The sequence below is a fragment of the Narcine bancroftii genome, chromosome 4, assembly GCF_036971445.1.
Source record: "Narcine bancroftii isolate sNarBan1 chromosome 4, sNarBan1.hap1, whole genome shotgun sequence".
In the NCBI taxonomy this organism is placed as follows: Eukaryota; Metazoa; Chordata; class Chondrichthyes; order Torpediniformes; family Narcinidae; genus Narcine; species Narcine bancroftii.
This window is the reverse complement of record NC_091472.1, coordinates 216282826-216354914: the sequence shown is the minus strand read 5'-3', so window position 1 is coordinate 216354914 and position 72089 is coordinate 216282826. Positions and strand designations below refer to the sequence as shown.

General features: G+C 46.3%; 1 long non-coding RNA gene across 1 annotated transcript; it reads left to right on the top strand.

The window, feature by feature from the left end:
• The first annotated feature begins 18378 nt into the window (after positions 1–18378).
• LOC138761588 (uncharacterized) lies at positions 18379–36347 on the top strand. The gene is made up of 3 exons (XR_011356382.1): positions 18379–19256; positions 33030–33116; positions 35923–36347. It is a non-coding gene; the product is annotated as an uncharacterized lncRNA (long non-coding RNA).
• Positions 36348–72089: the final 35742 nt, after the last annotated feature.

Below are 72089 nucleotides of genomic sequence, written 5' to 3'. Positions count from 1 at the left end.
CAACAATCCATTAGTGAAGTCTTTATAGGCACTCCCCAAAGCTTTTGTAAAGGCATTCGGAGCTGACCTGTCTGGCTTGAGCGGAACTCCAGTATTTTAAATGAGATCTGTTCTGAAATGTTTGTATGTGACCTACACTAAAACCCTGCCCCAAATGTTCTCCTTTAAAACATATCTCTTCTTCTTTGGCTTGGCTTCGCGGACGAAGATTTATGGAGGGGGTAAATGTCCACGTCAGCTGCAGGCTCGTTGGTGGCTGACAAGTCCGATGCGGGACAGGCAGACATGGTCTAATATAAAATACAACATAATCTGTCACAGATGAGGCAAAACATTCAGCACAGCCTAGAAGGGCCTAAGGGGCTGCTATTATGCTGTATTGTTCTATGGTTTATTGGTACCTATCCTTAAATGTTTTAGATTTAATTTAAATTTTGACATACAGCACAGTAAGAGACCTATCGGCCCATGAACCTGTGCTGCCCAATCACACTCAAACCCCAGAGTGTTTTTGGAGGGTGGGAGGAAGCCAGAGATCCTGGGGAAAACCCACACAGATACGGGATCAGTGTGGGATTTGAACCCAGATCCAAATAGCTGGCGTTGTAAAGATGTTGCACTAACCACTATACTAACCGTGCCAATACATATCCGAAAAAACTATCAGTTCCAGTTTTTGTGACCCTCAACAAATCTTTGGAGTGTTTTTTTTCTTTGTGGGGGAAAGGTTTGGGGGAAGTGATTGTCCCAGGCCTGTTTATTGGATTCATACAGTCTCCGCAGCCCTTCAGTCTGTGCCTACTATCAACCATCCATTCCTACTACGCACATTTTATTCTCTGCAATCTCCTCATCAACTCCATTCTCAGCCCCCCATCCCCAGATTCTGCCACTCACCCATGCATCAAGAGTACTTTACTGTGACCTCTTAGCCAACAGGCCACACACACTATCTTTGATGTGTGGTAGGAAACCAGAGTACCTGGCGGAAACCTGCACAGGGACCGGAAAAACTCTGCACCGAGAGCATAGAGCAGCACCTGGTGAGGTGGGAGGTTGGACTCAAACATGGCGCAGTTAGCTCACGCTGTTACAGTGCCCGCAACCCGGGCCCAAAACCTGCCTTGTCTGTAAGGAGTCCGCGGGTCTGTGTGGGTTTCCTCCAATTTTCTCCTACCGTTTAAAAAAGACAGGATTTGTAGATTAATTAGGGTTTTTGGGTGGCATGGGTTCATGGATAGGAAGGCCCTGTTACAATGCTGCATGCTTAAATTAAATTCATGAAATTAAATTGTAGCCCATGGTTTGCTTAAAAATCTGATCTGTGTCATTTGCTCAGCCGGTAACAAGCTGAAAACCTGTGGCCAGCAGAAAAGCTGTAATGATCCAAATAACCATAGTTCTGGACAACATTCACCTCTAAATCCATTCCTCCATTCAATTAACCTCAATGTCCAGCTAAATATCTACCCTGTTCACCCTTGATATCTCCGTATCTTGAATTTAGGATGTCCCTCCTCAACATCCATCCTTTTCTCTTTGAGTGAAAATGATCGCACTCATTAGAGCGACAGATTATTTCCACAAGCAGCAAAGGATTTTGGAAGGAAGTCATGGTTACGGGGTTCAAGTTATAGGAAAAGGTTAAAAGTTAAATATGCTTCTTTGGAGTGTAGAAGGTTGAGAAGGAATTTGATTGAGGTATTCAAAATTATTAGGGGTTGATGCGTAATTAATTAACCAAAAGACTGAAGTACTGGAACTGAAGGCTTTTATTAGCTAGGGATGGATAGTATCTGTTGCTGCCTCACACTGACCTGGGGTCGAGCTGGGGGCATGACAGCCTTTATGGCGGATAAAGGGGAGGAGTCACGAGCCAGCCAGTGAGAGCAGGGCCAACATATAAGGCCAACACATGCAACTGGTTATACCACAGGGGTAGAGTTGATGTGGAGAGGCATTTTCCTTTAAGAAAAGGGGGAGATCCAAATGAGAGGACACGAGTTGAGAGTTAGGGGGCAAATGTTTAGAGGAAACATGATGGGGGGGCGAGATGTGTGGAACGAGATTCCTGACGAAGTGGCGTAGGCAGGGTTGATATTAGCATTTAAGGAGAAGATGGATTTGTATATGGACGGGATGGGAATGAAGGGTTACGGGCTGAGCGTAGGCCAGTGGGGTGAGGTGGGAGAAAGTGTTCGGCATGGACAAGGAGGGCCAAGGTGACCTGCTTCTATGCTGTGATTGATATATGGTTATATATGATACAGGCTGTGGATAGTTGAGGTCCAACTCTGATCCCTGTGGCACTGGTTGTCTGAGAAAGACCAGACACCCCAACTCCAGTCATACCCTGAGCCATACCAATATCGAACCCCCAGCCCAATATGGTTATCATGTGCAATGAGATCAACCAAGCCATGAAAGACCTCAACAATGAAGACGTTGTTTACATCCGGTACCGCACGGATGGCAGTCTCTTCAATCTGAGGCGCCTGCAAGCTCACACCAAGACACAAGAGCAACTTGTCCGTGAACTACTCTTTTCAGATGATGCCGCTTTAGTTGCCCATTCAGAGCCAGCTCTTCAGCGCTTGACGTCCTGTTTTGCGGAAACTGCCAAAATGTTTGGCCTGGAAGTCAGCCTGAAGAAAACTGAGGTCCTCCATCAGCCAGCTCCCCACCATGACTACCAGCCCCCCCACATCTCCATTGGGCACACAAAACTCATAACGGTCAACCAGTTTACCTATCTCGGCTGCACCATTTCATCAGATGCAAGGATCGACAATGAGATAGACAACAGACTCGCCAAGGCAAATAGCGCCTTTGGAAGACTACACAAAAGAGTCTAGAAAAACAACCAACTGAAAAACCTCACAAAGATAAGTGTATACAGAGCCGTTGTCATACCCACACTCCTGTTCGGCTCCGAATCATGGGTCCTCTACCGGCATCACCTACGGTTCCTAGAACGCTTCCACCAGCGTTGTCTCCGCTCCATCCTCAACATTCATTGGAGCTACTTCATCCCTAACATCGAAGTACTCGAGATGGCAGAGGCCGACAGCATTGAATCCACGCTGTTGAAGGTCTAAGTGTGCTGGGTACGTCACGTCTCCAGAATGGAGGACCATCGCCTTCCCAAGATCGTGTTATATGGCGAGCTCTCCACTGGCCATCATGTCAGAGGTGCACCAAAGAAGAGGTACAAGGACTGCCTAAAGAAATCTCTTGGTGCCTGCCACATTGACCACTGCCAGTGGGCTGATATCGCCTCAAGCCGTGCATCTTGGCGCCTCACAGTTCGGCGGGCAGCAACCTCCTTTGAAGATGACCGCAGAGCCCACCTCATTGACAAAAGACAAAGGAGGAAAAACCCAACACCCAACCCCAACCAAAAAATTTTCCCCTGCAACCGCTGCAACCGTGTCTGCCTGTCCCGCATCGGACTTGTCAGCCACAAACGAGCCTGCAGCTGATGTGGACATTTACCCCTCCACAAATCTTCGTCCGCGAAGCCAAGCCAAAGAAAAAAATATTTCTGTAAAAAAGTTGCCTGAGATTAGTTCACATTCCCACCCACCCTTTTGATTCTCCGTGAGCGTCTCTCTCTCTGGTATTTATTACCTCCTGTTGTATGACTAGATTCCCATGGTCAACTAGACACCTGATTAACACCTCTTTGGGACTTGGCAGGAGACCAAAGCCCCCGCACAGGAAGCTCGTGCAGACTCCGCATAGACAGCATTGCACTTGGGTCAATGTAACTGTTAGGCAATAGTCATAGTTGGCTCACGGCTGAAGCCTCCGATCTTACTGGAAGCGACAATGCAGCTTCCAAACATTCAATCAACTGCATGCTTTAGAATATTTTTATTTTGTAAATTTCCTATTTAGCACTCCACTTAACAGGACTGCTTTGTGTTTCTCAGAATTTTATTGTACCTGTTCTGTATTGCAGAGCACTTAAGAAGCCACTCACCGTCTGCTCTGAAGGTCATGGCCAATGTGTATAAAAGGTGGCTAAGTTTAACACAGTAAAAGCTGGAGGAACTCAGCTGGTCTTTTCAGCGTCTGTAGGAGACAAAGATATTTTGTCGATGTTTCGGGCCTGGGTACTGAAAAGTCTGACTGGGTTCCTCCAGCATACTGGTGCACTTTTAGCGTCTTCAAACTTTTGTATTTCACTAAGTTTAACACAGTGTTGGGTTATATTAATGGAAGCATTCAAAGGACAGAGCCGAGGTTGATGGTCAGACTGCAGTGCTAATATGGCCTTGGGAAAGACGAGAGAGAGAGACAGAGAGAGAGAGAGAGACAAGTGACTTGAGGAACTTCTGACATAGTACATAGAGGTGTTTTGGGAGATAAATTGGGAAAGGTTTGTTAAAGCAGGTCACACACAAACACTTTAAAACACAGAATTTTTGCAGGAGCTTTTGCAAGAGAGGCTCAGGCTCATGATGGACTGTTGTTTGCAAAAGGCAACAAATGTAACAACAGTCAGTGGCAGCCCTGTCTGGAAAAAGAGAATTTACTGTCTGGAAGGTCATGTGATCTTTGCAGGTAGAGAGGAGAAAAAAACAGGCTTTGCTCTCAGGGTTGGAGGGAGTGAGAGAGAGAGAGAGAGAGAGAGAGAGGCACAGAGATCGGTTCCAGAGTGTTACAGCCAGCAGATAGTAGCTGGGATTTGGACAGGACAAGCTGGCAAACTTTTGGAAGAAGTCCTGGTCAAAGTCCTTGTGGTTCATGCAGGAGGAGAGGACAGACTGTCCGGTGTTTCCCTTGGAACAGGAGAAACAGAAAGGAACTCTGTGGTGACCTGAAAGAAAGAGGTTATCATCTGGAGAACCCTGAAGGGGGCAAGTTTAATCAGCAAGACACTGGGGTGGCTGATCAAAAAGGAATCAGTTGTGGATGTCCTGGAACAACAAATCTCTCTCTGAAAACCAACAAGAACCTTCCTGAGTGGTAACCATTTACCTGTTATGCACCAAAGCCTGGTGAACTTTATTAATGCTAACTGCTGTGGACAGTACAAGAATTGCCTACAACCAGAGAGATTGGACTGTGAAACGAAGAACTTTGTTGAACGTACATGCACATTACACACACGTGCGCTTAGAATTATAGGGGGCTTATGTAGGTTAAGTGAGTCAATAGAGATAAGTTAATGTTTGATTCTATTTTCATGTTCAAAGATAATTAAAAGCAACTTATGTTTAAGTAACCCTTTGTCATGGTGCATATCTATTGCTGCTGGGTTTTGGTCCTTTGGACTCATCTAGTCAGATAGATTCAAAGTCTATTTGGAAAGGTGTAGTCTCAGGGATGACCTGGTGGGGTGTCTTTAAAATAATAGAAGGGTTGGATTGAGCTCATTTGAGAGGTGATTACATTTCAGGTGCTGTGGTGGGGGGTGGGGGGGTGGTGGAATCAAGAGTTTAATTGATGTTAGGGCAGGAATAAATTGGATCTTAAACACTTCTCCCACGGAGTGGTGATGCTCTGGCACGTGCTGCTGGCTGCTGTGGTTGGCTAAGGTCGCTTGAACTTATTATTTTTCCAGTCAACCTAAACAGCTTCTCCTAGCTCCCAAGTGGTCCAAGTCAGGTGAGACTGAGTTAGTGGCTGAGGAGCGGATGAGGGTCTCAGTCCCTTGGGATGTGGAGGAAGGGGGAGGGGGAGAAAATGAGAGGGGCCTCCTGCTCCTGATTTGCTATCAAATCCCAGACGTGAAAAAATGCAAGACATTCATTTCCATGGGCACCTCAAAGGTTCAAACGTTCATTTTGTCATCCCGTAATAATGCATTAAAATGGAATGTACTCAATACACCTCAACTTTTGTTGGCTGTAAGGTTCTCAAAGAGTCAACGTCAGCATTGCCCGGCAGCCCCTGAAGAAGCAAAAGAGAGTTCCCCTCCCCCCAGAGTCACAAAACTTCCGCGGACTCACCTCCAGCACTCCCACGGCCTCCGCAGCCGCACAGACTCCCAGTCTGGCCCATCAGCCACCCGAGCCCCAACCCCGAACATCCGAAATGATTAGGAGGCTTTCAGTGCCTGAGGCACTTCAGGACCACTTCTAGCCCTCGGCACCCTCGCAAATCCTGGTCCTGCTGTTGGACCAGATGCTGCGGTCATGTGTCCAATACGCAGACATGCTGGGGAAAGTCAGCAGGGCACACAGCATCCAGAGGAAGTCGAGGGCGGCCAACGTTCACCTTGGCCACCCTTTGGTTCCCATGGTTGGTGCATGACCTGCTGAGTTTCTCCAGCACATTTGTGTATACCATTACATCTGTCTTGGCTTCAGGATGCTCTGATAATGCAATGCTTTTTCATTATCATAGTTATTCCTACAATATGGAAATCAATGAGCTCTGAGGTCCCCAGGTCTCTCTGTCTGGGCTCCTCCCAAGGGCTTTTGAATATGGTCACAACTTTTTAAAAAATTCCATCTGGACAGATGGCATTAACATCGACCTCTCCACTTTTCGTTAACTCCTTCCCCTGGGTCTCTCCCTTTCCCTACCCCTCCTTTCTTTCAGCTCCTCGCCCTTCCCTTCTTTCCCCTGCCAGAGCGTTACCTGCTCAGCTCTTGCCTCTGCCACCCTCCCACCTGCCCCACGAGCTCTTTCCTGTTGGCCTGTGCTGCCCGTTTGCGTGTTCCCACCACCCACCCCCCCCACACTACTGCCCCTCCATCCCTCCTCTTCCCCTCACCCCACCTTTTTATTCAGGCTCATTCCTTGACGAGGGGGCTCAGGCCCGAGGTGCCAGTTACGCTTTACGTCCTACAGTTGCTGCGGGACCTGGTGACCTTCTCCAGCTCGTTGGTTTATTGGACGAGCATCCCAGAGACGTCAGACTTTCCAGTTTAACTCCATTCGGTTGCTCCCCTGCAAAGTCTCTTTGAGGGACGCTTACCTTGAAGGGATCCTCCTTGCTTTGAAGGGACTTCTCTGTGTGAATCTTTCTCACTGCTACCCTGCTGTCTCAAACCCTTTCCTTCCCCCTCTTTTCCTCACTCCAACTGCTCCTACTTTGACGAGGGTCCCAAGCCTTAACTTTTTACTTTCTATAGATTACCCCATGGACGCTGCCTGACCTGCTGGGTTTCTCCACCACATTTGTGTACTGCCCTCGATCCCCGCATCTGCATACTTTCTTTATCTCGGGTACATACCTAATTTCAGCACAGCCACGAGACATTTTTAAACTGCCGCACCTGGGCCGCCCTCCTGGAGAAGCTCAGCAGGTCAAGCAGTGTCCTTTATGTAGCAAAGGCAAAGATACAGAACCGATGTTTCGGGCTTGTGCCCTTCATCGGGAGAATGTTGGCAGGTGTCTGAACAATAGGGCGGGAGGGAGGGGTGGCAAAGGCAGGAGATGATAGGTGGAGGGAAGGGGCAGCAGTGATGAGGGAGAGGAGGGGGAAGGGAGAGGAGAACTGGAAAGGCTGGAAAGGGGGAGGGGAAAGAAAAGGCGAGCAGGTTTAATAGAAAGAAGCAAAGTCGATGTTAATGGTTGCAGAGTGCCCAGACGGAAAAGCAGGTGGTGTTCGTCTAATCTGCAGGTGATCTGGGTGGGACAGTATATAAGACCGTGGGGAGACATGGGAGTGTGACTTGGAATTGAAGTGGATGGCCACTGGGAGGTCACTGTTGCGGACGGAGAGGAGGTGGTCCCACTTGAAGGGCCTGTTTGGCCTGTGGTGAAACCTCTATTGTGTATGTAAATGACACGACCTTTCCTGGTTGACCCTGCTCTCACTGGCTGGCTCGTTACTCCTCCCCTTTCTCCCCCATAAAGGCCGTCATGCCACAAGACCAACAGAAGGAAAGCTGTCCATCTCTTGCTAATAAAAGACTTCAGTTTCCAATCACATCAGTCTTTGTGCAATTGATCATGCATCGGGGCCCAAGGTATGCTTTTTGCACGTACCTTGAGGAAGGGCTCAGGCCTGGAACTTTGGTTATCTATCTTTACCTCCTATGGACACTGTGAGTCTGGCCAAGTTCCTCCAGCATTTTTGTGTTTTCACAACAATCATAGCATCTGCAGACTTACTTTAGTAGTTCATTCCCACTTTATTTATTGTGCAATCGTCTGCAAGCCACCTGCAGCAGACTGCAGTCTGACTAAGGAATTGCCTTTAACTCTGTAGCCCTGAGAACCAATCCCCTGACTCATTGTCTGTGACTGACAAGACTTTTGTCTTTTCCGACCACACTTTTGACTTGCAAACACCCGAGAGGAAAAAACAACCCAGACAGGGTTGAAACGTTCCCCAGGTGCAATAAAGCTGTTGCCTCCTGCTCTTGGCTGAAGCACTAACTGGTGCATGGCAAGGAATGCTTGTAACCACAGCGCTTTTGTGCTGGTCAGGGAACTAGTGTTCAAGTTTAAAGGTCACGTGGCTTTGCAGCAGAGAAACAGGCCCATCTGGTCCATCCAAGCCAAGAGATCTACCCATGGTTAGCATGGCATCAAGAGCAAGGTGATCGCAGAACCAGTGCCCCAGGTTCGAACCCGGCACTGTCTGGAAGACATTTGTACCTTCTTCCTCTGACCTGCATGACCCATTTCAATCCCCTTCCTCATTCCCTTCTGGATGTGTTTGTCTGAGAACTCGTGCACTGCCAGACTGAGACTGACCGCTAATCGGAGGAGCAGCGTCTGGGCTAGGTTGTGGGGGGAACAGGCAAACTCTACGCAGACAGCACGAGGTCAGGGACGAACCTGGGTCATTGGAGCTGGGAGAAAGAAGCCCGGCCCACTGTCACTGAGGGGAGGTTATAGTCATTTACACCAACTTCTACCTTTTCCATTAGAAACCACCTCCCCGAACACCCCCGCCGCCCCACCACATCTTCTTCTCCCTCCTTTCCCCAGCTCTCTCTCTCTCTCTCTCTCTTCCCTTTCCCTCGGTCTCCTTTCAAAAAGCAAGAAGCACTTCTCACTTATCATATCCAATGAACACCTTTTTTCTGTTAGTCTCTATTCCTTCCCCACCCTTTCTTTCCCCAGCCTTTAATTCAGACACCTGTTTCTTTTCACTCACACCTTGAAGAAGGGCTCAGGCCCAAAGCATTGGTGATATACCTTCACCTTCTATGGACATTCCAAGACCAAGAGAGCTCCTCGAATATTTCAGTTTTGATGAGAACCATGGCCTCTGCAGACTTCCATTTCACTTTCGTTTCCGTCGGATGCTCTGGATTCTTCCCATATTCCAAAAGCCGCTTTCAGGTGCTCGGACGCAGATAATGCGCCGGCAGACGTGGCTGGGGGGAGTGCAGCTGGGACGTTCAGGTGGCCGCGGAGAAGATGCTTTTCTGTCACCTGAAGGAGAGCTGTGTCCGAGTGAATGCCGGCTCCTGTGGACTGTGGGCTGCTGCTTTCAGGTGCAACGGGGGATTCTCGGAGCTGGAGATTATACCTACAGGAGGAGGGTTATCTTTTTGAACCTTTCTTAACCGCATCCATGCCTGAGTGTATTTGAATCACCATTATCGTTCTCACCTCTGCAGCTTCCTCTAGCATTGAGCTAGGAAGTAAAGGAAGTGGATATGATTCAGGCACAGCTGAAACCCTGTTTGACCAGAGGGTTAAGAGTCGATGGACCAGTTCATAGACTTGAATGTAAAGCCTAAGCTTTAAACCGCTCCTTTGGGAATCCTGCTCTGCTGAAAAACATCTAAGGTAGGACACTTTGTTTTGGAGGACCTTTAGGGACTATGGTACTGGGCAAAGAATGGTCAATATGGTCAATCTGCATTAAACAACTAGATGCATCCATGTTGCTATATGTAGGCGCTTACTGAATGAAATTAGCTGCCATGTTTCCTATATGCAGCGGAATAAAATGAGGCTCATTGCCACGGATGGCTGTGGAGGCCAGGTCATTGGGTATATTTAAGAAAGAGGTAGTTAAGACAGAGATAGAATTGGGTAAGTTCTTGATAAGGACAGAGATCAAAGTTTAAGGGGAGAAGATAAGAAAATGGAATAAATGGATGATGGAGTGGTAAAATGGGTGATTAAATATGCAGACGATACAAAAATAGGGGGAGTTGTGGATAGTGAGGATGGTTTTCGGGGACTGCAGAAGGATTTGGACTGTTTAGAAGAGTGGGCTGAAAGGTGGCAGATGGAGTTTAAAGCATTCAGGATGCTCTGATAATGCAATGCTTTTTCATTATCATAGTTATTCCTACAATATGGAAATCAATGAGCTCTGAGGTCCCCAGGTCTCTCTGTCTGGGCTCCTCCCAAGGGCTTTTGAATATGGTCACAACTTTTTTAAAAATTCCATCTGGACAAATGGCATTAACATCGACCTCTCCACTTTTCGTTAACTCCTTCCCCTGGGTCTCTCCCTTTCCCTACCCCTCCTTTCTTTCAGCTCCTCGCCCTTCCCTTCTTTCCCCTGCCAGAGCGTTACCTGCTCAGCTCTTGCCTCTGCCACCCTCCCACCTGCCCCACGAGCTCTTTCCTGTTGGCCTGTGCTGCCCGTTTGCGTGTTCCCACCACCCCCCCCCCACACTACTGCCCCTCCATCCCTCCTCTTACCCTCACCCCACCTTTTTATTCAGGCTCATTCCTTGACGAGGGGGCTCAGAATGAAGTGCTTCATTTTGGGAAGAATAATCAAAACAGGACATATGCAGTGAAGGGGAGGGCGTTGAGGAATGCACAGGAACAGAGAAATCTTGGAATAACAGTTCATCGTTCTTTGAAAGTGGATTCCCATGTAGATAGGGTGGTGAAGAAGGCTTTTGGTATGCTGGCCTTTATAAATCATAGCATAGAATATAGGAGCTGGGAGGTGATATTGAGACTGTTCAAGGCATTGGTGAGGCCACGTTTAGAATACTGTGTGCAGTTCTGGTCCCCAAATTATAGGAAGGATATCAATAAAGTGGAGAGGGTGCAGAGAAGATTTACTAAAATGTTGCCTGGATTGCAGTATCTAGAATACAGAGAAAGATTGAGTAAACTAGGTCTTAATTCATTGGACTGTAGAAGGTTGAGGGGAGGATTTGATAGAGGTATATAAATTTATGAGGGGAGGATAGACAGAGTAGATATGAATAGGCTCTTCCCCTTGAGGGTAGGTGAGATATGAACGAAGGGGTTAAGTTAACAATTAGGGGGCAAAAGTTTAGAAGTAACATAAGAGGGAGCTTCTTCTCTCAGAGTGGGGACTGAGTGAAATGACCTTTCGGAAGAGGTGGTTGCAGCAGGGTCAATTTTGTCATAAGAGAAAATTGGATGAGTGCATGGATGTGAGGGGTAACAGGGTATGTTAGCCCACGTGTCCATGTTGCCCAATTCACGACCAATTAACATTTCAAACGGTGGAGGAAATCGGAGCCCCCCTCCCCCCCAGGGAAAGCCCATGCAGATAAAGACAGAACATACAGGCGGTGCGGGATTTGAGCCCCAGTCCCGATCTCTGGTCCTGTAAACTGCTACACCAACCGTGCCGTTCCCAAGGGGCTGGGTGGGATGAATAGATGGTGGACAGAGGAATGTGTGGAAGGAGAACACTGGGGTGTGGGTCAGCTGAAACTGGAGTATTACCCAAGCAGATGCACGATATAGCTCTTCCCACCCACATTGGGCCTCTCTGTAGCAATGGAGAAAGACAAGGTTGGAAAGGTCGATGCGGAAATGGCGAGGAGAGTCAGTGACATACGTGCTGTTGTCTCGCTGTCTTAAGGAAGCAGCCTCTATCCTCAAGGACCCCCACCCCCCTCCAGGCGACACCCTCTTCACTCTGCTACTATCGGGAGGGAGGTCCAGGTGCACACTGATGAACTCCCAACAGTACAAGGACAGCTTTTTCCACTGTGTCGTCAGACATCTGAGTGGACAATGACCCGCCGACATGACCTCACTCTCTCTTCTTTTCTTGCACCATTTATTTATTTTTAACGTGATCACGACACTGCCGCAAAACAACAAATTTTGTAACATGTTAATGATTCTGATCTGAGTATCCAATCCTATGCAAAACGTTTCTTCCTTTATAGAGACTGTTCCACGTAAATTCAACGAAACATCACCGTTTGAGCTTGATTTGGAATCAGGTAACTACGTTCAATTAGACCCAACAAGTAAACAAACAGCCTACGACAACATCACGAGGACCCGACGCGCTTAATGAAGAGTCAGCTGATAAATTGGTGGTGTAGGAAACTTAAAAGCCAGCCCAAAGTTCGGAGGGCAGTGGCGGGTGTGGCCGCCACTTTGATCTTTGGTCTTGCCGCCAGCGCAACAAGACCTCGAGAGAGCTCCCTGCGCAAACATGCCGGAGAACCTCGGCAGGCCACTTGGTGCCTTCAGGAAGGAAAAGGGGAGCCAAAGCTTCGGGCCTGGGCCCCTCCGTCGGAGAACCTGCCTGCATCCACGGCTCACGGAATCCGTGCTTGGAAGGTGGAGGTGGCTAGTGCCAAATCGATGAGATCACTTTGGGTCATGCTTTCCAGCACGTGGAACCTGACCAACTGGCAGATGAGCAAGGAAGTGATGACTGAGGTGAGCGTCCAAGAGCTCCATGTTCCTGGCTTGGACTCAGAGGTTCTGGCTTCCCGTCATGTCCGATGTCTGTCCCTGACAGTCCATGTCTCATTTCTTCACTAAGGAGGGCTTTATTACAGGCCTAGTCCAAGCTAGAGATAGTTTCAGGAAGCAAACAAACTTGAAAAACCAACAGAACGACAACCTGTGTTTAGAGAACTCTTCCAGCTGAGTAAAACAACCCATGTCACAGGATCATTGATCATTCAAAACTTGACATGGAGCCACACAGTGTTGGAGTTGCAGATGCTGGAAATCTGAAATAAAATAGAAAGCATTCTGTCGCTGACTCGAAACATTAAAGCCACTGCCCAATTTCCTGAGTAACTCAAGGATTTTTACATCATGAGGGCAGATCACCTAAAGCCCAGAAGGTAGGAATGACTGCAGGAAGGGCGGGAGCTCGGAGAGGGTGGTCCCCGCCTCACAGCGATGGGTGTCAGGAAAATCTGGGGTAGTGGAGCGGTCCCGGCTGTGCTGAGTCCCGATCAGCCTGGGGGGCTCATTGGACCCAAACACCCGACGGGTTATGCGGGAGCCCGATCAGCACAGTGTGAGCTGCCTCGCTGAGATGGCTTCCAGGACACGCCGAAGCAGTTCCTGCACGGGCTGCCCCCTTGCACATTCTGCTTCCTTGTCAGCTGCCCAGACATGTCGCAGCAATGGGGTTGACCCCGGTGGAGGTTTCTGGAGTACTCCCCCTTTTGCATCGAGGACCTGGGGTGGAGAGCATTGAACTTAGCGGTGCCATGTGACCACTTCCTGAGTTGGTGCACCGACACCTCAGCCGCCTGTCACTTCTGCGGCCAGGAGGAGATGATGTACCACGTGCGCGTGGAGCATGAGAGGTTGCAGCCCCTCTTCGCCCACCTGAGAGAGCTGCTCCTCAAGTTCTGACTGCATTTCAGCCCCGCGCTCCTAATCTACGGCTGTCCGGTGTGGGGAGGTAGGGTGGAGACAAGTGTCTGGAAGATTTCCTTGTGGGGTTGCTGTTGGGCCTGGCCAAACTGGCTATTCAAAGGGCGAAGCAGCAGGTGTGGGGTGAGCTGACCGCCTGCCCTTCCCTTGGGGTTTACGTACAGGCCTGTGTGGTGTTGGAGTGGAAGCACGCAGTGTCCGAGGGGACAGTGGCTGAGTGTTCCGGGATCGGTGCCCCCCCCCCACCCTCAGGAATTGCGTGTGTGTGTTGATGATCAAAATCGGATTTTAATTTGATATTAAATACTGTCTAATAGAGGTGCGGTCGTGATTACTGCTTCTCACAGCTTATTGTCATATGTTAATGGTGGTACTTAGCTGCAGCTCTGTGTGTTTTGTGTCTTGTCATGTAGTTTTAAATAAAGTTTGTATGTATATATGGTAATTATATATATAATTATACTATAAAGATAAGCATATACAGAGCCGTTGTCATACCCACACTCCTGTTCGGCTCCGAATCATGTGTCCTCTACCGGCACCACCTACGGCCCCTAGAACGCTTCCACCAGCGTTGTCTCCGCTCCATCCTCAACATCCATTGGAGCGCTTTCATCCCTAACGTCGAAGTACTCGAGATGGCAGAGGTCGACAGCATCGAGTCCACGCTGCTGAAGATCCAGTTGCGCTGGATGGGTCACGTCTCCAGAATGGAGGACCATCGCCTTCCCAAGATCGTGTTATATGGCGAGCTCTCCACTGGCCACCGTGACAGAGGTGCACCAAAGAAAAGGTACAAGGACTGCCTAAAGAAATCTCTTGGTGCCTGCCACATTGACCACCGCCAGTGGGCTGATAACGCCTCAAACCGTGCATCTTGGCGCCTCACAGTTTGGCGGGCAGCAACCTCCTTTGAAGAAGACCGCAGAGCCCACCTCTCTGACAAAAGGCAAAGGAGGAAAAACCCAACACCCAACCCCAACCAACCAATTTTCCCCTGCAACCGCTGCAACCGTGTCTGCCTGTCCCGCATCGGACTTGTCAGCCACAAACGAGCCTGCAGCTGACGTGGACTTTTTACCCCCTCCATAAATCTTCGTCCGCGAAGCCAAGCCAAAGAAAGAAGATATGTATGTATATAATGAATATAATTAAATAAAGTATGCATGTATATATACGCAGTTGGCTTAGCAGTTAACCCAATGCCTTTACAGCGCCAGCGATTGGGACCAGGGTTCGAATCCTGTGCTGTCCGCAAGGAGTTTGCACATTCTCCCCGTGTCTGCATGGGTATTCCCCGGGGGCTCCGGTTTCCTCCCACTGTTTGAAACGTACCAGGGCATGTAGGTGTATGGAGTGTCGAATGGATGGCACGGGCTCGCAGACCAAAATGGCCTGTTACTGTGCGGTACATCAAAATTTTTAAAAAAGAAAAAGAAAAGAGAAGGAGAAAAAATAAGGGGCAGAGGGCCAAGATCAGAGCTTAGAACACTAAAGATCGGAGGCAGTCACTCAGACTCAAATTCAAGTTCCAGGAGAAGTCCGCAAATTCGAACTGCTCAGGGTTCGGGACGGTCCCGATTTTCTGGATTCTTGGACAGTTCTTTTAAAGTTCAATTTTAAGGAGGAGTAAAGAAGAGATGAACAGGCTTCATTTATCAAAACAAGCAGTTTGAAAGAAAAATACAGTTGACACTCGTGGTGGTGCACAGCCACTGTGTGCACGCACACCAAAGTCCGCTAACTAAGTTTGAGAACTTTTGAAAAGTCCAGATTCTTGGGTGGTCCAGATTTCTGGATTTTTGGACTTCTTCTCTACCATCTGACTGCACATGTATAACCAGACAAGACCATGTTTCTCCGGAACCCCGCAGCACACACATAATACACAGTACATAACAATCACACAAATAATCAAAACAGGGATCGATAAATATTTGGGATAGTGTTCACAGTTACAGGGCACTGTTCAATAATCTCACAGACTGTGGGAAGAAGCTGGCAGTGATGCAGCCAGGACAGGGGTCTCTTAATTGTACTCCTGTGAAGATGTTGGGGAGTGGTGGGGTGGGGGGGTGCGGTAGCCTTGCCCCCCTCAGCCTTCTCGGGAAGTGAAAGCACTGCTGTGCCTTCTGACTAATGAGGAGGGGTTGTAATCATATATACATAAAGCTATCATTTAAAATAAATAGATATAAATATTTTGGGATGATTTACTCAGTTACAGGACACCGTTCATCAATCTCACAGCCTGCTGGAAGAAGCTATTTCCCAGCCTGGCAGTCCTGATTATGATGCTCCTGTACAGTATTTTTGACCCACCAGCATCAAGAAGTAGGTGCAGGCCATACGTCCTTCTTGATGATAGTGGGCCAAAGATACTGAGTGCTGGATGGAAAGGGCCCTCGATAATTCTTTCAGCCCAATTTAAGCAACACTCCAGGCAAATGCAGTCAGACCCCTGGTCTCCGGCACCTATGGGATTGGTAGATACCAGAAAAGTGAGCTTTCTGGTTGCTTGAGACTGCGCGTTGGAGGACGAACAACGAGGTGCACCAATTTTAAACATCCATATTTTTTGCTCATTTATTTTCCCACCATTTTCTTTTTTGTCGCTCATTTGAATTGCAGGAAATTTAGTGCATCATCAACGGAACCCAGGGATCTTCTCCACCATTTTGATGAGCTCTGGATTAACTTCCAGTCCAAAGCTTTGCACCTACCGTCCCTTCGCAATGATGCAGCCAGACAAGGACACTCTCAGTTATGCTCCTGCAAGTTAGAGCTTTGACCTCCTCAACCCCCTTAGGAAGTGTAGTGGGAGGGGGGAGAGAGGGGGGAGGTGAAGGAAGTTCTGCTTGCCCAAACCTGGAGTACAGCATAGGGATGTAGTGCTGAGGAAGGTTCCAGAAGAAGGGTTGGTGGGGGGGGGGGGGTGCAGGAGTATGAACACAAGGGCGAGCATTTTAAAATCGAGGCGTCACCTAACCAGCAGCTGTTAGGAAGCATGGAAATGATTGGCGAATGGGAGTAGATCAGGATGGTTTTGTATGAGTTGTTTATGGATGGAAGCTGGAAATGGGCTGCCAAAGTCTTTAATGTGGTGAAGCTGGCAGTTACCAAGAAGGTTTTTCCAGTGACTGAACTGAGACAGGATAAGAGAGAGGTGATGTTACGGTGGAAGGACTTGTTGATGTAGAGCTCAGGGTCAACTAGGGTGCTGAGTTCCAGAAACTGGGTGGGGTCGTTAGTTAATATCCGACCCCAGATTCTGGAAACCAGACAGCTGAGGCATCACACTGACTCACACAAGTGCTCCATGGATCTTACCAAGTTAGGCTGTAATTCTTTTACAGGATCCATCAAAGCAGTTGCATCACCCAGGATGATGGAACTCATCACCAGTAACGTTCATGGGCATGAAGGGGAGGAATGTGGGGAGGGTGGGGGTGTACGGGAGGAGGGGGTTGGAGCTAGGGCACGGAAGATGACTTTTATTGCAATGAAAATAGAGCTTGTTTGCTTATAGTCACCCTCCAGAAGGCTGGAGGTCAAATTTCATCACCAGAATCTAGGTCCCACATGTGGCAAGCCTTCATTGTACGTGGCAGGTCCATTTTGCAGGGGACACCACCATGTGACACAGTTTTCAGGTTTATGCATTGTACTGTGATACATACTAAATTAAGAGGACTGATTCCATAGCCTTTGGGCTCCAATCATTCTAATTTTTAGACCTACAGCGCAGTTACAGGCCATTTCGGCCCACGAGCCCGTGCCGCCCAATTTAACACCCCCCCCCCGCGGGAAACCCACGCAGACCGGGGAGAGCGTACAAACTCTTTACAGACAGTCCCAATCGCTTGTGCTGGCAAAGCTGTTGCACTGACCGCTACTCCAGCTGGGCCACCGTGAGATTAAAGGTGATTAGTTAAGATGATAAGTAAGATTGAAATGTTGACAGGGTGGAGAGTGCGAGAGAAACTTCTTCCCCTGGACTGTGGGGAGTTTAGAACCAGGCAGCAAAACTCTGCTGGCAAGGGGGAGCATGGTTAGCGTAGCTATTAGTGCAATGCTATTAAAGCACGAGCAACCTGGGTTCGAATCCCACGCTGTCTGTAAGGAGGTTGGAACATTCTCCCCGTGTCTGCATGGGTTTTCCCTGGGGGCTCCGGTTTCCTCCCACTCTCCAAAAATTGACAGGGGTTGTAGGTTACTTGGATGTATTTGGACAGCACAGGCTTGTGGGCCAGAAGGGCAGATATATACCTATATACATAATTTTATTCCCCCACACAAATTTGAAATTCCCTTCTCCAAAAAAAATCTGCCAAAAATTTCTGGACGTGGATCAATAGACGTTTGAGTGAGGGCCTTAAGTGATTTGGAACCAAGGCACCAGTTGGGGCACCGATGGGCCAGTGCATGGTTGAGTGTTGGAATGCACTTGTGAAGGTCCAGAATCCAGTTTGTTGTCATGAACGTGTGTCCTGAAATTTGTTGCTTTGCGGCAGCAGTATAGGGCAGAGCAGGGTGCAAAATTACTTTAAATGGCAAATTTGTGATGATAGTGTGATGATATGTAATTACATCACTAGGTCACTAGGGGTCATCCTGGTGACCTTGTATATAAAGCAGTCCAGAGCTACAGTTTAGCCTTCCAGGTTTGTCTTGCAGAGAGACAAGACCTCTTAGTGTACATATTAGTTTATTAAAGCTGTCTTTTACTCGCACTACTGGTGTGGTTATTGTCAGTACAATTTAATAAACTAATATGTACACTATGAGGTCTTGTCTCTCTGCAAGACAAACCTGGAAGGCTAGACTGTAGCTCTGGACTTCTTTATATACAAGGTCACCGGGAAGACCTCTGGTGACCTCGTGGTGTAATTACATATCACCACAGATGGGATTTGTTTTAAAAAGAGAAAGAAAGTGACGTGATGTCTATGGGTTTATTGTCCGTTCAGGCCTCTGATGGTGGAGGGGAAGAGGCTGTTGTTGTAATGTTGAAGGTGGGTCTCCAGCCTCCTGTACCTCCTCCCTGATGGTCGCAGTGAGAAAAGGGTCTGGTCTGGGTGGTGAGGGTCCTTGATGATAGAGATTGCTTTCTTAAGGCACCGCCTCTTAAAGATGTCATTAATGGAGGAAAGACTGATGCCCATGATGGTGCTGGCTGGGTTTACAACCCTCTGTACCCTCTACCCGTCCTGTGCATTGACTCTTCCGTACCAGGCAGTGATGCAGCCAGCCAGAACGCTCTCCACAGTGCACCTGTAGAAATTTGCAAGAGTCTTGGGTGATGTTCCAAATCTCCTCAAACTCTTAACTAAATATAGACGCTGGCAAGTCTTCTTCATGTTTGGATTGACATTGTGATTGCAATTGAATGACCTCTTTCTGTTCCCTTGAGCCTTCCTCTGTCCCCCAGTGTATGATAGCATCCATTGTAGACAGCTGCTTGAGTCTGAGCAGAGAAGTTTTCTTCTGAATGGGAATGTGATTCAGATTGTATCTATTTAAACTGTTTTCCTTGGCAGTGAGAGAATGTGCAGTGAACAGAAGGACATTGTGTAACCCTGCAGAGTGATTTCTGCCCAAAATCCCTGTTACTGGCATTCAGCATTACACATTTCCCAAGCGAAAGAGACAGATCTTTGTGCAGTGTACAAATGGGAGATGACAAGTAAATATGACCGTGATGAGCGGATAACGTTGGCTGAAAACAGCCAGCAGGAGTCAGGTAAGCATGTTCCAAGCTTCACGTAACCGTCTGGGGGATGGCTGAGAGAGGTTATCCAGAGAATTTCTTGTTGCGCTGGGCGGGGTAAATTCAATGAAGCCAAGATCTCAAGGTGGAAGGGATTGGGATTAATGTGGCACTGTACCAAGCCCTTGATGAAGGGTGATGGTGGGGGGGGCGGGGGGAGGGTGTAGGGGTGGCAGGTTGTCACCCACCCCCGCCCCCCCGCTCATTCCTTCCTCTTCTGTGTTCAACCAGAGCAGAATGAAGGAACGAGAGGACAGGAGCCCGAGCTCTCATTTGTGGCCTGGGACGGAATCCTTCCCAAATGTGGTACTCATTCACAAAGTTGCAAGATGAAGGAACAGAAGCAGGCCATTCAGACCATTGAGTCTGCTCTGCAACTCCACCCTGAGCTAAACCTTCTCATATCTAATTCCAAGTTCCAAACTTTTCTCCACATCCCTCGATACCTTGACTAATTAGATACCTATCAATCTCCCCCTTAGTGATCCTGCCTCCACAGCCATATGTAGCAACGAATTCCACCAATCCATGACCCTCTGGCTAAAGAAATTTCTCCTCATCTCCTTCTAATTCTAAGACTGTGCCCTCTTGTCCTGGATTCACCCATCAAGGGAAATACTCACATCTACTCTGTCAAGTCCTTTCAGCATTAGGCATGTTTCTATAACATCCCCGCTCATTTTTCTATACTCCAATAAATACAGTCCAAGAGATGCCCCGGTCAGGCTTTTATCTGTACACTTGGGGGAGGGGAGAGTTAATTATCTATAAAATTATTGTTCGTCTTTCAGGTGGCTCGGTAGAAGGAGAGGAACTTGCAGATGCAGTGACAGTTAAATATTTTCAAAAAATGCAACTTAAAATAAAGTAAAATGTTTTAAGGTTTATATATTCATATAAATAAAGTTTGTTCAGTGTAAGTATGGTGTGGTATTTTTGACTTTTAAACTGTTTATTCTTAATACCGGTGTATTAATCAGGCATTGCAAATGTCAGTCTCAAGCAACTGGAAAATATACTTATTCGGCATCTACAGATAGGGTCTGGGTACCAGGAGATTTATTATATGAAAGTTTATGCTGTTATTCATTATAAAGATTAATTTCCTCCTCACTGATTCATCAACACAAGCCCATCCAAGGATGTGTGCTTAGCCCACTGCTCTACTCATTATACACCCATGACTGTGCGGCCAGGCACAGTTCCAATGCCATCTACAAGTTTGTCGATGACACCACAGTTGTCGGTAGAATCACAAATGACAACGAGGAAGCGTACAGGAGGGAGATAGATCAGCTTGTTGACTGGTGTAATAACAACAACCTTGCGTTCAATGTCAGCAAAACCAAGGCGATGATTGTAGACTTCAGGAGGAAGTCAGTCCTCATTGAGGGCTCAGTCGTGGAGAGGGTCAAGAACTTAAAATTCTTGGGTGTCCACGTTGATGCATTCACAAAGAAAGCTCACCAGCGGCTATACTTTGTGGAGTGCCTGAGGAGATTCAATACGTCACCGAAGACTCTTGAAAACATCTACAGGTTTACCGTGGAGAGCATTCTGGCTGGTTGCATCACTGCCTGGTATGGAGCCACCAACTCTCAGGACAAAAATAAACTCCAGAGGGTTGTTAACTCGGCCTGCGACATCACAGGCACCAGACTTCACTCCATCGAAGACATCGACACGTGGCGGTGTCTTAAAAAATCAGCCTCTATCCTCAAAGACCCCCAGCACCCAGGCCATGTCCTCTTCACTCTGAAAGGTCCAGGAGCTTCAAGGTGAGCACTCAGTGGCACAAGGGCAGCTTCTCCCCCGCTGCCGTGAGATTCCTGAATGAACCGCAGACACTACCTCCTATTTTCTTGCACTATTGATTTATTTTTGAAATTTAATTTATCGCAATATTTGCACCTGTAATGCTGCAACACAGCATGTTCACGACAATAAATGACTCTGATTCTGATGCATGATTATAGTCGCCCAGCAAAAAGCGGGCACAGGTTTTACCTTGCTTTGGCCTGAAGCGGGTGAGCTAATCGTGTCAATGCAGTCAGAGTGAGTGTTTGTCCAGACTTTGCTAAAGAAACATGGTCCTGGGCTGACAATCCTTCATGCTCATCTCGAGCCCCTGTAAGAATCATAAAGTCGAATGGGTTCGTCAAACGAACTGGAACACTCACTTCTGATCTCCACTACTGGACACAGAAGAGATTTCACATGGTCAGATTTCAGAGTTGAGATCACACATCAACCCTGAGATTCTTTTTCCCCTGCGGGCAAGGCAGAATGACCTCTTATTGGCAGTGCAAAAGAAAACTGGACACAGCGTACTCATGCGAGCAAATACAGAAATGCAAATAAACCAAATGAGCAATACAGAGAGAGAAAAGAAGTGCACAAGTCAGAGCCCTAAAATGAGTCCCTGATCGAGTCTGTTGTTGAGGAGTCTGATGGTGGAGGGGCGGCAGCTGTTCCTGAACCTGGTGGGGCGAGTCTTGTGGCACCTGGACCTCTTTCCTGATGGCAGCAGCGAGAGCGCAATGTGTTGAACAAGACTATCATGGATTAAATCAGGTGAAAAGGGGCCATCACGTGGAGCATAGAATATAAAAGATTGCATCACAGAACAGGCCCTACGGCCCACAGTCAGTAGACGATCAACCATGATCAAAATGAACGGTGGCGTCGGCTTGAAGGGCCAAATGGCTGATTCCTGCATCTACTTTCTATGTTTCTATATATAAAACCTTTCTTGCTGCTAGGAAATGACAGCACGTGGGGGAGGGGGATGGGTGGGGGGGAAGCAGAAGGGAAAACACTGGAAATTAATGAGAGGGAATGTAAAGTATGTGTCTGGAAACTTTGGAGAGACTCAGATGCTACATTTTGATGAGCATTGCAGAGGGGAAGCTTACTTTGTGTGGGCGCATAACCCATATAGTTGGTTGAATAATGGCTGTGGTCATTTCAACCAAGGACAAAAAATTCCTTTGCGAATACACATTTATTCTTAATAATTTTCCATAATATATTTTATTTAGAAAATTGGCAGATGTATGTCACCACTCATAGCTCATTGTTCCATTGGGTGATAAGGTTTACATTACATGAGCATATTTGCTTTCATTTACGATTCAAGGGTTCATTTCACGGGCTTCACCCCCTCAGTGTGTAATAGCAGGAAGATGTTAAACTCTCTGATGGCTTGAACAGGAGTCCATGCGGCTGCAGAGGCTGCGGGAGGTGAATCCACGGACACTCAGTACCTCTGAAGGGAGACTCTCTTTTGCTTCTCTTTCTCTCGTACTCTAAGGGGCACTGGGTGACCCTCATGGCGACTCTTTGCCTGCCTAATTTTCTGTAATATTACGTGTTCTCTACTATTACATACAATAAAGGAATCTTGTATTTTGAACTCTGGCCTTTGTGATGACTGCAACTTGACCTGGGAATGTACCATTCGCAACATTAGATGGTGGGTCAGCTCCTTCCCATGGAAACCCATTAGGTTCTACACTTTTCCCTAAAAAGGAAGGGGATACCAATAAGGGTGGCACATTCAGTGATGCGGTAGGAGCAACGCTGTTATGGTGCCAGCAACCTGGGTTCAAATCCACCGCTGTACGGAAGGAGTTTGTGCATTCTGAGTGAGTTTCCTCCAGGTGCTCCTGTTTCCTCCCACATTCCAAGGATGTACAGGGATTGTAGATTAATTGAGTTGAAGCGGACGGCGTGGTTTCCATGGCTGGAATGTGCCTTTTACCGTGGACTCATTAGCCTGAAGGTGCCAATAAAGGATCCATTGATACTGGAGGACCTGTCTCTCCATTGTGCAGATAGCAGAGTAAGCTCAAGTCACAATGAGGCTTCTCCTCTGCCACCATCAACTCGGTGCTCACCAGCATATCCTCCATTACCCATATGACTGCCATGGCTGCCACCTCCTCCTCCATAACAAGGACAAGATTCCTCGTCCTCACCCACCACCCCACCAACCTCCACATCCAACACATCCTCCTCCACCATTTCCGCCACTTGCTACATGATCCCACCACTAGACACATATTCCTCTCTCCTCTCCGCCTTCTGCAGGGACCGCTCCCTCTATAACTCCCTTGTCCACTCCTCCCTCTCCACCAATCATACCTTTAGGTCCTACCTTTGTGACAGCAGGAGATGTTCAACTTGTCCCCACACCTCCTCCCTCAACACTGTTCAGGGGCCAAAATAGTCCTTCCAAGTGAAGCAACTGGAGAAAGGCTCATTTTGTGGAAATGAGAAAGGAACTAGAATGCTTGGATTTGGATACACTGTTTTTGGGCAAGGATGTACAAGGTAAGTGGAAGACCTTCAAAGGTGAAATTTTGAGAACACAGAGAGTATGTTGCTGTCAGGGTCAAAGGCAAGGTTAGCAGGCAAAGGGAGTCTTGGTTTTCAAGGGATAATGGGGATCTGGTTCAGAAGAAGAGAGAGGTGTATAACATGAAGAGGCAACATGGAGCCAATGAGGTACTTGAAAAATGAAGGAAAAACCTTTAGAGAGAAATCAGAAAGGTTGAAAGAAGACATGAGGTTACTTTGGCAGACAATGTGAAGGAAAATCTTACATGTTTCAATGGGTGTATTAAGACCAAAAGGATAGTAAGGAACAAAATTGGTCCCCTTGAAGATCAGAGTGGTTGGCTATGTATGAAGTGAAAAGAGATGGGGGAGATCTTAAATTTTTTAAAATAAGTTTTCACTCAGGAAACTACCATAAACTAGTGGGAAGTAAGAAAAACTAGCAGTGAGGTCATAAAACCTATACAGATTAAAGTGGAGGAAGTGCTTGCTGTTTTAAAGCAAATAAGGGTAGATAAATCCCCAGGGGCTGACAAGATATTCCCTTGGGCCTTGAAGGAGGCAAGAAATTGCAGGGGTGCTGGCAGAAATATTTAAAATCTCCTTAGCCATGGATGTGGTGCCGGAGGATTGGAGGGGAGCTCATGTTCCATTGTTTAAAAAATTAGGCTGCAAAAATAACTCTGGAAATTATAGGCCAGTGATCCTGATGTCAGTTGTAGGTAAATTATTGGAAGGTGTTCGAAGAGATCGGATATGCAATTATTTGGATAGTCATGGAATCACTGGATATATTCAACGTGGTTATGTGCGTGGAAGGTCATGCTTAACCAATCATATAGAGTTTGTCGAGGAAGTTACCAGGAAAGTTGACAAAGGAAAGGCTGTGGATGTTGTTTACATGGACCTTTGACAAGATCCTGCCTGGGAAGTTAGTCAGGAAGGTTCATATGCTTGGTATTCATGTTGACGTAGTGAACTATTGTCAAGAATGCCTGGACGGGAGAAGTCAGAGAGTACTGGTGGATGATTGCTTCTCAGACTGGAGGCCTGTGACTAGTGGTGTGTCTCAGGGATTGGTACAGGGACAATTGTTGTTTGTCTTCTATATTAATGATCTGGATGATAATGTGGTAAATTGGATCAGCAAGTTTGCAGATGACACTAAGATTAGAGGCGTTGTAGACAGCGAAGAAGGGTTTCAAAGCTTGCAGAGGAATCTGGACCAGCAGGAAAAATGGGCTGAAAAATGGGAGATGGAATTTAATGTGATGTGTTGCATTTTGGAAGGACAAACCAAGACAGGACATACATCGTGAATGGTAGGTCACTGAGGAGTGTGGTAGAACAGAGGGACCTGGTGATGAAGATACATAATTCCCTGAAAGTGGCGTCACAGGTAGATAGGGCTGTAAAGAGAGCTTTTGGCATATTGGCCTTCATAAATCAAAATATTGAAATCAGGAGTTGGGATGTTAAGGCAAAGTTGTATAAGACATTGGTGAGGCCAAATTTGGAGTATTGTGTACAGTTTTGGTCACCTAATTACAGGAAAGATATCAATAAGATAGAAAGAGTGCAGAGAAGATTTACTAGGATGTTGCCCGGACTTCAGGAACTGTGTTACAGGGAAAGATTAAACAGGTTAGGACTTTTTTCCCTGGGGCAGAGAAGAATGAGGGGAGATTTGATAGAGTTATTTAAAATTATGAAGGGAATAGACAGAGTAAATGTAGATGGGCTTTTTTCCATGGTGGGCAGGTGAGATACAAACCAGAGGACATGAGTTAAGTGGGAAAGGGGAAAAGGTTAGGGGGAACATAAGTGGGAACTTCTTCACACAGAGAGTGGTGGGGGGTGTGGAATCAGCTTCCAGCTGAAGTGGTGAATGTGGGCTCAATTTTAACATTTAAGAGGAATTTGGACAGGTACATGGATGGGAGAGGAATAGACTGGGTTCAGGACAATGAGACCAGGCAAAAAAAAATGGTTTGGCATAGTCTAGAAGGGCCGAAGGTCCCTGTGTGGCAATGTTCTATGGTTCTATGGCCCCATCCCATTTCCTTACTGACAGTCTGTCCATGGTCTCATGCACTGCCAAACCAACTGGTGTGTGTGTGTGTGTGAGTGTGTGTGTGTGTGTGTGTGTGTGCGTGTGTGTGTGTGTGTGTGTGTGTGTGTGTGTGTGTGTGTGTGTGTGTGTGCAGAGCAAGGGAACAACACCTCTTCTTCCATCCAGGCACCCTCCAACCAAATGGCATGTAGCGCGATCAATGATCACTCGCAGACACGAAGCAGGCAGTCAAAGACTTTATTGGTCAGAAGACCCAGACGTGCCTCTACACCCTAAGGGCTCACGTCCAAGGTAGGTATGAGGGAGGAGACTAGGGGTCTCGGCCTTTATTAGGGGATATTATGGGGAGGTGCTACAGGTATCGAAAGTGGGCCAGCCTGCCCGGCCCAGTGAGGCCATGCCCAGACATTCCTGCAGTGTCGCGTTGCAGCATGTGGCATTAACATTGACTTCTCCCATTTCTCTTCGACCCTCCCCTATCTTCCCTCATGGCTGCAGTCCTCTTGCTCTCTCTCTCTATCTCTCTCTCTCTTCCCCTTCCCTTGCCCCATCTCCTTTCACTGAGCCAAACTTTTCCTCCCTTCAGTTCTGATCATATCCAAGTGACTTTTTAATCTATGGGTCTGCTCGCACCTCCCATTCTACCCCCCCACCACCCTCCCCCACCCAGCGTTTGAATGCAGACGCCCGTCTCTCTTTTTTTTGCCCCTGGCTTGAGGATGGCCCAAATCGCCAGTGGTAAATCTTTACCTCCTACGGACACTGCAAGACCGGCTGTACCCCTCTGGCACCTTTGCGCTTTGACAACAATAATGGTTCACAAAGTCATTTACAGTTCACCAGTCCAACTTTTCACCAGCCCTCCACTCACCCTCTCCACACCCTCAAGCATTCATTGGACGCTTCATTAATCAAAACCTTCATTCCATCTGCCATTTATTTCCTCTTTTCTTTTAATTCTCCTTGCCGTCCATCAGGATTCTTCCAGTGTTTCCAATTTAGGAATTTGCCAGAGGTGCATGATGTCATGCTCACAGCTGACATCCTGGAAGCTTTTTCTATATATGGGAGGGCAGAGTGTGGGAGTTTGGAACAGAGAGGTAACTGCAGAAAAGGGAAACGTTTAACCGATGTGCACAAAGATTAACCCTCTCCTGCCTAAAATCAATGTGATAGCTTTTCATTAAAAACCTATTTACAGTAGGAGCCGATTCAGGCCTTTGAAATCTGTGCTGCCCAATTAACCTACCAACCTCGTGCATTTCCACAGGGTGGGAAGAAACCGGAGAACCCGTACAAGACCCACACAGTTCACGGAGGGAGTGTATGGACAGCGGCGGGTTCGAACTCAGGTCGCCGGCGCTATAAGTCTGTCACGCCAAACCTGTCGCCCGTAATATTCTAAATATTCTTCAACACATTGTTTTAAATAAATACAATCAAAGTTGCTCGTTTGCCTTTCCTCAGATTTTTGATGCCCCTTTACCACGAACACCTGGCAATCTCTGGTCAGCGCGGAGGTGCCAGTGCTGGCTGTGAAACCTGTGGGTCCAGGCTTGTTCACTAGTCCCTTCTCAGAGCAGGCCTCCAGAAATGTGCACCCCTCTCAACTGAGCTACGTGCTGGGAAAGGCATTTATGAGAAGTCAGGAGAATGGAGTTGAAAAGGATGGTAAATTAGCCATGATGGAACAACGGGACAGACTCGATTGGCCAAATGGCCCCCTTCCACTCCTACATCTCATGATCATATGGTCTTGAATCCAGGGTGACTTTACCGTATTTGATGGCATATAAGACCCCCCCCACCCACCTTTATAGCATGAAAATTTATGAAGAATTTGCTTTAGTGCATATACGGGTACCTGGTAGGCCCCTTGTAGATAATGTGAGTTTGTGTGTGTGTGTGTGTGTGGGTGTGTGTGTGTGTGTGTGTGTGTGTGTGTGTGTGTGTGTGTGTGTGTGTGTGTGTGTGTGTGTGTGTGTGTGTGTGCGCGCGCGTGTGTGTGCGTGTGTGTGCGTGTGTGTCTGTGTGTGTGTGTCTGTGTGTGTGTGCACGCATGCACGCCCGCGTGCCTTCACTCACTTTGATGGAAGCCCTCCAGCTTTGCATGGCCGAGATTCCAAAGCTTCCTCGCACACGTCCCTGCACTGAGTCAAGGAGGTGGTGGAGCATTGTAGTGATTTTTCCTTGAACATTGTATGTACCAGTTCATTGTATGTGTGTGTATTTTGTCCCTACACTATTTTCCCCATGTTCATTATTAATTGTACATGCATTTCAGTGCTGCTATTACTTTCCCGCAAGTGCTGTAAACAGTCCATGCATGTGCGCACGCGCGCTTATGTGTGTGTGTGTGTATGTTACCATTTCCCACACTTGCCTTCTGTAAATAAAATCTTTCCTATCAAAATTGTGTCCAGAGTCCTTGCCTTTGAGACCTTCTAAACCTGTTTCCTCACTCACAACAGCTTCCCGCCATTGTGCAAACTGCTGGCGGGAGCTGCCGTGGCCAACCTTCTCACGGGGGATGTATGCAGCAGCTCCGGAAAGCACAGGCCACCCAAAGGAAGGTAGTCCGCTAAGCTGCAGGCCTTCTTCCCTGGACAGCTGCAGCACATCCCCGGGCTTCTTGAAGCTGGGTGAGTAGTTTCAGCACTTTGTATTTCGGTGCCCAAAATGGTGGCACCAAAATGTCACCTTCGCCTTTCAGACCTGGGGTAGTTTTTGAGGATTTTTTTTGAATAAAACGGGTGGGGTTGGGCATCCTATATGCCGGAAAATACGGTAGCCGTACGATGAGAGGACTGAGCTCTCTTCCGAAGTGGTGACTGGGCATTTTGACAACTTCACGAGAGAACTTCAGTTTAATATCTTTTTCAAAAGTCAGCACATCCAATATTCCCTGAGTGGCATCATCCTGGATTATATGGAGCCCGGAGACTACTGGCTCCCAGACAAGGGCTTCAAAGGTTATGGGGAAAAGGCCGGGCTGTGGGGCTGAGTGGGAAAATTGGTCAGCTCATGATTGAATGGCGGGGCAGACTTGATGGGCTGAATGACCTATTACTGCTCCTATGTCTCATGATTATGTCATGCACGTACTTAAATTTAAATTTAGACATACATGTGCCGCTCAATTACACCCAATTGGTCTACAATCCCTGGTACGTTCCAAACGGTGGAAGGAAACCAAAGGCCCCCGGGGAAAACCCACAGACATGGGGAAGACATACAAACTCTTTCCAGACAGCTCAGGATTTGAACCCTGGTCCTGTAACCGCTATTGTCACCCTCAGAATAAATCTAAATTTTGAAATTTGAATATATGTAAAGAGTAAAAAATGAGTTTTCATTGGATTGGTATTCAGGGCAACAAAATCGGAAATTGCTGGAAGTGACGGGAGTGGGAACAGGGGCAATGTTTCAGGCTGGATACCCTGTATCAGAACAGAGAAAGGGCCCTCAGTCTGAAAGCTGCAAAGGTTCATTCTCTCCCCATTGATGCCGCTGGAGTTCCCTTTTCAGATTTAGCCTTTGACTTCCAGAATCTGCAGTTTTATTTACCCTGATTCAGTGAACAATGATGTTAAGCAGAGCAGAGAGCTCATTCACTCGCAGACTGAGACAGGAAGATAGTCTGCCTTGTCAATGGAAATCCAGCCTGTGGCCCACTGATTCCTGATGGCTCAGACATATATATGAGTTACACAAATGGAAGTCAAAGCCTGTCAGAATTCCTAGTCTGTAAAATCATTATTAAAGCCGCCTCATTGCGCTCTCACCACACTGCAAATGTGTGGTGAAGCAACCATTGGACTGTCGGTGACTGCCTGCGCCTGTCCGCACTGCCACTGTATCTGCGGGGGGGTGGGGTTGGTGGGGGTGTGGGGGGTGGGGGGTGGGTGGTGATATGTAATTACACCACTAGGTCACCATGGGTCATCCCGGTGACCTTGTATATAAAGTAGTCCAGAGCTAAGGTCTAGCCTTCCAGGTTCGTCTTACAGAGAGACAAGGCCTCTTAGTGTACATATTAGTTTATTAAAGCTGTCTTTTACTTGCACTGCTCGTGTGGTTATTGTCAGTACAGGGGGTAACCTGGAAGGCTGGCCCCACCTGCTCCTTGCCAATCACCGGCCCCATACACGGAACCAGAAGGGATACAGAACCTTGTGCACCAGTTTAAAGCTAATTAAAGCCTGCGGCACAGTCTTGTAGCTTGAGCTTGTTTGTTCGTCCTGCAGAATGCTTTGACAATGATAACACAATTTCAAATTGTTTTCCTGCAGTCAGGAATATGTGAGAGCAGGAATAGGCGGCTCTAGCCTATTTTACCATTCATTAAGATCCAGGCCAAAACCCTGTATACTTTACTCCATACCCTTTAAAACCAGCAGTTAGCAGCAATATGTCAGATCACCTGATAATTGACACCTCATCAACAGCTATCAGAGAAAAGAATTAATCTTTGTATAGTGGGTTTTCTTCAAGACCTACTTCCAAACTTTATTCTACGTGTCCTAATCCTTGATTCTCCAAGCAGTGGAAAGAGTTTCTCTTTTTTACACAGAAATTCCATGATATTTCCGAAAGGAAGACCCGCTCTGACAGAGTATATAGAGGTGTTTGGGAGATAAATTGGGAAAGATTTGTTAGACCAGGTCACACACACTTTTAAACACAGAATATTTGCAGGAGCTTTTGCAAGAGGGTCAGAAGGCAACAAATGTAACAACAGGCAGTAGCAGCTTTGTCTGGAAAACAGAATTTACTGTCTGGAAGGTCATGTGATCTTTTCAGGCAGAGAGGAGAAAAAAGAACAGGCTCTGCTCTCAGAGTTGCAGTGAGTGAAAGAGGATTGACACAGACATCAGTTCCAGATGGCCTGGTCAAAGAAGAGGACTGGCTGTAACCGGTGTTTCCCTTGGAATAGGGGAAACAGAAAGGAACTCTGTGCTGACCTGAAAGAAAGAGGTTATCATCTGGAGAATCCTGAAGGGGGAAAGTTTTGTCAGCAAGACACTGGGGTGGCTGATCAAAAAGGAATCAATTGTGGATATGCTGGAACAAAAAAAACTCTGAAAACCAACAAGAACCCTCCTGAGTGGTAACCATTTACCTGTTAAGCACTAAAGCCTGGTGAACTTTATTAATGTTAACTTCTGTGCACAGTACAAGAATTGCCTACAGCCAGTGAGATTGGACTGTGAACCAAAGAACTTTTCTGAACTTATGCACACATTACACACACGTGTGCTTAGCATTAGAAGGGGATTAAGTAGGTTAAGTGAGTCAATAGTGATAGGTTAAAGTTTGATTCTGTTTTCATGTTCAAAGATAATTAAAAGCAACTTTTGTTTAAGAAACCCTTTGTCATGGTGAATATCTATTGCTGCTGGGTTTTGGGGTCCTCTGGACTCGTAACACCACCATTAAGCCGGTTTTGGTCTCATGGCCTTATTATTAAATTAAAGTCACTGTATAAATATATGTTGTGTTTTTCTGGGTCAGTACGTCTTTTTACTGAAGATGGCTGCATGCGCGACGGAAGGCTTGTTTCTTCTCTGGACAGGACGGCTTTGTAAGGTGAGCCTGGTGGGCAGCTCGCTTCTTTGCCAGCAGCTCCTGGATTTCCTGGATTTCCTGACAAAAGAGTCTGGAAAAACAACCAACTGAAAAACCTCACAAAGATAAGCGTATACAGAGCCGTTGTCATACCCACACTCCTGTTCGGCTCCGAATCATGGGTCCTCTACCGGCACCACCTACGGCTCCTAGAACGCTTCCACCAGCGTTGTCTCCGCTCCATCCTCAACATCCATTGGAGCGCTCACACCCCTAACGTCGAGGTACTCGAGATGGCAGAGGTCGACAGCATCGAGTCCACGCTGCTGAAGATCCAGCTGCGCTGGATGGGTCACGTCTCCAGAATGGAGGACCATCGCCTTCCCAAGATCGTATTATATGGCGAGCTCTCCACTGGCCACCGTGACAGAGGTGCACCAAAGAAAAGGTACAAGGACTGCCTAAAGAAATCTCTTGGTGCCTGCCACATTGACCACCGCCAGTGGGCTGATAACGCCTCAAACCGTGCATCTTGGCGCCTCACAGTTTGGCGGGCAGCAGCCTCCTTTGAAGAAGACCGCAGAGCCCACCTCACTGACAAAAGGCAAAGGAGGAAAAACCCAACACCCAACCCCAACCAACCAATTTTCCCTTGCAACCGCTGCAATCGTGTCTGCCTGTCCCGCATCGGACTGGTCAGCCACAAACGAGCCTGCAGCTGACGTGGACTTTTTACCCCCTCCATAAATCTTCGTCCGCGAAGCCAAGCCAAAGAAAAAAGACGTCTTTTTACACAGCAAGCTGGCATTACGGGTACATAAGAGGCGGGTCTTGTAATTCCCTGTCCAGAGTGATGTTTAACATGTGCGTCGGACTTACCCTTCAAAACAAAAATGGCGGTAGACCTTGACATGCTTGACCATCAGCATGTGTACCACTCTTCGAGCACAGGCTAATTTCCTGCGAGTCGTACGCGACTTCATGACATGCAGATGGGCGCAAAATCTGTGCGAGCAATGCGCTCATGAGATCAGAAGGGCATTGGAGGAGAACTTGAAAAGAAGCAGAGGGCTGTTTGAGGCAGAAAGGCGCACAGACCTTAGACACTCCAGGTGGAGATGCTTGGTTCTTGCGAGTCAAGTCGCGCTGCTCTTGGATAGAAAGATGTGGAGGAGAGAGAAAGAGAGACACCACATGGGTGTATTGACCTCAACAATTTTGATATAGATGAATGGATGGGTCATTTCCGTATGTCTTGGGACAGCTTTGACCTTGTATTGGAACTCGTTGAGCCACACTTGAGGTGCAAGGCAACAAACTGGGGGTAACCTTTGGAATGTCGGCTTTGATTCACCCTTTCTCTGTGGTGGTATCCTACCCCATGATCCATTAGTGTATTTGTTGTGTCGGTGTGGCCACTTTATGTGTGTGTGCTGATACGCCAAGTTACTGGAGCATCGAAGAGGGCCCTATTTAAACGTTTTGTTGACCTGAAGAGTGGCACATGACTTCAGGAGGCAATAGATGGATTTGCAGAATGGGCATATCCAATGTCTGCTGGTCCACATATTCCCATCAGACCCTCTCATGAGGACCCATTAGCCTACTACAATCGGAAAGGCTGGCACTTCATTGTTCGTCAGGCTATAGTAGACCACAATTGCTGACAAGGATCATGCCCTGAGTTACAATTATTTGTCTTTATCAATTAATGTATTTCATCTGTCGATCTAAACACAAACTTTTTGTTGTTCCAACTTCAGAGATGTGTATGTGGGTTTGGCCTGGTCACACCCATGATACTCGAGTTTTCGCCAACTCGCCCATCTACGGAAAGGCCGAGGATCAAGGTGGGTGCGTCTTCCCACGTGAAGTAAATCTATGTACCCCACTGTACAGTAACGTAGGTGTGGATCAATCATGTTTTTTTTATCACATGTAACCATATATGGTTGCAGTCATGGTGAGAGATATATGTTTAAAATGAAGGAATGGCTGCCTTTTTTAATTAATTTTTTAATTTTCCACACTATGAACCATATCAATCAAAATACACACAAACATTTCCATCTTGAATATACACAGTGGCATCTTCTCCCTTTTCCCCCCCTCCCTTCCCTCCCTCCTTCCCACCCCCCTCCAAACCCATTAAACGTTCAACATGTACAATACATTAAAACCATTAACAATGTCATCACACAATGAAAATAAACAAGAAAATTGTGTCATCTACTTTTACACACTGGATCAGGTCATTTTGTCTTCTTCTCATTTAACATTTTAGGGGGTGGAGGTCCACGGTAGGCCATCTCTGTTGTGTTCCATGTACGGTTCCCAAATTTGTTCAAATAATGTGACTTTATTTTTTAAATTATATGTTATTTTTTCCAATGGAATACATTTATTCATTTCCATGTACCATTGCTGTCAGGCTCTCTTCTGATTTCCAAGTTGACATTATACATTTTTTTCCTTCAGCTAAGGCTATCAAATTAATTTTTTTTTGCGCTTCATCCAGTTTGAGGCCTAATTCTTTACTTCTTATATTACTTAGAAGAAAAATCTCTGGATTTTTTGGTATGTTGCTTTTTGTGATTCTATTTAATACCTGATTTAGATCTTCCCAAAACTTTTCCACTTTCTTACATCCTCAATTTGCATGTACTGTTGTTCCCATTTCCTTCTTACAGCGAAAACATCTATCTGATACTGTTGGGTCCCATTTATTTAACTTTTGGGGCATGATATATAGTCTATGTAACCAATTATATTGTATCATGCATAACCTTGTGTTTATTATATTCTTCATAGTTCCAGATCATAACTTTTCCCATATTTCAGTTTTTATCTTTATGTTTAAATCTTTTTCCCACTTTTGTTTGGGTTTATAGCTTATTTCATCATTTTCTTTCTCTTGCAGTTTGATGTACATGTTTGTTATAAATCTTTTTATTATCATTGTTTCTGTAATCACATATTCAAAGCTGCTTCCTTCTGGTAATATCAGTCTGCTTTCAAATTTGTCCTTTAAATAGGTTTTCAGTTGGTGGTATACAAACATTGTACCGTGAGTTATACCATATTTGTACTTCATTTGTTCAAATGATAATAAATTATTTCCCAAAAAATAATTTTCTATTCTTTTAATTCCTTTTCTCTCCCATTCTCTAAAGGAAAGATTATCTATTGTGAAAGGGATTAGTTGATTTTGCGTCAATAATAATTTTGGTAGTTGGTAATTTGTTTTTTCCTTTCTATGTGAATCTTCTTCCTTCTTTTTTTCTTTGGTTTGGCTTCGTGGACGAAGATTTATGGAGGGGTATGTCCAGATCTGCTGTAGGCTCGTTGGTAACTGACAAGTCACCATATATGGAATCTTCTTCCATATGTTGAGTAAATGGTGCAGTACTGGTGAACTTCTATATTGCACCAGTTTTTCATCCCACTTATAAAGTATATGTTCTGGTACCTTCTCCCCTATTTTATCTAGCTCTATCTTGGTCCAATCTGGTTTTTCCCTTGTCTGATAAAAATCTGATAGATATCTTAATTGTGCTGCTCTATAATAATTTTTAAAGTTTGGTAGCTGCAAACCACCTTGTTTGTACCATTCTGCTAATTTATCTAGCGCCATCCCCTTCCGTAAGAATTTTGTTATTATTCTCTTTAGTTCATTGAAGAATTTCTCTGTTAAGGGAATTGGTAACGATTGAAATAGGTATTGTATCCTTGGGAAGACATTCATTTTAATGCAATTTACCCTCCCTATCAATGTTAGTGGGAATTCTTTCCAATGTTCTAAGTCATTCTGTAATTTCTTCATTAATGGCTGATAATTTAATTTGTATAGGTGGCCTAAATTATTATCTAATCTAATACCTAGGTATCGGATTGCTTGTGTTTGCCTTTTAAATGGTGATTTAAAAAAAACTCTGTGCAATCTGCATTATTCATTGGCATCGCTTCACTTTTATTTGCATTGATCTTTTCCCCCGATATTTCTCCATATTCCTTCAATTTCTTATGTAGTTCTTTTATTGATATTTCTGGTTCTGTTAAGTATACTATGATGTCATCTGCAAATAAACTGATTTTATACTCCTTCTCCTTTATTTTTATCCCTTTTATTTTTTTTCTGTTCTTATCAATTCTGCCAATGGTTCTATTGCTAAAGCGAACAGTGAGGGGGATAGTAGACATCCCTGCCTTGTTGACCTATTTAATTTAAATTGGTTCGATACATATCCATTTACTGTCACCTTTGCCAATGGTCCCTTATATAATGCTTTAATCCAATTAATATATTTTTCTGGTAGGTTGAACCTCTGTAATACTTTGAATAAATAATTCCATTCTACTTTCTCTGCGTCTAAATCAACAGCCACTCTTGGTATTTTATTTCCTTAATCCATGCGGTAAGTTAATTAACTTACAGACATTGTCTGTCGTTCATTTTTTCTTAATAAATCCAGTTTAATTTTGTTTTACTATTTTTGGTACACAGTTGGAAGGAATGGCTGCCTGAGTCTACTTCAAATGAGATTCATGACAAGTCAAAGGGTTAATGTAAAACAGCCACTAGAAAACACTAATGAACTGAGTGTGATCTCAGACGTTGCATAAAGTACTTATGCATCTACTTTGCTTCGCCCACAGAAACCCAGAACAGTTAACAGAGTGGAAATCCCCCTGCATCTAATCAGAGATTCAGCTCACCTCCCCCCCACCCCCCCCCCCCCCCCCAAGAAGTGGCTGATGAAGGGGTTCACTCACCACCACTTACTCAATCAACAGCAGCGGAGCTACAACTTCCATTTGAGTTCAGCAAGATGGTGGGAAACGCTTTCGGACATCTCAAAGGGCATCGGAGGTGCCTGGCCAAGTGACTTGAGATTTGTACCACTTTTGTATCAGATGTCATTGCTGCCTGCTGTGTTCTACACAATGCATATGAGAACAACAAGGAACACTTCTTGCCTGAGTGGAACAAAGCAGTCACCAGCCAACCTGTGAAGCAATGATGCCCCTCCTGTAAGCAATTCAAGCTGGTAAATGTATACCACACTTGCCAGAGAATTGTAGTGAACATGTAAATAAAAATAAAAAAGATTCAATTCAACCGCGTGTAACTATTTACAGCTGTGTAAATAAACAAAACATGGGCAAAAGTCTCCTCACTCCAGCAACTGGAGGAAGGGGGAGGAAGGTGGTGGTTGAAATGACTCATCTGCCTCGTCTGACTGAGGCATGAAGTCATTCTGCTGTGGTGCAGACAATGATCCTGGCCATAGGGTGCAGGAGTGCGGTGCTGTCGGCAGGGAGTTTGTCACAGGGCAGTGGGAGCAGGGTGCTGTCGTGCAGAAGATGACATGAGAGTCATCACCTCCCACATGAGCGAGGCCTGGTTCTGCATTTCTCATTGGAAGTCTTTAAGCATGTGGCCGAACCCTTTCATCTGACCGCTCACCTCTATTGGCCTCCCGTGTTGCCATCTCCACCTCCTGCGCACCCCTCCTCAGCTGCTCCTTGTAGGCTCTTTGCACATCCTCTCGGTCCACAGACAGTAAAATTTCCTTCAACTGAATCGCCACCCTCCAAAAGCATATGGGAGGTATTTGGTCAGCACGGGCTTATGGACCGGAAGGGCCTGTTACAGGGCTGTATCTCTAAAAAATAAAAGTTAAAAAAAAGCCTTGTCTTCTTCGTCACCTCCAGAGATTGATTACCTTTGCTCTGTCTGATGCAACAGCAAGGACCTCCCAGTGGCCAGCCACATCATTGTCACCCTGACACATCTCTCCATGGCCATATTGAAGCCATTCGCCAACTGAAGAAACAACACCCAATATTATTCCATCTCAGCTGGTCTGCAATAATAGCAACTTCCCCACCACTGACCCCCACCCCCCTCAGTGATCACTGGATCGTACTGATCCTCCATCTCTCCGAGCTGCACTTTGATTTCGATATGTGCCTTCAGTGTGTGTGAAGATTTGCATGGGAGGAAGGAAAGTTTAAATTTAATGTTCAGAAACAAACTGAAGCTGAGACATGAATAGCGAACAAAATTGCTCTGCACAAATTTTTTAAAAATCAAGAAAAGCAAAAGGGAGATGCTTGTGAAAAATTGTAAATTAGATCATGCTCCTGTGGTTTTTGTGGCAGTGATTTGAAGTAATTTTATCTTTGTACACGCTCCCTTTGCTTTCAGATTGTTGGCAGGGAGTAAGGGAGTAAAACACTCAGGTGAAATAAGTCGCTGCACATTGATGTAATAGGCACTGTGGTGGAATGGAGATAGCCGTCCATCTCTTGGTAGCAAGCAGACCTGCTAAGAGTGGGTGGAGAAGGATACAAGGATCCTTGTCACGGTTCATCCCCAGCAGCAATGGGATGGAGGACTCACTGATCTACGGGCCGTTTCTGGGGTGCACACAGAGCCCGACCTCCAGAGCTGCTGGAAGACCACCAACTCGGTGAAAGACAGCGCAGGACGACGTGCTGAGGGATGCACCGAGGCTTGGCACCGCCATCTCAAGGGCATTTGAGGGGCTGAGGCTGAGGCGAAGACCCTCAAACAACAGAAGGGAGAATAACGACGTGGGGCCACAGTGGAGGTAATGAGGTACCCATAAATACAAATTAATGCATAGCGATTCAAGTGTATGGATACGAAACTAAGGGTGGGAAGAGACTTCAAATGGTTTCCTTTTTGTAAATAATTTATTGTAAATAAAGACTATTTTTGGTTAAAAATGTAAAAAGGCAATCCTGATGCCTAGTGTCTCATTCTTGGAATTTCTAACTGAATTAATGCAAATGAATCCCCTCCACATCTCTTACGGAATGAATCCCCTCCACATCTCTCACAGAATAAATCCCCTCCACATCTCTCACGGAATGAATCCCCTCCATATTTCTCACAAAATGAATCCCCTCCACATCTCTTACGGAATGAATCCCCTCCACACCTCTCACAGAATGAATCCCTTCCACATCTCTCACAGAATGAATCCCCTCCATATTTCTCACAAAATGAATCCCCTCCACATCTCTCACAGAATGAATCCCCTCCACATCTCTCATGGAATGAATCCCCTCCACACCTCTCATGGAATGAATCCCCTCCACATCTCTCACGGAATAAATCCCTTCCACATCTCTCACAGAATGAATCCCCTCCATATCTCTCACAGAATGAATCCCCTCCACATCTCTCACGGAAGGAATCCCCTCCACATATAACCATATAACCATAAAACCATTTACGGAGCGGAAACACCTTTCGAGTCCGCACCGGTTCACTGATTTTGTGCGCCCTCTTCAGGCATTGGTCCCGGTAGATCTTCATTCAATAACGATGGACGAATTCAATGCAGGTGGAATCAGGTACCTCATGTACATTTTCTCAAACTGCCTGCCATTTCCAAAGACTTATATACTCATACCCCGAGTCTCTCCCTCATGGTCCCCTTTGTTAAGCATGCCTTTACCTCTTGCACTTTTGGTGAATATCTCTCATGAATTCCCTATGCATTTGATGTGCAAGTTTTACATGTCTTTGGGGTAAGACTTTCTTCAGCCGATGCACCCGTGACTTCAACAGCTACCAATCAAGGGTTCTTTTATTTCATAGGGAAGGGAAGGACAAACTCATGGTCAAAGCCTGAACAAGTTTTGCATCTTAACTACATTAATCAATTGAGCACAGTGATTTCTGGGCACTAACAAGTCCTCTGATGAGTCAGAATAATATCAGCTTACATTAAATTTCATTCTGTGACATTAATTGCGTTTCCTTATTTTGGAAAGTTTGCCACAAATCTATGAATTTTTTAAGCCAGGAGGCCATGTCATTCTGAAGGATATAATGAGTGGTTAAAACTGTATGCTTGCCTTTGCAATAATGTAAACCCTGTTTATTCTTGTCGGAATACAACACAAGAGGATGAGGAGAAAGACAAAAAAGAAGACATTGGTCGGTAGTTGGGAGAAGCAGCCTTAGGCAGAAATATAACATTTAAGATATAGCATCCATTAATACTTCATGAATTGCACCATAGCAAACTATAACATAGCAAAGAGTCGGGCCCTTCAGCCTATCCATTATGTCTTGTACTATTCATTCTGTGAAACCCATTGACCTGCACCTGGACTGTACCCTTCCATACTGGTCTCATCCATGTACTCATCAAAATTTCTATTCAATGTCAAAATCAAGCCCACACCCACTACCTCCACTGATAGCTTGTTCCACACTCTTACCAGCCTCTGAGTAAAGAAGTTTCCCCTCTAATATTGCCCTTAAACATTTCCCCTTTCACCTTGAATGCATATCCTTCAGCTCTTGCCTCACCTCACCTCAGCGGAAAAAAGCCTATACCCCTCATAACCTTGAATGCCTCTAAACCTCCCCTCATTCTCGGACCCTCCAGGGAATAAACTATTCAACCTTCCCTGTACAATTCAGCTCTCTCAAAGATTAATCAAACAAACATCATGATTGGTGGCACGGTTGGCGTAGCAGTTTCCCTGTGGGGGTGGGGGGGGGCTCTGGTTTCCTCCCACTATTCGGTTAGGTTACTTGGATATAAATTAGGTGGCACAGACTTGTGGGGCGAAATGGCCTGTCTCTGTATGTATTTGGTACCTGCAAGCACCAAATACTCACAGACAAGTCAAATCTCCAGTATTGGCACTTATACAGGGGCATTTCACTAAAGATTGTAACACCCAACTTTACTTTGAGGACAATGAAACGGTTGGGAGGGGAGGACATGTACTTTTTTAATATAGCATTGAGAAACAACGGGAGAATGTGTACATTAATTGAATATCATTGAAACCCCACAGGGTGAGATTAGCATAGGGGTCCAGAAATGGATGTTCCACTACTTGACACACAATCATGACATGTTTGTCCTGTCAATCCATATTGGAAATGTCTGTGTATCCAGAGAGCTATCCCACAACAAAATGTCAAAGTGCATGGATGTGAGGGGATTGGAGGGTTATGGACAGGGAGCGAGTAGGTGAAGTTCACTTAAGTCAGTGCAGATCCGTGATGGCCTGTTTCTGTACTGTAATTGTTATATGGTTATATAAGACACACTCCAGTTTCAGATGAAATCATGCCTTTTCCACATATCTCCATTTTATTCCATAATTCAATTAAATGTTTCAATATCAGTGGATCTCTACCAATGAACAATTTTGAATTCCATTTATAAATAAATTCTTGCATATATTTCTCATCAATTTTAGCTGACTCTGTATTTGCTCATACTGAAGATTAATTTGAATCAAACATTCCACTCATAAGTTTCAATTGAGCAGCTTTGTAATAATGAGGAAGTTGTAGACCACTCAATTCAAATTTCCATTTGATCCCCATGTTGTTTCTACTAGGAGATATTAAAATGATTTGTTTAAAATTAAGATTGAATATGTATCAAATTGAATTTTTATGTTTGGCTTTAACTGTATCTAAGAAATCTTCTGCCTTCACGTGGAAATCTGATTTGGGAATGCCAAGATGACATACTGAAATGAAATCTTGCATCCCTCTTGAAATGATAACACTTTACAGGATAGATAACATTTCTTTTTGAAATTATGGAGCTCATATTGGAAAATTGTTGGTTTGAAGATTTAACCTCATCTCCGGTGATGATTCTTGGTCTCACGGCTGAAAAGTTGATTTTTTATATATAATTGACGATCTCTTTTCCTTTCTTCTTAGTGGGTAGTTGTAGGGGAAGGAGGGAGGGAATCAATGGAGAGGGAGAGGGAGGTCGGGGGGGATGCTTTTTGTTATATATATTATCCACATATATTTTCTGTATATGAATTTTATTAGAATTCGATATAATTGTGGTTATAAAATTTTCAAATTAAAAAAAAACTATGCGCTCCAGTTATGAATAGGTAATTTACGGAATTATTTGTTCACACCCAAAATACTGAATTGTGTAATTGTAGTAGTTTAAACTGCATTTAATTACCTCCCAGGTTAACCTCATGTTTAAAGAGTATAAAATCTTCCTGTACTCGGAGTTCGGCGAGATTCACTGCACGGCGGCGCTGTTTGGTGCGATGGCTAGTGGAACACCTTGACAGCACCAGCGATCGGGACCAGACATTGGTTCAAATCCTGCCTGTCTGTGAGGAGTTTACATGTTCTTCCCGTGCTTGCATGGGTTTTCTCCAAAGGGGAGTGCTCTGGTTTCCTCCCACCCCTCAAAATGTACTGGGGGTTGTAGGTTAATGGTTGTAGATTAGGTGGCGCGGACTCATGGGGCCGAATTGGCCTGTTACAGATCTGTATGTCTTAATTTAAAGATATTAAACTTTAAAAAATTCTTCCACCTCTGTGTGTATGCTTGATGTGCAGAATAAAGATTTCTTTACAGCTCCAGTTTCTAAGTTTCAAGATTTGAGGTGGGGGGGGGTTATCTGGCATACCTTTGTAACTCATTACATGACAATTAGTGCAAGGGTGCAAGCATTTTTTAAATGTGGCACCCTGTTGGCAGCTCCATCAATAAGAATGGAGTGGAGGGGTCTAGAGGTAGATAGCTGTGTGAATTGTTACGGGCCCAGAGGACCCCAAAACCCAGGAGCAATAGAAATTCACCAAGACAAATGGTTACTCAAACAAAAGTTGTTTTTAATTTTCTTTAAACATAAAAACAGGATCAAACTCTAACTTCACTTAACTTAACCTAACTTAAACCTCTTCTGATTCTAAGTGCACATGTATGTAATGTGTGTGATAGTTCAGAAAATTCTTTGATTCACGGTTCAATCTCATTTTTCATAGCTCCAAGTTCACCAATGTCAAGCAATTCTTATGCTGTGGACAGAATTGAACATTTATGAATTTTCACCAGGGTCTCATGAAAACGATTAGATGATTACTGCTCAGGAAGGTTCTTGGTGGTTTCAGAGAGAGATTCATTACTCGTTGGGCACCCACAAACAGATTTACTTCCATCAGCCATTTCAGTGTCTCGCTGAAGAAACTTGCCCCATCATGGGTTTTTGAAATGATCACCTCTTCTTCCAGGTCACCACAGAGTTCCTCTGGTTTCCCTTATTTCAGGTGAAACACTCTAGCCAGCCATTTCCTCTTGTAAGGACAACAAGGTTTTGAACAGGCTGAACTCAGAACTCACAACCCGTCTTCAAAAATGGGGTTTCAACAAGCTTCCAAAATCCACTCTCTCTCTCTCTCTCTCTCTCTCTCTCTCTCTCTCTCTCTCTCTCTCTCTCTCTCTCTCTCTCTCTCTCCCCCTCTCTCTCTCTCTCTCTTTCAGAGAAAGCATGTCTGGTCTCTTCTCTCTCTCTCTCTCTCTCTGCTTGCAAAACTACTTAGAACAGCAAACTGCATTCAGAGAGACTGCAGAACCGGATCCAAACTTCTGAGTCCATTCATCTGTTCCTTTCAAAACAATAATCCATTACTCCACAACATGATCAATTAACACCTACTTGTGAAATCTCTTGAGCTCATGTTCTATTTGCACCTTCTTATGAAAACCTCTAGGCAAAGTAGTTTTTATTGTCTTTAAAAAGGCACCAGGAGCGTGGACTATCTGGCTGGAGCAGAGCTCTTGCATTTTAAATGAAATCTGTGTTGTGAAGTATTTGTGTTTGTTTGTGCCCTGTACTAAACCCCCATAATATATCTCCTCCAAAAATGTATCTATACATAATATAAAATATAATATAATTTGTCACAGTATGTACGAGGGCCCAGTTACTAGATGCAGCATGACCAACGGCTGTGGTACATGGTTCTTCTCTGTTCGGGCGTGCAGGCAAACCTACTCGGTGAGCCCGCAGAGATCCTCCACGCTGCTGTGGAATGTCCACCAAGGATGCTTGTTAGTGTGGAAGGGTCTGTTCAGAGTGATAGGGAGGGTGTGTATGTGCGTGTGTAAAATGACGTAGCTGTGTCTTGGCCCAGGTGGGGCAGCAGCAACCTTTATCATGCTGTGAAGAAGGTATGAGCTCAAGGACAAAAAAAGGAGAGAGGATCTATTTTTTTCTCTGTACTCTTTTCATTGTTCTCTTTCCCTCTTTGTGGTTTGGTATTAATGGACATACTCGAAGGGGAAGTAACTCTTGGCACAGGCCATCAGGTGGCACCTATTGAGGTCAGAGCCCTGATGACCCTAGCCAGCCCCCCCACTCATGTTATTGTCATCCATAAACCCTTGGGGAGAAGTTGAATGTTGCATCCCTGACACCCTCCCTTAGAATTGTGTGTGGCAGCCCAGAGTTTTGCCTTAAGTTAGAAGAGATGTTTGAAATTCAATCCAAAAAGTTGAGATTTATTGTTGATACAGTCACGAAAAAGGCTCACCAGTGAGGAGTCTGAGGAGATTCGGTATGCCACCGAAGACTCTTGCAAATTTCTACAAGTGGATGTGGAGAGCATTCCAACTGGTTGCATTATGATAAGGTATGGAGGTGCCAATGCACAGACAGGGAAAGTTATCTCAGCCTGCCACCTCATGGGCACCAGTCTTCACTCCATTGAGGACACCTACAAGAGGTGGTGTCTTAAGAAAGCAGCCTTTATTCTCAAGGACCCTCCACCACCCAGGCCATGCCCTCTTCACTCTGCTACCATCAGGAAGGAGGTCCAGGATCCTGAAGATGAATACCCAGCGGCACAAGGACAGCTTCTTCCCCTCTGTCATTAGAGTTCTGAATGGACAATGAACCACTGACACGACCTCACTTTCTCTGCATTACATTTTAAAAAAAAATAATTTAATGCAACGTTTTCAGTGTAAAAAGTTGCCGCAAAACAACAGATTTTGTGACACGTTTATGACAAAGAATTCTGATTCGGAGAGTACATACATGACATCATACGCAGCCCTCATTCTTCTTCCTCGGGCCAGGCAGAATTTCTACTTGTCAGTAGTGTAAAACCTGTGCTCAACAAAACAGAAAAATGCAAATAAAGGCATATACAGTGAGGATGAAGCTAACTGCCCAAGAAATATAGTACTATGCAACACTATAGCACAGAAACAGGCCCTTCAGCCCATCTACTCCATGCTGAACTGTTATTCTGACCTGAACCTGGATCATGTCCTTCCACACCTTTTCCATCTATATATCCCTCCATACCCCTCCCATTGATGTACTGTACCTGTCCAAAGAGTTCTTAAATGTCAAAAATGAGCCCCTATTCACCACTTCAGCTGGCAGCTCGTTCCACACTCCCACCACTCTCTGTGTGAAGAAGTTCCCCCTAATGCTCCTTTTATACTTTTCCCCTCTAACCTGTAACCCAACCTCAGTGGAAAAGCCCTGCTTGAATTAACTCTATGCAAGGCATTGGTGAGGCCAAGTTTGGAATACTGTATGCAGTTCTGGTCCCTGAATTATAGAAAGGATATCAATAAGGTGCAGAGAAGATTTACTAAAATGTTACCTGGATTGCAGTATCTAGAATACAAAAACAGATTGAATCGACTGGGTTTTTATTCATTGGAGAGTAAAAGGTTGAGGGGGGATCTGATAGAGGTATTTAAAATTGTGAGGGGGATAAATAGAGTAGATGTGAATAGGCTCTTCCCCTTGAGGGTAGGTGAGATTGGCACAAGGGGTCATGCGTTAAAGGTTAGGGGGCAAAACTTTAGAAGTAACGTAAGAGGAAGCTTTCTTCACTTAGAGAGTGGTGGCTGAGTGGAATGACCTTCCGGAAGAGGTGGTTGGAACAAGGTCAATTTTGTCATTTAAGAGGAGGTTGGATGAGTGCATGGATGTGAAGGGATTGGAGGGTTATTGGCAGGGAGCGAGTAGGTGGGACTAATGGAGTTGATTTAAATTGGTGTGAACTAGAGGGGCCGAGATGGCCTGTTTCCGTACTGTAATTTTTTAATGGTGAAATGCGATATGGCAAGACAGTATGGCCCAAGATGAGCTGTCGTGGACAATGCAGCGATAATATGAGGGATACTCTTGGGGGTGGGGGTAGGGGAGCAGCTGACGAAGAAGGGCAGTATGACCCAGTCATCCTCCAGGAAAGCTTGAGCTCACTCAACCAGGAGGGTCTTGGACTTTAGGATAGCAATGGGATCCACTTAGCGCTCAGTAGCATTGTGGGTCGGGGAGATGGGCAGGAGGAGAGCCACAAAAGAAGTCACGGTGGTTCATTGGCTGGAGCTTCTGTAAAAACACAGAGAAGTTTCTATGTGTGCTACATGCAGTAAGGGACTGTCACACTAGACATAGATGAACAAAGGTAATGATAATGTGACAGCAGTGGACTCTTGATGGGAGTTGCTTCCTTTCAGTGGTGGGTCACCTTGCAACAAGACATGCGAGGGGGAAACATGGCTATTCAGATGTATTAATGGGTCTCAACCTTTATCTTTCCACTCACATACAAATTTAAGTAATCTCTATTTCATCAGTGCTCTGTGATTAGTAAGGGATTGCTTAAGGGTGGGGGGGGGGGGTGAAAAGCAGTCCCACTACCCCCATTGATGCGATCTACCAGGATCGCTGTCTGAAGAGGGAACGCAAAATCATCAAGGACCCCTTGCGCCCTGCACACAGCATCTTTCAGCTGCTCCCATTGGGGAAGAGATACAGGAGTGTCAGGGCCAGCACCACCAGGCTGGGGAACAGCTTCTTCCCACGGGCTGTGAGAATGGTGAACAACCAAAGAAACTGGTCACACTAACCATCCCAGACCCACTTACGTACAAAATAGAAGTTATTTATTTATTTATTTGTATGTATGAATACTTGAACTGCATTTGCATTGTTTGTCTGTATGTGTGTTATGTCGGGTTGTGTGTCTGCATGTGTTGCACCGAGGGCCGGAGAACGCTGTTTCATCAGGTTGTACTTGTACGATCAGATGAAGATAAACTTGACTTAACTTGAAATAGCTTTTTCCTGCAGGGTGTGAGATTGAGGAATGGTGTCCTGTAACCTTGGGTCTCATATAAATGAAACAAGTAAATTTATCCAAGTTACTTTTGCATGTTTATTTGATGTTATATGTTGTCTCCGCTCCATCCTCAACATCCATTGGAGCGCTTACATCCCTAACGTCGAAGTACTCGAGATGGCAGAGGTCGACAGCATCGAGTCCACGCTGCTGAAGATCCAGCTGCGCTGGATGGGTCACGTCTCCAGAATGGAGGACCATCGCCTTCCCAAGATTGTGTTATATGGCGAGCTCTCCACTGGCCACCGTGACAGAGGTGCACCAAAGAAAAGGTACAAGGACTGCCTAAAGAAATCTCTTGGTGCCTGCCACATTGACCACCGCCAGTGGGCTGATAACGCCTCAAACCGTGCATCTTGGCGCCTCACAGTTTGGCGGGCAGCAACCTCCTTTGAAGAAGACCGCAGAGCCCACCTCACTGACAAAAGGCAAAGGAGGAAAAACCCAACACCCAACCCCAACCAACCAATTTTCCCCTGCAACCGCTGCAACCGTGTCTGCCTGTCCCGCATCGGACTTGTCAGCCACAAACGAGCCTGCAGCTGACGTGGACTTTTTACCCCCTCCATAAATCTTCATCCGCGAAACCAAGCCAAAGAAGAGAGAAAGAGACGTTCATGTGCCTTTGCAATTGTTGTGTATTGTGTATGTGGGTGCACCGTGGTCTGGAGAAATGCTGATTCATCTGGTTGTATATGTGCATTCAGATGGTAATGAACTTGAACATAGCATACCACCTTCATCATAGGCACTTCCAACAGAGTGGATGTGACAGAGATAGACCATGCCCTAAGGCATAGCCACAACAAGGTGGCTGCCGATTCAGAGAAGACAAAGCATGTGCAGGAAGGGGATTGAAGAGAGGATGTGGTCAAGCATCTGGAGAAACACACTCGCTACCAATACTTGATTCGAGTTACTTCCCCGCATTCTTGTGGATAATCAGTGAGCGGTAATGGATAGTGTAGATGCCATCGCCCACAGAGGGACATGCTTTCCTCATAGACCAGCAATCAAGGTACAATGACTCAGTGAGACTATAAAAAATATCATCAGTTGTTAAAAACCAAGTTGGTTTGCTAATCACCTGCCGGGAAGGAATTCTGTAATTCATAGAACATTCCAGCACAGTAAAATGTTGCGCCGACCTAAAGAAATCTACTCCACAACAATTCCTACCTCACACTCATAACTCCCTCTTGTGCCTAATGAATGTTCCCTATTGTGCCAGCCTCCACCACTGCCCCTTGTTGGTATTTCTCCACTCCACTTAAACAAATGGCCTGTAGCATTTGCTGTTGATGCCCCGGGGACAAAGTTGTTGGGTGGCCACCCTATCTGAGCCCCCTCATGATCTTATCCACCTCTATTAATTCACCTCTCATCCTTCATCGCCCTTTCCTGGTCTGGTCTAAACATGGCTCCCAAACCTCAATGGTATGCCTCACCCAGAAATTGCCCTAGTAGCTACTCGTTGCAAAGTAGGCTCTCTGCGCTCCAGCAGCAAGCGCCTTGCAGTGGCCATCCACTTTAAATCCACAGCCCATTCCCCCACCAACACGTCTAACCATGGCCTCATGCACTGTCAATCCAAGGCACATGCAAATAGGAAGCAAAGAACCTTATATTCTCTCTGGGCATTCTTCAACTAGTAGCACTGACCTTCAATTTCCTTCAAACCCCAACCCCCCCTGAGTTTCTCCATACCTCTATTTCATTTCCCCCAACTTCCCTTCCCTTTACTATCACCAGTACTCTTCCCCCATCACTTCTTAGCTTTCTACCCTCCCGATAACCTGTCCCTTTCTCCCTCCTCTCCTCCCCACACTCCCTCACTCTTTTATTCAGGCACCCACCCTGTTTTTGGCTCATACCTTGATGAAGGGCTGATTCCTAAATGTTAATTACCCTTTACTTCCTGTGGATGCGGATGCTGTGTGACCTGTTGAGTTTCTCCACCCCCTATGTGTATAGTAACAAGCCAGCTTATTCTGAGCCTCCCAACAGTGGACAAGGAAGACCAATCAGCATTGACCTTGTCAACGAGGAATCAGAGTCCCCAAACCCTAGCAAACCTGGAGTCGCGGGGAAGTGTCTGATCACCATGTAATTAGAAGGGAACTGGGTTTCACTGCATGCAAAGGCCCATCCAGGAGATACAAACACACAGTCGAGGCCATACCCTCAGTAGAGTATTGAGGGAATGGTTCAGCATTGAGAAGGACCTATATTTCACCCAAGAGCCTCTCTTCAGGGTGGACCTGTTGATTGCAAGAGGGAGAGAGAATGGCCAGACAACCTTGTGCTTGTTATTTCCTGACTGTGGTAAATAGGTCTCAGTGACTTAACAGGCTTGGTCCCTGCCGCTAGTTGTTTCTGTGTGTGAAGTGTATTCCCTTGGAACTCCAAGCAAGCAGACCATAGCCAAGACACTAATGAGACATTTCCTTTCAGTCTGAAGAGCCACAGCTTATTTTTCCATCAAGCCCAGACTCCAGGGAACGTGTTATATGTCTGATGCTGGGGTTTGCTGAGATAGGCAATTCAACATTTAGCGTCATAAGATTCCAAACCGAGAGCTCCTCCTTGTGGAGTTTCTGTTTGAAGGACGAGCTCACTCCAGCCAACTCGAGCTCTGTAGAAGGCTGGTCTAATTGAAGTGCTCTGGGTGATTGATAGCTTGGAGAATGATTTACAGTCGCTAGTGGTGGGAGACCCTATAACAAGAAAGCACAATCCCACTGCCAGCCACATCTTCACACTCCCCCTTCATTTCTGCTCTCCCCCACCTTGTCCCTGGTGACTTCCTGGCCCAGCCACCCCTCCCTGACCCCTGGCGCCTTCCCTTGAAACTGGTGCCCCTCCCACCAGCTTGCTCACAATGTGACGCCCTCACCATCAGCGAGGCCAAGCGCCGGCAAGGCAGCCACCTGCTCTCTGTCTGCGGCGGCCCTCCTGAGCTTCCCGTTGCACGTCCTTTCGACACCCCTTGTCTTTCCCACACCTACCTGTCTGTTCTCAGCCCCCCCTCCACCTACACCTCTTCAACTTATCCAATCTCCCCCCCACCCCCCCCACCCCCGCGTTTATCTGGACCCATAACCCTCTCTCTCCCATGGTTTCCATTTGCCCATCACCCAGGACTTGTGTGCACTCCCCTCTGCAATGATCCCAATTATTTTTTCAGTGCTATTCCAGATGATGCTTCTCTACTTCATGTGGTAATGGATCAGGGAATTCCTAGGAGTCAGCGGGAATGTTGTTCTCACAAGGAGGGAGAGTTTGGGAACATCCTTGCTTTTTTTCCCCTATCTGTCTGCTAACCATGTCCAACTCAGAACAGACCATAATGCCTCTCTTTGTGAAACTGGGGGCAACTCAAACTTGTGAAAGTTTCTCCAGAAATACAGCTTCTTCCTCTCTGTCCTTGTATATCTTGGCGGAGATTTGGTTAACTTCTTAACTACTTCATCAGCCTTTGAACCTACCCCAAACCACAATCATGTCAGGACACTCTTTCACTTCACTGTGTGCTGGAAACCAATTCATCATGAGCTGTAGAAATCAGGGTTGGGCCAATGGACTTGCTCCACCATATACTCATGATAGCAAACCATCTATCCCCAATCACTTCCCCACTTATTATGAATTTTTAAAATTAAATTTAAATTTAGACATGCAGCATGGAAACAGGCCATTTCGGCCCATGAGCCTGTGCCGTCCAATTTACACTCAATTAATGTACAGTCCTGGTAAGTTTTGAAAGGTGGGAGGAAACAGAGTGCCCCACCCCTCCCCTCCCCCGGGGAAAACACACGCAGACACAAAGAGAACGGGTGGACGGGGCAGGATTCGAACCCCGGTCCCAACCACTGGTGCTGTAAAAGCATTGCGCTGCTTCGCCAGGCGTCCACAAACATTACAGACTTTCGATCCCTTCGGGGATGACGCGGTCGCTCTTCGATCACCCCAGGCATGGAATACTGGTGCTGGAGTGGGAGAGGGTGAGGGCTGGATTATGGGGGATAGTCAAGGTGGGGAACTGGAGTGGGAGGTTGGCAGTGGCTGTGTTGGACCGGTGGGGAGGGGTGGCGGCAGCTGTGCTGGATTAGGTGGGAGAGGTGCTATTTTAACGACAAACCCCACAACCTCCCTGGTGTTACAGTTTACAGTTACAGATAAGCAGAAATTTTGCCTAGCCAGCAGGGAAAAGAATCTCTAGGTTGTATGTGATGTCATGCTCAATAAATTTGAACTTTGAACTTTCCCATATTTGCCAGATCTGTGCCCACTCACCTAACCTCTCGATGCGCCTGTTCATGTCCTCTTCCCAGCTGAATTTCCCCCTTAGATCTGTCACCAGCAAATTTAGCAGGCCATATCCTTGATGCCTTTGTATGAATTGGAACAAATCGAGGGCCTAGCAACTAACCCATTTGTTGGCCAGCTGGGAAAAATGACATGTATTGCGCCTTCCCCATTTCCTGTCAGCTATCTGGCCTTCAATTTGCTGCATGGGTAGGGCAGTGGCGAGCTCTACTACAGCGCAAAAGACTCGGGTTAGAATTCGGCGCTGCCCACAAGGAATTTGTATGCTCTCCACGTGCCCTGAGCGGATTTCCTCAGGGTGCACTGGTTTGCTCCCGCCTTTCAAAAAATGAACGGGGTTTGCAGGTTAATTGGGTGTATGTGGGCGGCACAGGCTTGTGGGCCAGATGGGGCCTGCTACCGTGCTGTCCGTCTAAATGTAAAATATAATTTCAAATTCATGCCAATAGGTTACTTCTGCAGATGTCAACCGTGTCGCTGCGTTGTACACTTCCCAGTCTGCAGTTTCACTGAGGGGTTTGAAAGAGTTAAGCAATTGCTTCAAAATACTGCTCTGAGCATACTTTAAGTGTGATATATTACAGCATTGACTGAAAATATTACACAGCATCATGCTTGAAATTATTGTTTAACCTCAAGAATTCACGAGGGGAAACCAGGATGAGATAGTTGCTACTCAACCTGCCAGACTCTGAAATCCTTCTCTCTAATTGTCCCAATGGATTTAGCAGGGTAAAGACAGCTACCAATTATTAACCCTCCTGGGTCGTAAGGCCCCAGAACTATTTATGGTCAACCCTGATCTCATCTCAACAACAGTCACATCCTGCGACTGGGCTCAGCTACCACCCGGGAGAAGTGGGGGTGGGGGGGGGGGGGGGCACCTTGTACAGGTCAAGGGCTTGACACTGGTGGAACAGGCCGGCTCGTGCCTGGGCTCGGCCCTGCTGGGACTTGGTTCGGGTGTTGGAAATTAGAGGATCAGGGAGGAATTGGAGAAACAGAAAGTGTAAATTTCAAAAAAGAAACAGTCGAGGAAAAGGGAGGAGAGCAAAGTCAAACTGCCCAATATTCAGATCGAATCACATGACATAATGAAACAGAAATGCCATATTCTACAAAATCGTTTTTAGTCTGCCGTAAGGTTCGACGTTAGCATTGCCTGGCCATGGGATGCACTACCGCAGGGATTAGTGAGGCAAGTTGGAAAAGTTTTTTTTAAACAGGGTAATCACAAAGTACAGTAAAAGCATGGAAGGTCTGTGTACTACCTATCAACCACATTCAGGCAGAGAATTAATAGGCTTTAATCATCTTAAAGTGTCAGCATGTCGCAGGCCCGGTTCCAAGGCAGGTACTGAGGGAGGGGTTTGGGGATATCGGGGAGGGAGGAGTCACAGGTTCAGGGGATGGGCCAGCCCACACAGCACATATATACATCTAGTGGTAGCACCACATTCGCCCCTTCTTCGTGAACCAAGACCGGCGGGGTGGGATGGTTTAGTGTTCGTTGCAGTTCCAAAGTCCCTTACAGGTTCAGCCTGTCCGGTGGTCCCGTCTGTCATAGAGTCTGCTGTGGTTGCTGGGCGGTGTCTCGTGCAACAGTCGGTGCATTGGGTGGTGATAGTGGAGCAGGTTTGTTGGGGTTACCTGGGGGGAGGGGTCTCCTGCATGCGCTGGGTCCCAGATGGAGACGGTGTCCTGTCGACCATACTGAGGGAAGTGTTTGAGCGTGACAGCCTTTATGGGGATATCAGGGAGGGAGGAGTCACAGGCTCAGGGGGTGGACCAGCCCATACATGCACATAGTGGTAACACCACCGTCTGGCAGCTCGGGGAGGTTGGAAGGAAGCTCATATGGAACATGATTTTTGCCATGCAATAAAACAGAAAATAAAACTGCGCTGGGTAGGTCATGTCTCCAGAATGGAGGACCATCGCCTTCCCAAGATCGTGTTATATGGCGAGCTCTCCACTGGCCACCGTGACAGAGGTGCACCAAAGAAGAGGTACAAGGACTGCCTAAAGAAATCTCTTGGTGCCTGCCACATTGACCACCGCCAGTGGGCTGATATTGCCTCAAACCGTGCATCTTGGCGCCTCACAGTTCGGTGGGCAGCAACCTCCTTTGAAGAAGACCGCAGAGCCCACCTCACTGACAAAAGACAAAGGAGGAAAAACCCAACACCCAACTCCAACCAACCAATTTTCCCCTGCCACCACTGCAACCGTGTCTGCCTGTCCCACATCGGACTTGTCAGCCACAAACGAGCCTGCAGCTGACGTGGACATTTACCCCTCCATAAATCTTCGTTTGCAAAGCCAAGCCAAAGAAAGAAAACAGAAAATGTAATATTACATGAAATTTCCATTATTCTGCAGTGAGGCAGACAAGAGTCGCCTGGAGCATTGCCCGATGGTTCTTACAGTTAGAGAAAGAGAGTCCCTTCAGAGATATTGAGTGTCCATGGATTTACCTCTGCAGCCACACAGTTCGATTCTTCGGCAACCCGAGCTCCACAGCCAAACTTCCGATATAATCAGGAAGCCTTCAGCTCCCAAGGCCCTTCGGGATCCCTTCTTGCCCTCAGCACCATCACCTGGTTCCCATGCGCTGGTGAGGGTCCCTCGATCACCTGCAGCTCGTGTAGGTCGTTCAGCCGCTGCACCCTCCCCCCCCCCCCCCCCCCCCACTGGTCACCGTCCCTGTAAGGTCGTCTCCCAACCTTCTCCTTCTCAATCAATGGGAGTTTCCCTCCCCGATTCTGTTTCCCGGAGTCTCTGCAACCCCCCCACCCCACCCAAGGCCGCAGCCACATGCAGAAGCCACCACCTTGGATCCAGACCTCTCAATGGCAGGATTTTAAATAAAAACACCATCAGCTCCTTGAACAAACCTGTACTGAGCTGCCAGCATTAGGACCACTGCATCTCCACTCCCTACTCTCCTGGCTCCACACCTGCATCAGCGCTGCCGTTACAGCAACTCCGGGAGTGCCACCATTTTGAAAAATTGATAGTTGGAGTGTGTCCTTCCAATAGACGCAGGTAATAAGAAGACCATCTGGTGTCTCTCTGGGGTGCACACACATCTACTTTAGTCAAGACCAATGGTCACACTTTGGGCACATCATGCACAAAATAGGTTTGACCTCCCCTGATAAATTCTTAAATTCTGGGGTCCCATAGGTGCAGCAATAGAACCAGAACCAGGTGACAATGTGGAATCTTTTTCATCTCCCCTTGTTGTCAGGGAGAGGCTGGTGCCTGATTCTGTCACCGATGGGCTTGCTCGGAGCTGTGGCAGGAGATCAGATGGAACTGCGAGGTAACGTGAAAGAAAGATGAGGTCCTTGATGATGGCTTGGCCCAGGACTTGCCAAATGAATCCCTGCTCACAGATGATCGACCTCGCCGATGTTACACTTGGGTCAAATGTCCTGATGCCGAGGAAAGTCACCTCTGGAACTTGTCCAGATGTGCGTCGAACCTTGTGGGCAAGGTCAAGATCTGAGCGCTCCTGCTGAAACCCAGAATGCATTTTAATTAGTCAGAGGTGTTGGCGGAGGTGAGTCCACGGACACTCAGTGACTCTGAAGGGACTCTCTTTTGCTTCTCTTTCTCTCATACTGCAAAGAGCGCTGCGCAACATTAATGGCGACTCTTTGTCAGCCTTATAGTAGGCAGAAGGCAATTTCATGTAATATTACATGTTATGTACCATTACATGCCAATCAAAGGGATCTTGACTCTTGACTAGAGACTAGTTTGATGGGGAGGTTGTAATGGTATGGATTGTAAGTACTAATTGGCCGGTAAAGGCTTGAGCTGGCCCGCCCCCTGATGACACTCTTACCTGGACTCCTCCCCTTGGACCCAGGCCATAAAGGTCAGGCCACCTCTTCCTTCCCTGCACTTCCCTAACTTGGATCCAGGCCAACTCAAGTCTTATGTACAATAAAGCCTATCATTGCGCTCTGTCTTTGTCTTTGTCTTTGTAGTGCCCAACAGAGGTAATTAACCTGCCTGAGGTCATCTTGCTCTGGGAATCCCTTCCCATCTCGTTAACCCACCCCTTTCCTTTCTGTAAAATGTCTATTAAGTTCTTCCTTGATAAAGGCTTTTGTCAACTACCCTCACAATTCCTCACGTGGATCACAGTCATAGGGCTATCTTTTAACATACAACCATAGAACATTACAGCACAGAAACAGGCCTCTGGGCCCTCTATTCTGTGCCAACCCACTTTTCTTTTGCCAAGTCCCACTGACTTGCACCCAGTCCATATCCCTCCACCCCACTCCCATCCACGTCCCTGTCCAAATTCTTCTTAAATGTTAAAATTGAGCCCACATCCACCACTTCAGCTGGCAGCTCATTGCATACTCCCACCGCTCTCTGTGTGAAGAAGTTCCCCCTCATGTTCCCCCTAAACTTTTCCCCTTTCACTTTTAACCCATGTTCTCTGGTTTGTATCTCACCTACCCTCAGTGGGGAAAAAAACCTATCTACATTTACTCTGTCTATTCCCCTCATAATTTTAAATATCAAATCTCCCCTCATTCTTCTACGCTCCAGGGAATAAAGTCCTAACCTGTAACTCAGTTCTTGGGGTCCGGGCAACATCCTAGTAAATCTTCTCTGCACTCTTTCAGTCTTATTGATATCTTTCCTGTAGTTAGGTGACCAAAACTGCACACCATTCTCCAAATTTGGCCTCACCAATGTCCTGTACAACTTTAATGTAACATCCTAACTCCTGTACTCAATACTTTGATTGATGAAGGCCAATATTACAACCCTATCCACCTGTGATGTCACTTTCAGTGAATTATGTATCTGTATTCCCAGGTCCCTCTGTTCTGCGGCACTCCTCAATGCCCTACCATTCATCATTTACGTCCTTCCTTGGTTAATCCTTCAAAAATGCAACACCTTATACTTCTCTGCATTGATAGAACCATGTGAGGCAGCCAAAAGGTCCTCAAGTAATTAAATATACTATAGAAACCATAAGTAACACACACAGAAGAAAGGCTTCAAGATTCAAGATTATATTTATTGTTCATGTAAAAAAGACAGTGTAATATTACATGAAATTTGTTTTGCCTGCCACAAGTCAGACAGATTCGCCCTCAGCAGAAATTGTCTGAAGTGCCTCTTACAAACAGAGAAAGAGAAGCAAAAGAGAGTCTCCCTCCCCCCGCCCCCCACCCCAAGTGATCAAGCATCTATGGATTCGCCTCCAGTGTTCCCACAGTCTCTGCGGCCACATGGTCCAAACCTGGCAGCCTGAGCTCCAGACCTGAACCTCTCAACACAGTCAGAAAACCCTTCGGCCCCCTCAGCACCCCCTCCCTTGCATATCTGGCTACCTCTTTCAGCTGCTCTTGAGCTGGTCTCTGGTGCCCCACAGCCTGCTGTGAACCCCTTGCCTTCAGTCACCAGCGCCTACTGCCTGCATGGGCTCCAAGCCTTGAGTCTCCTGCAGCCCACAGGCAGTGGCCTGTATGTTCTTCAGCCTCAGAGCCCCTAGTCCACTGCTGTGCCAGTCCCCTTTTACCTGCTGCTCGATCATAGACGCCTCCATCTTGGGGGTACACCAATTTTTCTCCACAATTTTCTTTTGGTCTGATAATCTCAATACCTCTCCACAGACAGAGAATTTACTTTTTATAATTCCATCATCTAACCAACAGAGGCCATGATTATAGATTCCAACAGCTCATTTCTCAGCACGGAACGCTCTAAGTTCCTCTTTGCTCAGGTTGTATGTATTTTGCCTGCTGTTTTAAATCTGCATCCATTGGTCAGCCATTCTCTTGATGCAGGAAATGGCTTTTCCTCACTTAGTGGTGTTCCCTGTGTTTTTGAAAGCACAGATTTTATTTTGCCTTTCCAGGTCAGGGAGCTATTGCACGGCTATCAAGTGGAGGGGGAAACAGTCACCAGGGGCACCCCGGTTAGCATAGCAGTTAGCCCGGCACTTGTAAAGCGGCAGCACCCTGGGTTCCAAGTCTGGTGCTCTCTGTAAGGAGGTTGCATGTCCCCCTCCCCCGTGTCCATGTGGGTCCAGGTGCTCTAGTTTCCACCTCTCTCCAGAAACGTACGGGGATTATAAGTTTATTGGTGTCACGGGCCTGTGGGCCAGAAGGCCCTGTTACTATGCTGTATGTCTAAATTAAAAGTTGATATGCTCTCACCCTCCCCCCCCACCCCCCCAGACTGGGCCAGCAGCTTCATTCGCTGTACTCACTCCAAGATGTTTGTTGGGCGGAATGGAGTCAAAACACACTGAAGAGCTGGAGGAACTCAGCCGGTCTTTTCAGTATCCATATAACCATATAACCATATAACCACTTACAGCAAAGAACAGGCCATTTCGGGCTTACTAGTCCATGCCGTAACAAATCCCCACCCTCCTAGTCCCACTGACCAGCACCCGGTCCGTACCCCTCCAGTCCTCTCCGCTCCATGTAACTATCCGGTTTATCCTTAAATGTAACCAATGATCCCGCCTCAACCACGTCTGCCGGAAGCTCATCCACATCCCTACCACCCTTTGCGTAAAGAAATTTCCCCTCATGTTCCCCTTATAATTCTCCCCATTCAATCTTAAACCATGCCCTCTAGTTTGAATCTCCGCCACTCTTAATTGAAAAAGCCTATCCACATTTACTCTGTCTGTCCTTTTTAAAATCTTAAACACCTCTATCAAGTCCCCCCTCAATCTTCTACGCTCCAGAGAAAAAAGCCCTAGTCTACACAACCTTTCCCTGTAACTCAAACCTTGAAATCCTGTCAACATTCTCGTGAACCTTCTCTGCACTCTCTCTATTTTGTTTATATCTTTCCTATAATTTGGTGACCAAAACTGTACACAGTACTCCAAATTTGGCCTCACCAATGCCTTGTACAATTTCATCATAACCTCCCTACTCTTGAATTCAATACTCCGATTTATGAAGGGCAACATTCCAAATGCCTTCTTCACCACACCATCTACCTGAGTATCAGCCTTGAGCGTACTATTTACCACAACTCCTAAATCCCTTTGTTGCTCTGCACTCCTCAATAGCCTACCATTTAATGCATATGACCTATTTTGATTTGTCTTTCCAAAATGTAGCACCTCACATTTATCTGTATTAAATTCCATCAGCCATTTCTCAGCCCACACCTCCAGCCTTCCTAAATCACCTTTTAATCTACAGTAATCTTCCTCACTGTCCACAACACCACCAATATTTGTATCATCTGCAAACTTGCTTACCCAACTCTCCACCCCTACTTCCAGATCGTTAATATATATAACAAACAATAGTGGACCCAGGACCGATCCCTGAGGAACTCCACTAGTCACCGGCCTCCAATTGGACAAACAATTTTCTACCACTACTCTCTGACACCTCCCATCCAACCATTGCTGAATCCATTTCACTACCTCCTTATTTATACCTAATGCCTCCACCTTTTTTCCTAACCTCTTGTGGGGAACTTTGTCAAAAGCTTTACTAAAATCTAAATAGACAACATCCACAGCTTTCCCTTCATCAACCTTTTTTGTAACCCCCTCGAAAAACTCAATCAGATTTGTCAAGCATGATCTACCCCTGACAAAACCATGCTGATTACTCCCTATCAATCCCTGTACCTCCAAATATTTGTAAATACCATCCCTCAGAACACTTTCCATCAACTTGCCCACCACAGACGTCAGACTCACGGGGCTATAATTCCCAGGTTTACATTTGGACCCTTTCTTAAACAGCGGAACCACCCTCCAATCCTTTGGCACTACCCCCATGGCCTAAATATCTCTGTTAATGGCCCCACTATCTGTCCACAAGCCTCCCCGAGTGTCCTTGGGAATATTTTGTCCGGTCCCGGAAATTTATCCACCTTTATCTTTTTCTACACAGCCATCACTGCCTCCTCGTTTATCCTTATATGCTTCATTACCTCCCCACTATTTTTTTTTTCTTTATTTCAACTGGTTCAATATTTTTTTTCTTAGCGAATACTGAGGCAAAGAAATCATTCAAAATTTCCCCCATTTCCTCAGACTTCTCACTCAGCCTATCCTCGCTATCTACAAGGGGTCCAATTTTATCCCTCATTAATCATTTACTTTTAATGTACCTATAGAAACCCTTTGGATTTATTTTTACTCTGTGTGCCAAAGCCTCTTTGTGCCTTTTTTTGGCCTTTCTAATTTCTTTCTTAAGATTGCTTCTACACTCCTTGTAGTCCTCCTTCAAATTCTCAGCTCCCTGCTCTTTATACCTCTTGTACACCTCCCTTTTTCTCCTAACCAAATTTCCAATAGAGTCAAAGATCTATTGCCGACGTTTCGGGCCTGAGCCCTTCTTCGAAGGATTAAGCAGAATAAGCCAGAAGCAGGAAATCGCAGTAAGTCTCAGAATTCAGACGCCGCCAGCTGAGGGAGGAATCCAGACCAACAAAAGGTGTTGATTGGATGTGAGAAGGGACGAGGTAAGAATATATCATGTCTATGCGAAAAGAGATGGAATGGAGAGACAGAGATAGGGAAAGACAATGGGGGGAAGAAGGGAGTGGGGGGGGGACGTTTAATGGAAACCAGAGAAGTCGATATTAATGTCATCCAGTTGGAGGGCACCCAGTCGGAAGATGAGGTGTTGTTCCTCCAGTTTGCAGGTAGTTTCAGTCTGGCAGTGCACGAGACCATGGATAGACATGTAAGCAAGGGTATGGGGTGGGGAATTGAAGTGGGTGGCCACTGGGAGATCCACGCTCTTACGGCAGACAGAGCCAAGGTGCTCAATGAAGTCTGTGTCCAGTCTCTCCAATGTAGAGGTGACCACAGTGGGAGCACCGGATGCAGCCGACAGCCCCTAAAGATTCACTAGTGGCTTCACTTGGAAGGACTGTTTGGGACCCCGAATGGTAGTGAGGGGGCGAGGTATGGGTGCTAGTGGAGCATCTCCTTAGGCCACAGGTGTAGGTCCCAAGGGGATGATCGGTGGGGAGGGAGGAGGGAGGTGGGGTCACAGGGCGGCAGCACAAAATGTTCCCCGTTGAGAGCTTTCTGTGGCTCTCTTCATTTTCATTACCAGTTGGCATCTCTGGCAAGGCCGGAGTTAGTTGGTCAGCATAAAAAGAGACCATTCAGCTATAAAGTCTCTCTTTGTCGTCTCATATCATACTGAAGAGATCACGTCTCTCCACGCTTAATTTACAAATCTGTTCTCGGATATTAAAGACCCAAGGACATTCATGGAATAGGAGGTCATGGTTTCGTGTGTGTGCTATCCAAAAATGGACCTTAGTCTGATCCCAACTCCCTGTTTTTGGTCCACTCTCCCAGTTATGTACACATTCCAGCTTCTCCATGAACATCTCTTCTGGGGCAGACACCTGGGTCGGTCTCCAAGAAAAACATTGCAAGTCTCAGAATTTCAAACTAGATTTGGCCAAGTAGTTAAAACATGTACTTGATACGTAGAATGCAAACTTTATACTTTAGATCAACACAAGATCATGTCCAAAATGTTACAATGGGGATATAGTAGAGAACCATAAAGTGCTATTTACTTGTTATTTTAATGGAACGTTATTTTGGTCAGGTACCAGAAACAACTCTGGGGATGGGAAATTAATGTTACCATCAAGTCAGAGGGTACGGGGCAGATTTTAATAACAGAACCATCAAGTTCTTTCAATATTCCTTTCTTGAGCTTCAGTAATTGTTGTGATGGAGTGGGATCAGAAAATTGTGGATTCAATTCCCTTCTCATGAGCACAAACGTGTTGGCAGTCTAGGACCCAGGAAGCGCACCTTTGTTGTTGGTGACGCCTTCCAGAAGGAGAGTTAACTTAGGTCAGTGGATCCAATGGTACTATTATGTCTGAGATCACTGGGGTCTCCTTCCCCTCTATTGACAACATTCACTGGGAGGGTTGCATAAAGAAGAATTATCAAGGATCCATTCAAATCTCACACAGGATCATGGACCCACTACCATCAGGATGGAGGAATCTATCTATCTATCTATCTACAGAGGATAGATAGATAGATTGGATAGATAGACAGATAACTATATATAAATACACAGACACACATACACATATATAAAACATATACATGAGTGTGTGTGTGTGCATGAGTGTAGGGTGTGTGTGCACATATGTGTACACATGCATGTGTGTGTTTGAGTGTGCACGTGCGTGAGTGTGTATGTGCATGTGTGTGAGTTTGTGTGTGTGTGCACACGTGTGTGTATGTGTGTGTGCGCGCACATGCGTGTGCGTGTGTATGTGTGTGTGCGCACATGCGTGTGCGTGTGTGCACGTGTGTGTGTGCACATGTGTGTGCGTGTGTGCACGTGTGTGTGTGTGTGTGTGTGTGTGTGTGTGTGTGTGTGTGTGTGTGTGTGTGTGTGTGTTCGCGTGCACCCTGGTCCGGAGGAACACTTTTGTCTGGTTGCATATGTAAAGTTGGATGATAATGACTTGAAGTATTTGAAAGAAAACAGGGCAGCTATTCCCAGCATCCTTCACACACAGACACACACAGACACATGTTAATGGCAATCAGCATCACTAAAGCAGATGATTTGGTCATTACTAAATTACTCTTTGAGGACTTATTTTCCTAATAGTCCTTCCACATTGCAGCAGTGTCCTCACTTCGAAGAGTGCTTCAGAATTTTATCCACCATGTTGTCGAAAGACCTCAAACATGAAAACCTTGCTTGGCTGGCAGTGAGAGTAGCTCTCCCAATCGGACCCTCCCTGAGAGGTCAAAGCCTCGCTCGCTCCCAATGCTCATGGCCCTGGAGATGGCAGTCATGAAGTGGAGGTGATTGGCCACCTATTTGAGGACGGTGCTTGTGCAGAGAGGGAGGGGGTAAAGACGCAAGGATCCTTGTTGAGTTGACCTCAACTGCAGGACAAACATCAACTGCAAGACAATCAGCTTAGTGAAAGACATACTTTAGTCTGCCGGAAACCTGTGGTCTTCCAATACAATGAGAACACTTATGAGTGTGGGACTATGTTCATAAGGGAAGGTTGTCGATGGGCACATTCCAGGCTGCTAGCTCTGCACGCTGAGGGATGCACTGAGACTTGCTTCAACCAGCACAGAGGGAAGTGTTGCTGTCTAAGGTCTTTTTGCCTTTGACTCCGTGCTTCATGCCTGCTTGTGGTTCTTGATCATGCTGCAATAGGCACAGATGGAGTAAATGTAAGCAGGCCTTTTCCACCAAGGTTGGGTGAGATGAGAACTAAAGGGCATGGGTTAAAAATGAAAGGGGAAAAGATTAGGGGGAACTTGAAGGGGAACTTTTTCACACAGAGAGTGGCAGGAGTGCGGAACGCACTGTCAGCTGAAGTGGTGAAAGCAGGCTCCATTTTGATATTTAAGAAATATTTGGACAGGAACCTGGATGGGAGGGATATGGACTGGGTGCAGGTCCGTGGGACCAGGCAGAATAATAGTTCGGCACAGACTAGATGGGCTGAAGGACCTGTTTCTGTGCTGCAGTGTTCTATGGTTAGTGCAATGCTATTACAGCAACCCACTATTTGTACATTCTTCCCATTCTCCAGATATTCTGTGGGTTTCCTCCAACTCTCCAAAGCGTGCAGGGTCGTTGGCTAATTGGATGGTACCCGCTTCAATGAACAAAATCAGCACCCAATCGTCTCATAAATATATTTAGGTTTAAGCACACTCAACTACACATATATAGAGCTGATTACACAATGGACTGAATGTAGAAGAATCCATGCAATTTCTCACAAGGAGTTTTATGAATAAAGTTTAATTTTGAATGGTAAAACAAAATTGCAAATCACACATGGCTGTGGAGGGAGGATCATTGGGGGAGTTTAACTTCAGTTCCTTTACTTTGTGCTTTGCTGAGGTCGGGAGCTCTTCTTTCCCTCAGCACCCTCTCTAATCCCGGTTTGAATCTGGAGCTCGGGTTGCCGATGATTTGAACTGGCATCTCTGCAGATGGAGAGGCTGTGGGAGCTCTGGGGTGGGGGGGGGGGGGGGCGGTCATTGAAATGTTAGAAGTGGGCACATGACAGTGGTCGAGAACTCACTTGGTGGGGGTGGGGGGAGAGCTGTCGACAGGAGCCGACAGGAGGGGCATTGGTGGGGTGCTGTCTGATGCGTGGGACCTACCTTTGCCAATGGACGTGGCCAGAGGGTGGATAGTCACTAGAATGCACCAATCTAGATGCCAGTGATGCTTGGCACACGCTAGTGATGTGGCCGGGGTCAGGGCTGACAGTGTGCAATGGTTATAGTGGGGAGGGAGGGCACAGCACCTCATTTGGGGGGGGGGGGGGTCCCATGCCTCCAAATGGCCCCCCTTGTCCCGACCCTGTCTGGAGGTGAATCCATGGGCACTCCAAGCCTGGTGGGCAACGCTCACGGCGACTTCTTGCCTTACAGCCGACAAAAGTTAAAATTTATTATGAATGCTACATTTTCAATCTATTATTACGAGACAATGAAAGGAACATTGAACCTTGAAGAGGTCATGGGTGGATATGAGAGGGAGGGAGTTAGAGAACAAAGCTGAGGTGAGGGGGGAGAGGGTAGCTTTCTGAATGGAGAGAGAAGAGGGTTGGGAGCTGAAGATAAGGAGATAGAGGGATGGGGAAAGAGAGGGACATGGGATAGGGGTTAACGGAAACTGGAGAAGTCGATGTTAACGCCTTCTGGTTGGAGTCTGCCCAGGTGTTGTATAGAAGTGGTTCTCAACCTTCTTCCCAGTCACATCCCACTTTAAGTGTTCCCTGTGCCATCAGTGCTCTGTGATTAGTAAGGGATTGCTTAAGGTGGGATGTGAGTGGAAAGGGAAGGGTGAGAATCATGCTCCAGACCCAATTGTTACTGAAATATTCTGGTGAGAAAATTTGTCCTTTGAAGTTCTGAAACCGTGCACATAACGAGTCAATGAGGGACGATTAAAACAGGGGTTTTCAAACTTTTTCTTTCCACCCACATACCACCAGTTGTGGTGATACACCACTGGCCTACTGCAGGAGGCAACTTCTGTACCCGCAGAAGAGCATGGGGACAAATCAACAACTCACCGATTGTCAATCAGCCGACCTGAATAGACCAAGCCCCACCCAGTCGGGTGTCAATCACCCTCCGGGATATAAGCCAGAGCCAGCCTTTGAAGTCACTCAGAGTTTACAGCAGCTCTCCTCACAGATGGCTCTGTGGAAGTTTATGTCGAATAAAGCCTGTTTTTTGTGTTTGCTTCTGTCTGATAGCACACCACACACTTTAAGCAATCCCTTACTTATCACAGAGCATTTATGGCATAGGGAATACTTAAAGTGATCCAACTCAAATTCAGGTTCATCGTCATCTCTAAGTATACAAGCAGACGAAACAGTGCTTCTCTGGACTACAGTGCACGCACATTCACCTCCCTATACCAACCGGACCATTAGGCTAGCTCAAGTTCACCAAAGATCAGTCTGTACTCCTGACACTGCACATTTTGTTTGCACTATTTTGTGAATATTCAAAGTTCAAGTTCAACATTTAGATTTAGGGTGGCACAGTTAGTGTTGCGGTTAGTACAACGCTGTCACTGAGCCAGCGATTGGATCCGGGGTTCAAATCCCGCCCTGTCTGTAAGGAGTTGGTACTTTCTCCCTGTGTCTGCATGGGTTTTCCCCGGAGGGGGAGGGGGGATGGCCTAAATTTAAAATTGATTGTCAGAGTACATGCATGACATCATACAATCCTGAGGTTCTTTTTCTTTGTTATTATTTGGAACATACTCTACTGGTCTGGCAAGCCGATGGATGAACGACGCCTATCTGGTGTAGGCTTCATGGTCAAGAACTCCATTGCCTCCAAACTCGAAAACCTCCCGACAGGCTACTCGGACCGGATCATATCCATGCGACTCCCCCTTCAAAACAAGCATCGCATCACCCTCATCAGTGTCTATGCTCCAACCCTCCAGGTGGAACCAGCAGAAAAGGACAAGTTCTACACTGATCTGCGCAACCTCATTCAACGCACCCCTACAGCCGACAAGGTTGTCATCCTTGGCGACTTCGACGCTCGCGTCGGCAAAGACTCAGAAACCTGGCCAGGAATCCTGGGCAAGCATGGCGTCGGCAAGTGCAACGACAACGGGCACCTCCTGTTGGAGCTCTGCGCAGAACAGCGACTTGTCATTACAAACACCCTTTTTCAGCAGAGGGACAGCCTTAAGACCACCTGGATGCATCCCCGATCCAAACACTGGCACCTCCTGGACTACATCCTGGTGCGAGAAAGAGACAAACGAGATGTGATCCACACCAGGGTCATGCCCAGTGCGGAATGCCACACTAACCACCAGCTGGTTCGCTGCAAGCTCAACCTTCACTTCAAGCCAAAGCCCAGGAACAGTAAAGCCCGCAGAAAGAGGTTCAATGTTGGAAACCTGCAGTCAGACGAAGTGAAAGGAAACTTCCAGGCAAACCTCAAAGCAAAGCTTGAGGATGCAATCCGCCTCACGGACTCGTCCCCTGAAACCCCCTGGGATCAGCTGAAGACTGCCATACTGCAATCCACTGAAGAGGTACTGGGTTTCTTCTCTAGGAAAAACAAGGACTGGTTCGACGAAAACAACCAGGAAATCCAGGAACTGCTGGCAAAGAAGCGAGCTGCCCACCAGGCTCACCTTGCAAAGCTGTCCTGGCCAGAGAAGAAACAAGCCTTCCATCGCGCATGCAGCCATCTTCAGCGCAAACTCCGGGAGATCCAAAATGAGTGGTGGACTAGCCTCGCCAAACGAACCCAGCTCAGCGCGGACATTGGCGACTTCAGGGGTTTTTACGAGGCTCTAAAGGCTGTGTACGGCCCCTCACCCCAAGTCCAAAGCCCGCTGCGCAGCTCAGACGGCAAAGTCTTTCTTAGCGACAAGATCTCCATCCTCAACCGATGGTCAGAACACTTCCAATCTCTTTTCAGTGCCAACCGCTCAGTCCAAGAATCTGCCCTGCTCTAGCTCCCTCAACAGCCCTTAAGGCTAGAGCTGGATGAGGTCCTCACCCGGGAAGAGACATATAAGGCAATTGAACAACTAAAAAGTGGCAAAGCAGCAGGTATGGATGGAAGAGGTCTGGAAGGCTGGTGGCAAAACTCTACATGCCAAACTGCATGAGTTTTTCAAGCTCTGCTGGGACCAAGGAAAGCTGCATCAGGACCTTTGTGATGCCATCATCATCACCCTGTAAAAAAACAAAGGCGAGAAATCAGACTGCTCAAACTACAGGGGAATCACGCTGCTCTCCATTGCAAGCAAAATCTTGGCTAGGATTCTCCTAAATAGAATAATACCTAGTGTCGCCGAAAATGTTCTACCAGAATCACAGTGCGGCTTTCGCGCAAACAGAGAAACTACTAACATGGTCTTTGCCCTCAGACAGCTCCAAGAAAACTGCAGAGAACAAAACAAAGGACTCTACATCATCTTTGTTGGCTTCACCAAAGCCTTCGGCACCGTGAGTAGGAAAGGGCTTTGGCAAATACTAGAGTGCCTCGGATGCCCCCCAAAGTTCCTCAACATGGTTATCCAACTGCACGAAAACCAACAAGGTCGGGTCAGATACAGCAACGAGCTCTCTGAACCCTTCTCCATTAACAATGGCGTGAAGCAAGGCTGCGTTCTCGCACCAACCCTCTTTTCAATCTTCTTCAGCATGATGCTGAAACAAGCCATGAAAGACCTCAACAATGAAGACGCTGTTTACATCCGGTACCACACAGATGGCAGTCTCTTCAATCTGAGACGCCTGCAAGCTCACACCAAGACACAAGAGCAACTTGTCCGTGAACTACTCTTTGCAGATGATGCCGCTTTAGTTGCCTATTCAGAGCCAGCTCTCAAGCGCATGACGTCCTGTTTTGCGGAAACTGCCAAAATGTTTGGCCTGGAAGTCAGCCTGAAGAAAACTGAGGTCCTCCATCAGCCAGCTCCCCACCATGACTACCAGCCTTCCCACATCTCCATCGGGCACACAAAACTCAAAACGGTCAACCAGTTTACCCATCTTGGCTGCACCATTTAATCAGATGCAAGGATCGACAACGAGATAGACAACAGACTTGACAAGGCAAATATCGCCTTTGGAAGATTACACAAAAGAGTCTGGAAAAACCACCAACTGAAAAACCTCTCAAAGATTAGTGTATACAGAGCCGTTGTCATACCCACACTTCTGTTCGGCTCCGAATCTTGGGTCCTCTACCGGCATCACCTACGGCTCCTAGAACGCTTCCACCAGCGTTGTCTCCGCTCCATCCTCAACATTCATTGGAGTGACTTCATCTCCAACATCGAAGTACTCGAGATGGCAGAGGCCAACAGCATCGAATCCACGCTGCTGAAGATCCAACTGCGCTGGGTAGGTCACATCTCCAGAATGGAGGACCATCGCCTTCCCAAGATCATGTTATATGGTGAGCTCTCCACTGGCCACCGAGACAGAGGTGCACCAAAGAAGAGTAACAAGGACTGCCTAAAGAAAGCTCTTGGTGCCTGCCACATTGACCATCGCCAGTGGGCTGATATAGCCTCAAACCGTGCATCTTGGCGCCTCACAGTTCAGCGGGCAGCAACCTCCTTTGAAGAAGACCGCAGAGCCCACCTCACTGACAAAAGACAAAGGAGGAAAAACCCAACACCCAACCCCAACCAACCAATTTTCCCTTTCAACCGCTGCAACCGTGTCTGCCTGTCCCGCATCGGACTTGTCAGGCACAAACGAGCCTGCAGCTGACGTGGACATTACCCCTCCATAAATCTTCATCCGCCATATAACACGATCTTGGGAAGGCGATGGTCCTCCATTCTGGAGACATGACCTACCCAGCGCAGTTTGATCTTCAGCAGCGTGGATTCGATGCTGTCAGCCTCTGCTATCTCGAGTACTTCGATGAGGATGGAGCAGAGACAACGCTGGTGGAAGCGTTCTAGGACCCATAGGTGATGCCGGGAGAGGACCCATGATTACGAGCTGAACAGGAGTGTGGGTATGACAACGGTGTGATTGTAGTTAATACATAAAGGTACTGGTTTCTCTACTTGCGCCCACGCCTCCTCCCTCACCACCATTGGGGGCCCCAAATTGTCCTTTCAAGTGAACCAACATCTTGCTTGTAAATCTGCATCTGGTGCTCCCCTCTACATCGGAGAGACTGGACTCAGACTGGGAGATTGCTTTGTCAAGCACATCAAGTTTGGCAGCTGCAATAGCATGGCTCTCCCATTTCAATTTTCCATCCCATTCCCTTTCTGAAATGTCTGTCCGTGGTCTAATGCACTGGTGGACTGAGACCACCCATAAACTGGAGGGTCAACATCTCATCTTCTGACTGGGCCTCCTCCTACTGGATGGCATTAATATCAACTTCTCTGGCTTTCGTTAAACCCCCCTTCTTCCTCCGTATCCCACCCCTATCTCTGTCTCTCTTTTCCATCTCCTTTCGCACAACCAGGATAAATTTTGCTTTGTCCCTTATCATATCGAATTAACATCTTTTGTTGGTCTGGATTCCTCCCCAAGCTGTCACTGTCCAAATTCTGAGACTTTCTGATATATCCTGCTTTTGGCTCATTCAGCTTATCCCTCGAAGGAGGATTCAGGCCCGAAACGTCAGCAATATATCTTTAGCCCCTTTCACACTCGCCAATGATCCCAGCAATCAAACGTCAATCGCCAAAGTGGCGAGTGTGAAAGCAAAATAAGCTGAATGGCAGCATCAGATGACGTCATCTCATGCCGGGAATTGACGGCCTTGACCCCTAGTACAATCCCTGGCACGTTGCAATCAGGCAAGTGTGAAATGGGTAATTGCACCAGTAGAAGATAGAACAGTCCTAACCCCAGGGATGGCTCCTTGCAATTGTGAAAGCGTTTGGTGTCCCAGTTAGGAGTGGTCAAGTGTGAAAAGCCAAACCCCCATTCCTACCCTGGGACACTGAACGGCCAATTTAGTGGGACGCAACTGTGAAAGGGGCTCTGACTCCTGTAGATGCTGAAAAGACTGGCTGAGTTCCACCAGCATTTCGTTTTTACTTGAGAAACTCAACAGGTCTAAACAGCATCTGAAACATTTGCCTCCTATGGACACTGTGGGACCTGCTGTGTGAATATCATTTATTATTTCTCTTCTTCTGTATTAATTCTTAAATTGATGCTTGTGCATTTTATGTACCTGGTATTGATGACACTTTCCTTATTCTAATATATCCTAATTTCAAAGTATCATCTTCCAAAAATGTGAGCTACGATATCCCACATTTTGATCTCTTTAATCCAATAAATCCAACTTTGTGGCTGCTGTTTTATGTAGCTTTAATTTGTTGAAAAAACAGATAAAAATTTTGCATGGGTTCACATTATGACTTCCAAAATGATGAATAACAAAGTATTTACTGTATGATAGAGATATAAAACATATATAAAGGCCAAACTTTAAAGAGTTGCAAAAGATATAAACAAATTAAAAGAAAGATTTCTCGTGCTCACACTTACTTCACATCTTGTAGAATGAGAGCAAGCCATTAGCCTGGGCAAATATTACAACATATTGCTTCATAGTCACTATGGTAACACTACAAAACAATAGTTCTCTTAAAGAGACAGACACAAAATTAACTAAGAGTTAAAAAACAAAACAAAAGGTTTACACCTTTACACCTGGGCAGCTGCAGCATGTAAGACTTCCTTACGTCTGGACATTGTGTATAGCAATCAACCTTTCATTCATTCACTCTTTAGAGTTAGATGGTTCTGTGTCTACAGTCCCTTTAAACTTAATGGGTTCACTGTAAGAAAGGTCTATTGCATTCCATTTCAAGGAGAAGTGAATTAAATTTGTGTTGGAGTATTAATCGGATGTCACTGGGTTGTCCAGGAAACCTGTTAGTCCGGCACCAGCTAGTGTTAAGCATGCCAGATTAACTCTGTGTGCAGCTCTCCGATATTGCATCTTTTAATCCAGAGGTTCTCAACCTTTTTCTTTCAACTCACATCCCACTTTAAGCAATCCCTATGCCATCGGTGCTCTGTGATTAGTAAGGGATTGCTTAAGATGGGATGTGGGCAGAAAGAAAAAATTTGAAAACCACTGTTTTAATTGTCCCTGAAGGACTCGTTCTGTGCACGGTTTCAGAACTCCGAAGGAAATGGGCTGATGACAATTTTTCTCAAGCAAAAGATTTCAGTGTCAATTGGGTCTAGAGCAGTGATTCTCAACCTTCCTTTCCTACCCACATCCCACCTTAAGCAATCCCTTTCTAATCACAGAGCACCGATGGCATAGGGATTACTTAAAGTGAGATGAAAAAGGTTGCGAACTACTGTTTTAATTGCTCCCAATTATATAGCACTTTAACTAAAATACTTACATTGAGCTAAAACCCCTGGTATGTGGTGCCTATGGGGGGGTGGAATTGGTAGATGCTGGATGAGTTAATTTTCCGGTTGCTTGAGATTGTGTGCTTAGTGATGGGTGAACTAATGGTGAGGAATGCCAATGTTAAAACTGTATTTTTTTATCTATTAATTTTACACTAATTGTTTTGCTGGTTGCTTGAATTCCAGATAATGGGGTTTACCTATACATATTTTGCAGAATTTAAAACTCAAAAATTCATTTGTTAAATGAAAATAAACTTACTATTGTGAAGCCTTCCCAATCTGATGATTTCTCAAAGTGGTTACAAGTGCTACAGTGCTCGCACAGAATAATTTCACAAGAAGACCCAAATAAACTCTTTACCTCTGCTGTTGATTGAGGGGGCAAAATATCTTTTACAGGAAGCTGTGAGAAACCTCCTTGGCTCAGTGCACCTGCAGGAACTGACCCGAGTTAAACAAGAAAGACAGCGGACGCTGGGGTCAAGCACAGTACACACACGGGCTGGAGAAACCCAGCAGGTCATAGGAACCCAAAGGTCATCAACAGTTCAGGCCTGAGCCCAGACACCTGTCAAAGGGTCCAGGCCCCCAAAACCATCAGCAGTAACAGGCCACAAGCCTCTGTGCTGCCCAAATGCACCCAATTGACCCACCGACCCCATGCGTTTTTGAAAGTTGGGAGGAAATCGGGAGAAACCCACGTAGACATGGGGAGAACTCTCCAGAGACAGCGCCAGATTTGAAGACGGGCCGCTCGAGCTGTAACACTGTTGCTTTCACCACTAACCATTTCTCCGGGACTTTTGTGCATTGCAGCGAGCAGAGTAGACCTCAGTTTAGCATCTGGGACACCATTAGCATAGAGGTTAGCGCGACACCATTACAGTGCCAGTGACCTGGGCTCAGATCCAGCACTGTTTATAAGGGAGCTCGTACTTTCTCCCGTGTCTGTGGGTGTTTTTTTTTAAATTTAGCTATACAGCTTGGTAACAGGCCATTTCAGTCCACGAGTCCGAGCCGTCCAATTACGCCTAATTAACCCTTGCAGTGAACTGGGATTCACTGGTTGTGCATTGTGCTGATGGCTGGCTCTGCCCCTATCTGCTCACATATAAACCTGGTTTCCTGCCTAAACCCAGGAGACAACTGTGAGACCCTACCCATAGTTATAAGCTAAATAAAAGCATTTGTTTTCCCTCCAATCATGAGAGCTTTTATTCACGCTACACCCCTGTGTGTTTCAGAGCATGGGAGGAAACTGGAGCGCATGGAGGAATCCCACGAAGGCACAGGGAGAACTCCTTACAGACAGCGCTGGATTTGAGATTCAAAATGGCGCCTTACAGCGGCAGCTCTTTGCAAGAAATTCTGACAGGAATAATCAAACATTCCCATACAGAACTCTTAAAAATCAAACAAAAAACGAGAAACATAAAATCAAACTTACCCACCTGCGTGGAGGTCCTGAGATCACTTGGAATCGGCTGAACCGGCCGCGGGACCTTTACACAGCTCACGCAAGTAGAACAACAACTCCACAGGGGTTTTAAACAGCTCAAGCAGGTACAACGGCAACTCCATGGCCTTCCCAGCCACTCGCTGCCCAGTTCTACTTCCTACGTAAGACCCACAAACCCAATTGTCCTGATAAAAGAATCCGCAGATTGCCGTTGTAGGGTTGAAATAAGCATTCCAGTTTGTAGATAAGTTCCTTACCTCTTAGGAATCTCCATGTGCCGAGACCCCTCCACTTGACCCTCACATAATAAGTTACAGATGTAATGAATGCTTCTTGATCCAGGAAGTCACAAGAGAGTCATGCATCAGGGAAACATCACAGCAGCCAGCTAGTGGAATTTGCCAAATCATCAAGAAATGAATAAGACCATCTGAAATTCTAACTCTAATAGCTTAATGGAATATCTCGAATTACTTTTGTCAGAGGAACACGGTTTGGTTGGAGCAGCAGACCCTTAACTCTCAGCTGATGAGAATGTTCAGAAGTTTCCTGTGGAACCTCCATTTTTCTGTCCAAGGAAGCAGCTTTAGGATTGAGCCCCTT